Source organism: Pongo abelii, chromosome 22, assembly GCF_028885655.2.
Source record: "Pongo abelii isolate AG06213 chromosome 22, NHGRI_mPonAbe1-v2.0_pri, whole genome shotgun sequence".
Taxonomy (NCBI): domain Eukaryota; kingdom Metazoa; phylum Chordata; class Mammalia; order Primates; family Hominidae; genus Pongo; species Pongo abelii.
The window spans coordinates 40976739-41048827 of record NC_072007.2 but is presented as its reverse complement, the minus strand read 5'-3'; the positions used below and the strand labels follow the sequence as shown (position 1 = coordinate 41048827).

General features: G+C 35.2%; 3 protein-coding genes across 3 annotated transcripts; all 3 read left to right on the top strand.

The window, feature by feature from the left end:
• The first annotated feature begins 24945 nt into the window (after positions 1-24945).
• Positions 24946-25233, top strand: LOC112130464 (keratin-associated protein 21-1). The gene has a single exon (XM_024239249.2). It carries the CDS (start codon positions 24946-24948, stop codon positions 25231-25233), a length of 288 nt encoding a protein of 95 aa, XP_024095017.2.
• Positions 25234-33201: 7968 nt separating this feature from the next.
• On the top strand, positions 33202-33495 carry LOC103888878 (keratin-associated protein 21-2). The gene has a single exon (XM_009233873.3). The coding sequence runs from the start codon at positions 33202-33204 to the stop codon at positions 33493-33495; it is 294 nt and encodes a 97-aa protein (XP_009232148.3).
• An 18227-nt stretch (positions 33496-51722) lies between these two features.
• On the top strand, positions 51723-52220 carry LOC112130536 (keratin-associated protein 6-2-like). The gene has a single exon (XM_024239568.3). The coding sequence runs from the start codon at positions 51723-51725 to the stop codon at positions 52218-52220; it is 498 nt and encodes a 165-aa protein (XP_024095336.3).
• The last annotated feature ends 19869 nt before the right edge of the window (positions 52221-72089 follow it).

Genomic DNA, 72089 nt, shown 5'->3' with positions numbered 1-72089 from the left:
CATTTTCAGACACTGTTCTCAATGCTTTTCATATACTAATTTAATCCTTAGTACTTAACTTAGTATCCCTAATAGCAAATGAGGCAACTGAGGGTCAGAGAGGTAAAACTTGTCCAGATTCCACAAATGGTAAATGAGAAAGCTAGTATTTGAACCTGGTAAGGCAGGCTGGCCCTTGAGTCATTGATTATAGGTCACTGATACAATTTATTATCCAAATTGGAATACAGTTGGTAGTAAGGGGTGGCAGTATGTTTTACCTGGGACTGCACTGTGATTACACTCCCTCTCAGTAAAACCACACTTTTAAAATGTAGTATATTTATGATTTATGTTATTTCTTCATTTGGGTATGGCTGTATTTGGGTCAGTTGCCAAAAGATGGTTGATGCTTGGCCATGGAAAAGGAGAAATGGAATGAAGGGAAGGGATTTGGAGAATATATTGAAAAGTGTGAAACATATTTTACTAGATTGTGAATTTTGAATAATAGAAATATACTAAAAATCACATGAAGGATGGATAAATTATCAAAATATTATTAACAGCCAACAAGTTAGGCAGGCAAGATACCACAAAGGTAAAAATAATTTGCTTTAGTTTTCTTTTTAATTAAAAAAAATTTTTTTAAGAGACAGATTCTTGCTTTGTTACCCAGGCTAATTAATGTCCAGGGGCATGATCATAGCTTACTGTAACCTCACACTCCTAGGCTCAGGCGATCCTTTCACCTCAACTGCGTCTGTTTAAGTTTCAAATTTTTTGTAGAGATAGTGTCTCCCTATGTTGCCCATGCTGGTCTTGAACTCTGGGGCTGAAGCAATCCCTTCCTTGGCCTCCCAGAGTGCTGAGATTACATGTGTGAGCCACCACACCTAGTGTAGAACATAGCTTTTAATACACGGGTTAACTTTTCTCATCAATTAACTCTATGAATTTGGTAGCAGAGGTGGCCTAGTTACCAGCTATATCTTGTTTGGAATGCGGGTAGACACAGACATAGTTCTGCCTCTGTGGCTTTGGGTGTTAATGGGAATATAGCTTCCTGGCCGATGTGATGCGTTAAATTGCAGTGAGGAAGAAGTTGAGGTTATGGTCTTAGGTAAAATAACAGGATAATAAGAGAGGCAAAAGCGTTCATTATAGCAGCTCTCATGTGGACAGGTGCTCACCTGAGACCTTCATCTTCACAGTAGGTGTCATGCTGCTAGTTATGGATAATAAAATCTGACGAGTATGTTCATCAAACATGACTTATATTAGACTGAGAATTTATTTGGGGAAAGCCAAGTTAGCAGATCACTTAAACACTTTCTTAACTGCTTTGACCAAATATTTTCTAAGACGACACCACAAAATAATGAAAGGCTGCTCCACAAACCGATGGAGGCATGGAGGAGGCAGAGTCTGTATGACATATGGCCTGCCTGTTCCTGGCAGGTGAAGTGCAGGTCTTGGCATGGTGCTCTGAATAGACCATCAGTCTACCTTTAAATGCAACTGAAAACTTACATGCTGACACCATGTATTCCAATTATGACACAAACTCGTATGGGAACTGTGGATGTGGTCTTGGCTATGGCTATGATGTGGGTAGCAAAAGCTACCCAGGACTGGGCTGTAATTAAGGCTCCATAAGTGGTGGTGACTATAGCTCAAGCTATGGCTGTGATACAACTCTGGCTATGGTTACCCTCTCTACTGAACACCCTATTTCCAAAATGCTTATCATCTTGCTGCTGACTTTCGACTTCCAGTTTTTATGCCTTTACTAATATATCCTGTGATGAATTTCAAGAAGCCTCTGTTGATTTTCCTGTCCCTTCATCTCTTGTGGACAGTGGCAGGCAATATGACATCTGGTTTACTCTTTGCCTCTGGGGGAGTTTCCAGCATTTTTATGTAGTCATCATTTAAGCATTTGCTCTTGTATCATCAAACTATGGCTTTCCAACCTCTATCTGTATGCTGTAGTTTATATATTACAGCTCCTAAATACATGCACTTAAATTCACATTACAGGATTTTTTTCTATTTGTGTTCATTAAAAACTCCCTGATTCACTTTACCATTGATAAACCAGGCCACATTTAGGAGTTTTAATAGTCCAGACGAAATGGCCTACTTTGACAGTTGAACACAGGAACAAACAAGGCGTCACTATTGTATTTATTAATTGCTATCACATGACATTGCTGTTTACTGACAAATCTCTTAAGCTATGGGTATGTATTTTAGGGAGTTCCTTATAAAATCAGCTGTAGGAGTCTTCCTGATAATTTGGAAAGTATATTTTTACCTCTGTTGTGGCTCATGGGCAATGATCATTCTTGAAATACAGCTTCTATTTCTATGAGTTTAGATTAAAAAACACTTTGGGCACATAAGCCCAAATACTGGAAAACAGTAAAAACTAAAATGGGAGATTTTGCATGTGAAAGAAGAAAAATTACTCATTAAAATTAAAATGTAAGAAGTGGTTTTCTTAAGGCTCTCAAAAGCATCAAATGTCGATAGGCAATGAATTTCACAGCAGTTTACCTGGTAACCAGAAGTTGTGTAGGAGTAAAATTGTATTTTCTTGTATCAGTACGTTCTTTCTTTTTATTGCTACATAATATTCCATTGTATGGATATACTGCATTTATACCCATTCACCAGCTAACAGACATTTGGTTTGTTTTCATTTTTTCTGACTAGTATAATAATGCTACTACTTACATTCATATACAACTTATTGAGTGAACGTATGTTTTCATTCTCTTGGTTATATACCTATGAGCTGAATGGTAACTTTATGTTTAACATTTTGAAAAATTGTCAGGCTGTTTTTCAAAACACCTGCACCATTTTACATTCCAACCAGCAGTGTATGAGGGCTCAATTTCTCCACCAACACTTTATTATTATTAACACTAGTTATTATCTGACTTTATGATTGTAGTCATTCTAATGGGTGTGAAGTGATACTAGGATTTTAATTTACATCTCTCTAATGGCTAATGATGTTGAGCATATTTTCTTGTGTTTATTGGCTGTTTGTACATCCTTTCTGAGGGAATGTTCATTCAGATCCTGTGCTTATATTTGAATTGGGTTATTTGTCTTTTATCATTGAATTGCAAGAGTCCTTTATATATGCTAGATAAGCTCCTCCATAAGATGTAGAATTTGCAAACAGTTTTTTCTATTCCATGGGTTGTCTTGATCATGTCCATTGAAAACTACAGGTTTTTAATTTGATAATGTCCAATTTATCTATTTTGCTTTTGTCACTTGTCCTTTAATTATTACAACTAAGAAGTCTTTGCCTAAGTGAAAAATTACTGCTATATTTTCTTCTAAGAGTTTTATAGTGTTAGCTCTTATATTTAAGATGATCTATTTATAGTTAATATTTGTATATAGTGAGAAGGGATCCAACTTCATTCTTTTGCATGTGAATAACCAATTTTCCTAGCCCCACTTCTTAAATTGAATGTTCTTTTATAACTATGGAAAGGATATATTAGCATTGGGATTCACAAAGTGTTCAGCTTATACATATGTAAATATGTTTAAAATAATTCTGTAATATGTCTTATATTTTACAATTTTAATTCATTCAATTATTCTCTCTCTTATATTCACTTAATGAATATTAGGTTTTATACAGTAGACTAAAAATAAAATACACAATTCCTTAAAATTAAAATCTGGGAGAAGCAGCCCAAAGAATTATTTGTTATTTTAATATTTTAAAAATGCATTAAAATAAGAACCTAAAATTCCATAGTACTTAATTATATAGTGAAATAGCCATGGAATTGGAAGTTAGAAAGCTGTGTTGAACTCCAGCCATCTTTTATATGATATAGACTCACTGAGATGCAGTTTCCCCATTTGTAAGATGGGATAAGGTCAACCTTGCCCATTTCCTTAGCTTATTATAAGAATTGAATAGAATGTTTATTAGCAAAAGTTTTTTATGTTAAAAATCAAAGGCAACAGACTTTGCATCATTACAATAAAAATTATCCATACATAAACTTATTTCACTTAGTATATGATGATTCTCTGCAGTATCTTTGATAGCTGGTGAACTGGCTCATTTTTCTTTTTTTTCATGTACCATAGGTTATTACAGGCTCTCTGTGAGTATGACCATCTCTGACATCCAGGAGTTGATGTTTCCTACATCCAGGGTTAGGATTCTTTGCTTCTTCCTCAGTCCTTGGCACACCTGTCTTTCCTTTCGCCTGTGTTCACATGTTTCCTTGGTTTCTGGCAGTTTCCTTCAGAATCCCATGTTCCTCATGCTGCTCCTGGGATACATTCATAGGAGATAAGCAGAAATCAGAAACAAAGACTAAATAATACAGTCAATAATAACTACTGTAACAAAGTCTCCACTCCTTGTAATCCTGGGAAAGATGTATTATGTTGGTGCAAAAGTTATTACTTCTTTCAAGTTAATACTTCTTTCCCAAGATTGCAAGGAGTGGAGACTTTTTTACAAATAGTTATTATTGACTTTGTTATCATTTGTGTTCCAAAGGAGCTCATGGAAAGGACACTTGACCCAACATTAAAGTTGCTGGTTAAAACCCTATGTGTTTGTAAGACATTTCTTTTCTGTTTATTCATCGTCTGCATGCCTATTTGCTTTAGTAGTTCAGTCTCCATAGATCACCATTTATCTAGTGTGGACTGAATACCAAATGAAGTTTTCCTCCTGGAAAAAAAAAAAGATATATGAGATTTAATGCGTTAGATTCCCTCCTAAGCATTAAGCTGGAGTTCTTAAATTGCCAGTAAAATCAGGGAGTGCTTAATCAGATGTAATGGTCTGGTACTCGATTGATTGCATTAATCAATGGCCTGAAGGGTTAATCAGGAAAGGGGAGTGCTGTGGCTACTCCATCACATCACATGGTCTGATTGATGGTTTTTTCTTTTTTTGGACCATGATAAATATTTGAAAATTAAAAATGTTAGAACATGTAGAAACTTGTATGTAGGAACTAAACATTCAAGTCTTTGAAATAGCTGGATTACTGTCTAATATTTTTTTCAGGTTTCAGGTATGATGTATAATCATGGGAAGACGTAGTCTGAGTATTTTTCTGCTTAACTTGATGAAAAACCCAGACGTTTCTATGAATTGGGTTATATTAGGTGCCAAAGAGGGGTATAGTTTTGTACTTATTTCAATTTATTTCATATCTAAGAACCTATATTATGATATTTATTACCTGAAGGAATAGTCAAAACTTTAAAAACCTAGGCAGAGAGATGAAATCTTGTTAGTGTCATAGGGAAGAAAATAAAAATATTTCCTGCTTTTAAAAAGAATGTATCTGCCAAACTGTATCAATTTATTTATAGTAGAGACATTTAAGACAGAGAGAGATGCCAAGAAGAGATCTTAAGAGATGAGAGATCTGGAAACACTTCTTTCAATTGGAAACTCTTTGAGGTCAGAGACTGCACCTCATTTATTCTTCCCCACTGTATTTCCAGCCCAGGACACTGTCCAGCATAGATATATGGACTCAATGCATTTTTGTGAAATAAGTTTATGTATGGATAATTTTTATTGTAATGATGCAAATTGTGTTGCCTTTGATTTTTAACATAAAACACTTTTGGTAAACAACATTCTATTCAATTCTTATAATAAGCTAATAAGAAGGAATCAAAAGTATTGTTACCTGCTGAGTTCTCGATGACTGATTATACTAGCACAAAATTCAACAGGAGTGAAAAAGATTGCATTATTTATTATATTTCTAGAGGATTTCCTAATGCAATTATTTATTACATTTTCTGTGACATGGCGAATCATTTAATTGGCTTCCTAAATATTTTCATAAAGTCTTGAACAATTTGAGTCTGCTGTTTAGTTATTCTTTTTATTCATTGTTAAGGAGATCTGGCTATCTCAAAATGATTTTGTTTACATTTTTGACAATGTTTATACTAGTTTATTTACAAGATAAATTTAAAAAAATTAAGCAATAATCTAAATCGATCTCTATCTCCTCCTAGTTTCTCCTACTCAGACATTCTGTTTTTTAACTTTTAAATTTATTTCTAAAACTACTTCTGGTGGGTAGATATTTACTCACTAATCATATAAACCAAGGGCATCTTACAAATTAATTTGTTCTGCTTTCTGCATATAATTTTAGGTAAAAAAGCAATTAACTTGTTTCTCTTGAAGATGAAATCTGGGCAGAATCAAATTATATCTGACAAAATGTATGAAATTGTAGCTTTGCAATTTATTTGTGTATTTCCTGAATTTCGGGTCTTACAAAATGAAAAGTTGGGTTTGAATGAATTATTCAAACTCGTATAATGAATAGTTTACATAGCATTGTCATGAATCTTCTTGCTGCCTGTTTTAAAATCTGTTTATTATAGGTCTTATTATGGATTTTAATTCTCAGGTGCACATACAATGCTTTCTATGACCTGTAGGGGCATAGTTGTGTCTTCTTTGAGATGGTTTTCTTTTTCTTTCTAGATCAAATGCAGTATGTGGCTGTAGTTCTCTTCTCTTGAAAAGGCCGGGCGTGGTGGCTCACGCCTGTAATCCCAGCACTTTGGGAGGCCAAGACGGGCGGATCACGAGGTCAGCAGATCGAGACCATCCTGGCTAACACGGTGAAACCTCATCTCTACTAAAAATACAAAAAAAAAAAAAAAAAAAAAAAATTAGCCGGGCGTGGTGGCAGGCGCCTGTAATCCCAGCACTTTGGGAGGCCGAGGCGGGCAGATCACGCGGGCAGATCACGAGGTCAGCAGATCGAGACCATCCTGGCTAACACGGTGAAACCCCGTCTCTACTAAAAATACAAAAAATTAGCCGGGCGTGATGGCGGGCACCTATAGTCCCAGCTACTCGGGAGGCTGAGGCAGGAGAATGGCGTGAACCCGGGAGGCGGAGCTTGCAGTGAGCCGAGATCGCACCACTGCACTCCAGCCTGGGCGACAGAGCAAGACTCCGTCTCAAAAAAAAAAAAAAAAAAAGGCCAGCTAAATTGTGTAATTGGCACAAAATATATCCCCGACTAGCAAAACATCACACATGGTTTGTCATTACATCCTAATTTTGGAAAGTTGGTGGTTCCAAACACAGTCTCAGTACTCATGAAGCATTGCTTGCTTTTCTAAAATCAGCAGCAGCACGACTCAGGCCAAGAGGCATGGCCTGCCTTGGGCTTCCGCTCTGCACAAATTGGGATCACACCCCCATACCAGCTTCCTTGGAATTCTCCTAAAATTCAGAAAAAGTAATGACCAGTTATTGTTGACATTTACATCCTCCCAGACATTTAACCAATTACACTTTGTTGGTAATTTAAAGCTTCTGAGAGAGAAACTGTCTGATATGAAACTAGTAGAGTCACTCCTAATAGGAATGCTTAGCCAGGCAGGTCCACATTTATACGTTGTCATGATTACCTCACTTGCTGTTATACTAAGATGAGAAAATAAATTATGTAGTGACTATAAACTGTGTTTATAATAAGGGATTGTGGTGGTTGCAACATTAGCCTTAGGTGTAAAGTTGTTAACTAGATCATTGCTTTTATGGGCTTCTCTTGAATGAGTAATACCTAGCGGAGATGAATATCAGAGTTCTCATTACTCATTTTAATCACTGTTATTGCCAAGTAATGTAAACTGGGTCATTTTCTCACAATACTTTGTGGGAATCTTTGCTTGATCCCAAAGAACTTACATGTAGAGAGCAGAAGTCATCTTAACTATAAAGAAAAGTAGGGATAGTAAGTATTAAAATGGTGTCATCATTGCCAAATTGCCAAGGTCTGAAAATATAACATCATCTGCTCCTCCTTTTCCTTCACTACCAGACACATTGTCTTGCCAAATTCTGTTTGTGTTCCTTATAACTAACTTCTCCTTCTTTTCAGTGCCATTTCAATTGCTCTAGGTCAGAAATTCCTGACCTTTTATGTTGTAAAATAGCTTAATAAAGATTCTGTATGAGTTCAGTCTTTCTTTTGTTTGATGTATCATAGACATTACTGCAAGAATTAATTTCTTTTATCCAACCTGATTCAATTCAATTCAATTTAATTAAGCAAATAATTAATGACAGCCTATAAGTACAGTTGGTGCCTATGAATAGGCAATGGGAGCATAAGATGAACAAGAAAAGAAATTATACTCGAGGAATACATAGACTTTATAAGAAAACAAACAAAAAGCTACAAGATGAAGATTATAACAGTTATACCCAGGATACTATTTATTTGTTTTAAATTAAGGCTTGTCTATGAATCTTTGCTTTATATACAAGATTCTAAATGAACAATAAAACAACAGATAAAAGCAACTTCTTTTCTTAAGTCATGTGTTTACTTTACTCACCTGTAAAACCATTAACTGAAAATTTCTTCACTGTTGCCCTGTGAAGTCACATTATCATGGGGGTGCTATGCCATCTTTTCTACTACATTTGCTTGGTTAGAAGGCTGTTACACGTCCTGCCTATTATGCCCAAGGTGAGGGAATTACACGAAAGCATGGACACCAGTAGGTAGGAATCATGAGGGCCATCTTAGAACTCTGTTGACTATGGTGTGTGATTTTGTATATTGTATGTATTTAATAAGATTGGTTTTTTGTTAAAACAACCAACAAAGTTAATTAAAAATAGCAACATTGGGCTGGGTGTGGTGGCTCATGCCTGTAATCCCAGCACTTTGGGAGGCCAAGGCGGGCGGATCACCTGAGGTCAGGAGTTTGAGACCAGCCTGACCAACATGGAGAAACCCTGTCTCTACTAAAAATACAAAATTAGCCAGGCGTGGTGGTACGTGGCTGTAATCTCAGCCACTCGGGAGGCTGAGGCAGGAGAATTGCTTGAACCTGGTGGGGTGGAAGTTTCAGTGAGCAGAGATCGTGCCATTGCACTGCAGCCTGGGCAACAAGAGCAAAACTCTGTTTCAAAAACAACAACAACAACAACAACAAAAACCGCAACATTATATAACTACTTGAAAGAGAAGAAATGTGATAAACAAATGCAGAAAAATTATTGGCTTCTGGCAGAATGCTGGGAGGATGGCTTTTTTTGAGGATACAAATTATCAAAGTTTACCAGTCATGATTTACTAATAAGACATTTATACAAATGAATGAGAACTTAAGGCTTTGTATTGAGTATCGATATTGTTGAGCTTTGGTATTCCCTTTACTGTAAGAAAAACAAACTCTTGGAATGATCCCTCTTTTTCTGTATATATTCAACTGTGATTTAACTGTCATAAGGGAACAGCAGTGATAATGATATTCTGTACCTCGGAGAAGATATACAACAATTTTGTGAGCTAGTCACAGTGATCTGCTTAGAAGACAAACTGTAATTAGGTCCATAAAGATAAAAATAATAGAAAGGCAAGATATAGGAAATACAAGGAAAGAAGTCAGCATTAAATTATCAGATGCTGAACATTAGCATTTGAAAATAAAAGCATGGATACTTTCCCTTACTAGGAAAAAAAACTCTGTTTTATAGTGTTTATGATTTTAAAAGTTGGAGCAGGAAACATTGCCTGTGGTGGTGTATATTTGAAGATTATAAGGTAACTGTTTTCTATTTGCTTTGTACAATTCAAGAGACCATAATCAGAATTCATGAATAGAAGATTCAATGGGTCAGACTTCTTGACATAAGAAATTCGTCTAGCCGGTTGCAATGGCTCAGGCCTGTATTCCCAGCACTTTGGGAGGCCGAGGTGGGCGGATTACGAGGTCAGAAGATCGAGACCATCCTGGCTAACATGGTGAAAAACCATGTTTCTACTAAAAATACAAAAAATTGGCCAGGCATGGTGGCAGGCGCCTGTAGTCCCAGCTACTCAGGAGGCTGAGGCAGGAGAATCACTTGAACCTGGGAGGCGGAGGTGCAGTGAGCTGAGATTGTGCCACTGCACTCCAGCCTGGGTGACAGAGCAAGACTCCATCTCAAAATAAATAAAATAAAATAAAATAAAATAAATAAAAAGTAATTCCTTTAATAATTAGTTGCATCTGAAAAGTGGACTGATAATTTTATGGCCTACCCTGTCTCTAAAGATACTAACTCATGGTCTCAGTCACCAATTCATGGATACTTTGTGAATGCATTCCTGGCATCCGGGAGCTAGGCAGAACTAACTGCTCTCTGAAGTTTCTTTTTACTATAACCTCTGGGATTCTGTGAACAAAAAGTGGCTTTCAAATACAGAGGCTTGAGAAGAATGATGATGCTGAATATAAAACAGAAAAAATTACACGATTTGCCATAGAATTCTGTAATGGAGAGAGAGATCAAATATTATCAGTTAGTTTTAGAAACCTGACCACATTGTAGAGAGGTATCTTCCAGCATAGAATAAATTAGAATTTCAAAGTAGGGAGCAGATAAGATTGTGTGTGTGTGTGTGTGTGTGTGTGTGTGTGTATTGATGCTATGAGGAAAGACAAAACTTCACCTTTTATGGACCAACCTCTATTCTAGATTCTGAACTATCAATAGTCATTTATCAAACATTTATAACATTTTATATGATGACTTTATTAGATGCTGTAGATTTAATGGCACAAGATAAAGTTCTAGATGCCAAGAAGTTTGCACCTCTGAAGTATGGGAGAGATAACAAGATCACACATTCTAATTTATATTAAAAATAAAACCTCTTAAATAGCACTTACTATTGGCTAGGTGCTATTCTAAGTGATTTACGGATATTGGCTCAATTTATCTTCACAACCCTAAGATGTAGGTACTATCATTATATTCGTTTTAAGATGAGAAAACTGAGGCACAGACAAATGAAATGAATTGTCCAAGATTTTAGGGCTAATTAGTGGCAGAGGCAGAGTTGAAGCCAGAATTCATGTTCTTAAGTGCCACACTGAGATGCCTCTCTTGCAGCAGCATGCTAGAGCTAGCTGTGTTGGCTGGTGAAGGCTAATTGTGTATATCTCGTCTCAGCTCCACAATCAGCGACATCTTGTTGGTGGTTTGAAACTGGCTAAGATGGAAGTATTTATTTATTTACTTTTTCCCAGTAAGTGCATTTACCAGCACCTTATTGGCAGGTTATGATACAGATGTGATAATATTTCTAATAGTTATGCAGAGGATGCTTTGGAAAAAAATTAAAAAAGAGACATCAAGATCAGAGATGATGGGGAGTGGAAAGTTCCAGGAGACAAAAAGATCGTCCTCGAAGGATGAATGGGAGGTAGTCTGTTGAATGATTGCAGAAATGACCAGAGGGACCAAGAAAAAGGAGGAGGCATCAATAACATGCCATGTTATTGACAGAGGTCTGGTCTTTACTGGAAGAGTCAGATTAGCAGAGACAGCCTGAGGCTTCCCTTGCAAATAGTCACAGAATTTGGGTAACTTGAAAGGCTTGGTTAGAAGACGTCACATCAGCTCATCTGCAGCCATCAATCAATGTGCCATACCAGCTGGAAACTGGGAACAGGGGAGACCATTAGGAAAGGATGGTACATCAAGATTCATGAAAATTACTTTAAGAGGCACCCAATGCAGGCAATAGTTCCACAGAGATGCTAAGTGCTTTGGGAACTATTCATTGTTGAATGTTGAGAGACTCTGAAGCATGCAGGTATTTCTCTGATAGCTGGAATTTTTTTTTAATGGAATGATGTTTTAGGGGGAACTAGTTATCTTTTTCTTATGACAAGTCTTCAGTAACAGGCTGGGAAACCATCTTGCAAGACATGGGTCCAGAGAAGAGTGAGCTCTGGATCTGAAAGCTGTTATGGAGCGACTTCGGAGCTGGGAGACCTTAGGAAAAACTCATTCTTATTCAGTCTTATTTTCATCCTTTCTGTAAAACTGGAATTAAAATAACTGTGCTGCCTTTTACAATACTTTTACAAGGATCAAATATATATATTTGATATATATATTACTATTCTATATATAATATATATTGCTATTCTATATATAATATATATTATATATTACTATTCTATATATAATATAGAACATATTATTCTATATATAATATAGAATATATAATATAGAATATATTATTCTATATATAATATAGAATATATTATTCTATATATAATATAAAATATATATAATATAGAATATATTATTCTATATATAATATAGAATATAATATAGAATATATTATTCTATATATAATGTAGAATATATATAATATAGAATATATTATTCTATATATAATGTAGAATATATATAATATAGAATATATTATTCTATATATAATATAGAATATATATAATATAGAATATATTATCCTATATATAATATAGAATATATAATATAGAATATATTATTCTATATAGAATATAGAATATATTATTCTATATAGAATATAGAATATATTATTCTATATATAGTATAGAATATATATTCTATATAGAATATAGAATATTTATTCTATATATAGTATAGAATATATATTCTATATAGAATATAGAATATTTATTCTATATAGAATATAGAATATATATTCTATATAGAATATAGAATATATATTCTATATAGAATATAGAATATATTATTCTATATAGAATATAGAATATATAGAATATAGAATATATTATTCTATATAGAATATAGAATATATAGAATATAGAATATATTATTCTATATAGAATATAGAATATATAGAATATATTATTCTATATAGAATATAGAATATATAGAATATATTATTCTATATAGAATATAGAATATATAGAATATATTATTCTATATAGAATATAGAATATATAGAATATAGAATATATTATTCTATATAGAATATAGAATATATAGAATATAGAATATATTATTCTATATAGAATATAGAATATATAGAATATAGAATATATTATTCTATATAGAATATAGAATATATTATTCTATATAGAATATAGAATATATTATTCTATATAGAATATAGAATATATTATTCTATATAGAATATAGAATATATTATTCTATATAGAATATAGAATATATTATTCTATATAGAATATAGAATATATAGAATATAGAATAGATTATTCTATATAGAATATAGAATATATAGAATATAGAATAGATTATTCTATATAGAATATAGAATATATAGAATATAGAATAGATTATTCTATATAGAATATAGAATATATAGAATATAGAATAGATTATTCTATATAGAATATAGACTATATAGAATATAGAATAGATTATTCTATATAGAATATAGACTATATATAATATAGAATATATAATTCTATATATAATATAGAATATATATAATATAGAATATATTATTCTATATATAATATAGAATATATATAATATAGAATATATTATTCTATATATAATATAGAATATATATAATATAGAATATATTATTCTATATATAATATAGAATATATTATTCTATATATAATATAGAATATATATAATATAGAATATATTATTCTATATATAATATAGAATATATAATTCTATATATAATATAGAATATATATAATATAGAATATATTATTCTATATATAATATAGAATATATATAATATAGAATATATTATTCTATATATAATATAGAATATATACAATATAGAATATATTATTCTATATATAATATAGAATATATATAATATAGAATATAAACATAATGTAGAATATATTATTCTATATATAATACAGAATACATATAATATAGAATATATTATTCTATATATAATATAGAATATATTATTCTATATATAATATAGAATATATTATTCTATATATAATATAGAATATATATAATATGGAATATATTATTCTATATATAATATAGAATATATATATAATATAGAATATATTATTCTATATATAATATGGAATATATATAATATAGAATATATTATTCTATATATAATATGGAATATATATAATATAGAATATATTATTCTATATATATATAGAATATATTATTCTATATATAATATAGAATATATTATTCTATATATAATATAGAATATATATAATATAGAATATATTATTCCATATATAATATAGAATATATAATATAGAATATATTATTCTATATATAATATAGAATATATATAATATAGAATATATTATTCTATAGAAAATATAGAATATATATAATATAGAATATATATTACTATTCTATATATAATATAGAATATATATTACTATTCTATATATAATATAGAATATATATTACTATTCTATATATAATATAGAATATATATTACTATTCTATATATAATATAGAATATATATTACTATTCTATATATAATATAGAATATATATTACTATTCTATATATAATATAGAATATATATTACTATTCTATATATAATATAGAATATATATTACTATTCTATATATAATATAGAATATATATTACTATTCTATATATAATATAGAATATATATTACTATTCTATATATAATATAGAATATATATTACTATTCTATATATAATATAGAATATATATTACTATTCTATATATAATATATAGAATATATATTACTATTCTATATATAATATATAGAATATATATATTTGAGAGAGATATATATATATTCACTGCATTCACAAAGTGTCCATGAATTGGTGACTGAGACCATGCGTTGTATGTAACCATGTGATTGAGAGATATATATATAATAGTTTTGAAGACTTGCTTAATTAGTTAAGCATACATAGATTTTTCTGTTGGAGGGTATTTTTCCTGGTATGAGTGAATGACTCAATTGGTTATTGACTTAGATTCTTAACATTGCTGGCATTCATTGGTGAGTAGCCATAAAGAAAAAAATGTACTTAGTATCATGTCATACTTCCCTTTCTATATACTATGCATAATAATGTTTCTAGGTCAGAAGTATTCAACAGGTAACATCTGTTTCCACCACAGTTAATAAACTTTAAACTATGCCATGATGTCAAACCTAGTGACATACTATTGAGCATTTATGTTTGGTAATAAATTATTGTACAAAATGCTCCAGGCAATGTGGCATAACACTTAACAAGGATTTGTTTGTTATCTGAGTGTTTGGTCATTTTGTTTTATTTGTTATCAAAATATTAATTAAGACATATTTATAATAAAATAACCAAAATTTAATAGAGACCAATTTAATAATATGTTTGGGAATATATTTGAGAATATTTTGCAGCAAGACCAGTTGAGTGGTAACTGGAAAATATAGACTTTTGATTAGTTGTAATTTTGTAAGAAATTATGTATTTTCAAGGAAAAATGATGAGGTTAGGAGTTAAAATTCAATAAGGAGATGGGGGTTTGTGTTGTGAAATGCTTCAAAGGGGTTAAATAATGCTATGGTCTATTTAGTAACCAGGCAGGAAGGACATCCTTGGTGACTTATTGAGAGCAGCCTTAGTTATATGATGGGGATAGAACAGAAATTGCAATTAATTGAGAAATTAATGAGTAAAAGGATGGCAAAATTCTGGGCACAGCCTACTTGTTGAAGAAACTTGGTGGTGAAGGGAAGCAACAAGGTGGAGTGAGTGGTGGATGGGTGTGTGGGGTTAAGGACCAACTCCTGAAATATTAATGGAAACTTGAAGGTCTAAGAATGTGTGTTTTTCGCCACTTACATCCTCTCAACGAAGTCTGTAGGGCAATGGTACACGTTGGGCTTTATCTAGGGCCAGCTACATAATTTGCAGAGTCCAGTGCAAATGGAAAACATGCTCTCTTGATATGTCAAGATGCTTTTTGTTTGCTATTAATGTCATGTGCTCTTGGGCATGGGAATACCTGTTGGGTGAGTCTAGATCCTCATAGATGTTCCATCTTGACCTTTCCCATGCCTGTGTTCAGACTTCTGCCAGGGAAAGAAGGTGGCAGCAGTCACTGAGTGAGGGAGCTGAAAACCAAAGACCTGTTCTGAGGAGGTGGGCTGGAGATGAGAGGTGGGACTGCGTGTGAGTTGACACCCCACCCCAGCACAAGTTCCATTGGCTACAGACTTCATCAATGAACCACAAATTCAAAGATAAAAGTATTAAGAACTTAGAGCTGGGGGCTGTAGAGCATTAAACTCCAAGCACAGGAACCTTTTCTGAGCACTGGGTCTTATAAACTGCATGGATTGCAAACCAGTATGATTGGCTCTGATTGTTCCTTACATATGGTGTGCTCTCAATCCATGATGGATAAATTGAATTGATTGGTTTAGTGACTATGTAATGAAATATCCAATTAAATTTGTGCAAGTAAATATCACCATTGTATACTTGTCTAGGGAGAAGGGAGGGAAGAGTTTGCTACGTGGAAGGATTCATGGAATTTTAAAGAGCTGCATATGTATCGGATTTTTTTTTTTTTTTAGTGCAGAAAGAAAGGCACAGACAATAATGATGGAAGTCCAAATCTCAAGATGGCTTTTACTGCATGGCTTAATTATATATGATCATGGTTAAAGATGATATACTTTTACACAGGCTTATACCCATCATTTGAAAAACAAAAAAAAAACTATATTAATTCTCCCTTAGCCCTATCTTTACCTAACTCTTCTTTCAGGAAGAAGAATCGTAGACAATTCTGGTCCTGAGCAGAATGACTAGACGGGCAAGTGATAACGATGCCTTTTTCATTAAGGGAGACTTGGAACTCATAGAAGGCAGAGGTAAAAATGGTCAATTTGCATTTGGTTTATACAAACCTATGAAGGTCAAAATGAAATGTAAGCAAGGATCTGTTAGTATCAAAAAACCAGTCATAGATGTTCACAATTTATGGGATGGTAATATTGGCATTTGAATGTTTTTATGAAAGCTGATTTTTTGGACTCTGCTCTCTTTTTAAGTCAGACTCAAAGAGTATGGAATTTGGAGTCTGATGACTAAGTTATACTTCTGTCATTATACAGCTGTGTGGTTCTAACCAAGTCACTTGATTTTTTTAGAAAAAAAACTCTAGACAAAAAAAAACCCTCTTAACAGGAATTAAAATTCCTGTTAAGTAGGATTAATATTATTCTATATATTTACATATACACATGTACACACACATGGACCCAGACAAAATTTCATGGCCACTTCATTTAGTTAGAGGACAAACCACATATTTTGGCCTATGTAGCATCATGAGTCACATGTGAGATGTTTTTAATAGAATAGCGTTGATGAAAAAGAAGCCAGTATTGCTCCAGGCTCATTATCAACTAGAGACAAACCCCAGGTAAAAGTACATTAGAAAGAGCCTTTCTAACAAAACTGGAATGACTTCCTAACAAAACTGGAGTGCCTAGTTAAAATGAGCTACTTTTAAGCAAACTGCTATGAGACTGACCAGGTGGACTCAGTGTGTCCCACCCATCCCTGATTGCATGTCAAGGTCTGCGATTGCGGGGACCATTCGGACATGCAGAATTACCGCCTTACAATTCATTGACATTCACCTCCTAACACCGTGAATTGCTACTACTATGGAGATCCCTGTGGAGGCTGTGGATACAGCCCTGGCTCTGGCTGTGGTGATGGGTCAAGCTACGGCTGTGTCAATGGCTCTCATTCTGGCTGTGTTTGCAATGGCTAATTATCTATTTTGCTACAGAGCATGCTAGATCTCTTTCTGTTAGAAAATCACTATCAGAGCATTATTTGCTGCTGAAGTAACAATAGGATGACAGCTGTGACTCTATTTAAATCCCTTTGAAATATTTTTGCCATAGATAGGGTTTGATGTTAATGGAAGAAAGATTATATGCCAACTGTTTCCTGAAATTTAACCCTTAAGTTTCATGGTTTCTTCCAATGGTGTGACTATGGCCGTGAGCATTTGTGCTCTACATGGCAAATCAGTTTCCCAATAAAATACATTTTTGAATCTATCAAATCTGTGTCATCCATCTTATTTTAAATCATCCATTACTACAGATTTTGTGATCTTCCTGTTTTATTATTATTTTATGTGTGTGGTTGCCTGTGACTTTGCCATTTTTTCAGACATTTATCCAAGTATTTTCTTCAGTAATTTACTATTTGGTGATTACTCACATCTGAAATAACAGAAACACATGCTTATATATGCAATTGCACAGGATTCAGAATTGTATTTATGCAAACCTGTAATATCTTGTAGGATGGATTGGAGAGGAAGAGACATGAGCCTAGGAGAATTCGGGAACAACGTGATGTGGGCCTGAATTGAGTTTTGTCACCAATAAAGGGAAGAAAGTGATGGACTCATGAAACATGCTGGAGGTCAAGTATTTCAGCCTTGGACATGATGAAAGAGGAAGGTAGATGAGATGTCCAAGGAAGAGAAACTTAGTGGAAATTCACCCTTGTGATATTTTGTGAGGAAAGATATTAGACTTGTCAGGAAGAAGTGACATGGGTTGTCAAAACACATTAAAGGTTTATAATATGGAAAGAGGATTGGATTTGCTTCTTGTCTCCAGAGATCAGAATTGGGACTAATGGGCAATAGCCTCTAATTTTTTTTTACAAGTATATCCCTGAGAGCTAAATTGGCTATTCCATGGGAATATAGATGATAGAAGCTTCCCAATCATGGGTAAGACAGACAAGATCACCAGAGTGAGAACTCCAGGATAGGTGGTGACCTAGTGTTCATTCTGGTCCTGAATTTCTGTGAACCTCACATCAAGAATGACCCAGAACTGTTGAGCCTGATGAGCAGAGAAAATGATGCCGGTACTAACAGAGACAAGAAAGTAAAGGAGAGAGGAGAGTCAGTTTTCCCCAATGCAAAGTATCTTACATAAATTGAAAGACTATCATGGCTGGTGTGAAATCTCAATAATTATTTCTTCAAATAAAATTAGGTCTTCTGTGTAGTCAGTACTCAGCACTGTCGAAAGGAGTTGTTATTCAACCTAGAGGCTAAGACAAGAGAGAAATAGCTCATGTTATGGTAGATGTTTTGGAGAATTTCCTTCATCCCTCCCTTCCTTCCTTCCTTCCTTCCTTCCTTCCTTCCTTCCTTCCTTCCATCTACCTACTTGATTACCCATCAACTATCTATCCAAATGGGGTCAGTCCTCAGTGAATCAGTAACCTTATTTAAGTTATATGATAATATTACAAATATAAAGAAGTTATTGTTTTTATAGTGATAAGTATAAAAGTTTTAAAATACAGAGGGATTATTTGTGGGAAGATAGGAAAGATTTCCAAGAAGAGGTGCATTTGAATTGAGGCCTGAGGCATGAACAGCAATGGCCAGTGAAATAGCGCAGCAGAATAAAAAGCCATCTTCTTATGCATTTATGACACTACTGGCAGAACTGTAATAACCAAGCGATTTATAGAGGAAATTCCTAGCCTTTCTCTAGTCTAAGAAGGGTACCCAGAGAGCAGCACAGACCTCATCGATGATTTGGAGGGCCTGGTCAGGAGGGGTACTTGATGGATGACACTCATCAGCTGTGTGACTTTGGGCTAGTGACTTAATCACCTTGAACTTCAGCTTCTTTCCTTAAACACTAGTTCGAGTAGTATCTGCCCTATTTATTTCACCAGATTGTGAGAATGAATTGAAGTAATGTGTATAAAGACACTTTACAAACTACAATATAGATGGAAGGTTAGAGGGAATTTCTTCATTGTTTAATCAAAGTTTAGACACGAAAACTCTTGGAATTGAAAGCTAGAAGAAAACATACTATACAATAAGTGGGGAAATTTATGTACATCCCAAATTACGGAAATCTCTAAAACATATTTCCTATTAATATTTACCTTTTACTGTATGATACATCCTTGATCTTCACCAAAATTCTTACTGTAAGATGACACTTAATGAAGCTATCAAAACAGCCATAGGCCTAAAAATAAAATATTTTTGTATTATAGGCTGATCTTTTGACTCTAGTGGTATTCCAAAAACAAAAACAAACAACAACAACAACAACAATGAATCACATGAGCTTCCTTTATGTAACACATGATTGGTAGCTAAACATGTTTTCAAGTGATATGCTTTATAAATGCAACATAAAATCATCTGGTAATTGCTGAGCTTGAAAATACACATGACGCTATTCCTAATGACATACAGATGACACTGTACGTTTAGTAATAAATTACTATACAGAATGGCTCAGTCAGGGTGTATAAAAGCTACTGGGAGGGTAATTTATTTTCTGTGGGGTTTTCTTTCTTCATCATAGAAAAATTTTAAATTAGAGCATGTATGTATATACCGTAGAACAACCTCCTTTAAATTACAAAGTTATCACATTAAATTCTGATAAAATCAGCATTTCAGTAAAAATAAGTATGGATATTCGAAAACCTATTATTAGATGAAAATTCAAAACTATGGTATGAGAAAAATGCAATCAAAGGAATAACATTTATAGAATACAGTTTCTGGCCTAAAGCACTGCATAGGCATGTAACCTATAAAAAAGGATGTGAGAATGCTTAGATTCTATTTTAGAAAGAAGAAACTGATGTTCAGAGAACTTAAACATGTATCCAAATATCTTATGGCTTATAAATGCCACACAAACAATGAAACATATGTTTGACTTAATCATCTTTTTTATGGTAGAGAAATATTGAGTGCAAATTATGTGCCAAACATGTATTCAGAGCTGGATTTTCAGGGAATATAGATAGCTTCTGCCCTTATGAAAGAGTGTCCAGAGATCTGAGTGGAAAGGATTAGAAGTAATGCCATCTTGATAGAAGACCTTTTCAATAACTCAGGGGTATTGTGTCCTGGAAGTGAGTATTGGCAGTGGTGTTGAAAAGAAAAGTGTCTATTCCAGGGAATGATGTGAAGTAGAATTGATAGTTTTGAATTTGAGGGATGATAGAAAAAGAAAGAAACCAAGGGAAAAGAAAACAATTGGAACAGAGATTTATTTTCTTTATGCTTATTTTTAGGGATGAAACATAGGAGAGTGATCAGATAAGGCCAGTGACCGATAGCAGAAAAAACAGGAAGATTTCTTGACTGAAGGAAAAATGTCTCATAATAAAGATTATCAGAAAATGAAATTGGCAGCTTTGTGAAAATCCCCGTGGAAGGCATTTAATAAAGTACTGTATCACCACTCATTCCTTTGTTGTCAAATTCGAGTACCCAGGAGAAGAATTGATCTTCCTGAGTATATATTCTATTCCAACTTGGATTTTGTGGCTGTTATAGTAAAAATAACTTAAAAGTGTAGAGTCAACTTGATTCTGAAAATCGTGATTTAAATGAAACCTAGACAAGTAAGATAAGTTAAAAACAAACAAACAAACAAGAAACAAGAAAAAACCCACTTTTTTGGACTGTATGTTTGGTGATCAAAGGGTCAGATGCTGGGCGTGAAGTGAGAAGAAAGGGTTAGTTTCAATTAGACACCTGTAGTTTTAGAAGCCTACTTATAGATGTATAGCTATAAATCAGGGTTTCTAGACCTCAGTACTCTTTGCTGTTGGGGAGTACTCTACGCCTTGTCGGATTAGCTACTTCCCTGGTTTCTACTACTAGATGCCAGTAATGCCAGTAACTTCTCCCGCTCTCCCAAGTCGTGACAATTGAAATGTCTCCAGACATTATTAAGTGTCCCTGAGAGGGCAAAAACACCCATCACTGAGAACCACTGATATGGATGTGCACTAGCTCCATTGTGTCTGTTTTACTTGTAGTGTGGAAAGAAATGAGCCCTAAAGAAGGGGCAGTAAAAAGGTAAGTTGCTCCTAAGAGGAACAGAGATCATTTTGTGGGGGAGCCACTTTATTCGTGCAGATGCTTGACCCTGAGACAAAAACCACGTGTGATCTATCTTTGAAAACTTTCAGTTCCCAAGACAACATCTTTCCTATGGCATGAGTCCAGTTAGTGTTTGTGGAATTCGGCTGAGTTGTTCAATGGATGCCTAGAAAGCAAGCAACCAATAAAAATGTTTAAGTACATATTATAATTTAAAAACTAAAACTGGAGATGAGGAAACCCAATGTACAAAAAGCATAGATTCTTTGTGAATCAGTGAAATCTTTGTGAATCTTTGTGAATTCAGTGAAAACTGAATGCATTTTAGTTAGAAGAGAGGAAGCAGGTAAATGGATTTGTGGTCTTCTTCTTTGGATTAAACCTGGTGTTAGAACTTCAGGAGTAGACTTTAGGAATACAAGGATACAGGAAAGCTGGGAAGCACTGTTGATTAAGATACCAAGGCACTGGGAGCCCCGACATTGTTTTCATCTCTCTCCACATCTAGGTTTGCTTGAGAACTAGTCAGCTTCAGAGTTTGTAAATATTCTCTTAAATGAAGTTCATAGTGTCTCAGTGTAAGTTCTTCCAGTATGGTCATGTGAACGGGAGTGCAAAAGGAAGTGAAGAGCAGGAGCTTGCATATTTACTTAATTCCAACAGGACCATACTGCACATAGAATGTTATTTGCAGCTGTTTGCCCCATGGAAGAACCAAGGAGAGAGAGAAATCTCAGGTAAAGGCAAGCTTCTCAGTTTTGCATAGCATCTCATTTCTGCTAAGTTCTGTATCTTTCCTATAATACCAATAACTAGGAGCAGGTGTCTGTGTGATCACTTCCCACTAATCTAACTCACCTGGATTATTACAAGGAGCATCAGTCATTATAAATGTCTAAAGAACCCTGATAAATGACATGGAATTCTACTCTTAATCTGTATTATGGATGGATAAATGTTTCAATCCTTTAGTGATAGGAATGCAAAGTTGAAGTTTATTGAAAAATATTTTTTTCCCATGAATCCTTTGCTTATCTAAGTACTTTCAGTATACCAGATGGATATTATGTATCCTGCAAGTGGAGAGATAAGTTGCTTGCTCATGTAAATTTGCAGTTGAGGTAATGGATGGTAACATATATATAGTTTTATACATGAATACACACATATATGCATATATAACAGATACATAAGTAACAGGTCTAAGCACTAATTACAGGTATCCTCTTGCAGAATCACCATGGTCCTGCTAGGGCTATAAAGATAAAATTTTTTAAAATATTAGAGAAAATAAAGATGCTGTACACATTTGATAATTTTGGAATGTCATATAAATTTTATGGCTGAACACCAGTTCCTGAATTCTGACCATGTTTTCAGCCTCAGTAGAAAAAATTTTCTTTCTGGCATCAATATCATTTGCTACAGTCATACCTGGACTAGACCCAAGTTGAAGCTACAGTCATACCTAGACTAGAAGTTAGCCACTGTAGCTTCAATTTGGGTCTAGTCTTTGACTCCTATTGACTTTTAAGTTCCTCTTATGTAAAATGTGGATTGGGTTTCAGGTTTACCTGGAATTTCTACTGTGAAAGGTATAGTCTCTTTCCTCAAGAATATCATGCTTTTATTAGTAAACAAGATAAAGTTTCAACAAAGCATGACAAGTCTGTTATATTTGTCTGCATACAGGAGCAAACAAGACGATCTACTTGTGAAGTAGAATGTATAGTTTTGAATTTCAAGGATGAAAAAACAGAAAGAAACTGAAAGAAAAGAAAAAATTGAGACAGAGATCTATTTTCTTTATGCTTTTTTAAGGGACGAAACATAGCGGAGAGATCAGATGAGACGAGTGACAGATAGCAGAAAAAAAGGGAAAGATTTCCAACTGAAGGGAAAATGTAATCCACAGTAGCAATAAGGAAAGGCATCCTGAAGAAAGTGATTCCAGATCTGAGTTTTGATGTATAAACAGAAAGTTTTTTTGGTTGATAATTGAGGGTGATGAGAAAAATACTAATGGCGGAAAAAATGATACTCATTTTCCTCTTTCGTATCTTGAAAAGGTAAGTGTGATAGAGAGGATTATTGAGAAGGAAGAGGGCACCTTGGATTTCAAAATCACAATGAACATTCTTGTAGAAGATTGAGAACTTGTAATAAGTGAGTAATTGAGAATTTTGAATGAGTAGTGTGAAATGTGTGTATGGAAAGGGGACAAAATTTATTTTTGTGCTACTTTATATCATAGAAGGGTTAGTTGTTAATGGTGGGCTTTTGCTGTCAGTAACCTTAAATTGTCCACTATCCTTTAGCTTCTGAAGTAAATGTCCAAGGAATAGTAGTGAAAGGAGAAGAAAAATGGTTTATTAAATTCTAGGAATGTATCCATATTTCATCATGCAAAACTTTGATGAAATCTGTATTGGAGGAAAGAACTGAGTTTCTGGTCAAATGAATTTTTTTGCTTCCTTATCCAAATGAAGCTGTTTAGGTTTTAAAAGGCTCCTCAGTGACAATTAGTTATATGGCTGAAGAAATGGGAGACAAAAGGAGGGCTTCTCTGCCTCCCCAGGGTCTTAGTTTGCCTGGTGGATGGAAGGAAAATGTAAGAAGCACTTGCAGATAGCATACAGTCTGGTTTTGAATGATCAGATGTGAATATGTTTCTTGGGATTTGAGGGAAGTTGGACAAGGGGTAGGTGTGGAAGTGCAGAATGAGTTGGAGAAAGAAGTCTGGCAAGAAGTTGTAATGACTCAGGAAAGGAGATAGGAGTGACTCCTTCCCTATGGGTAGAGGTAGACATTTTAGGAAAAAAGAGAGAGAGGAAAAAGAGGATAAAATTTTGTTATGATCCTCCCAAAACTTGTTATGTAAGATATATATTTACTGATAGGAGATTTTGAAAATTAGTATCAGCTTTATATTTGGGCACATGATTTCATTGAGACAGTTCTCTGGCAGAGCAGATAAAAATGATGCTCCTGAAATGAAACTAGAGTCTCCAAAATAATTGGCTCATTTTAAGCAAAATATTATTGATGGTCAACAGTGACTGGCACACAGTAATTGTTTAAATATTTGTTGGCTAAGTCAGGGAATAAGTGATATGCTTTGGCAATTACTGACAGTATATAAAGGTCTCAGGGAAGTAGAAGACATCCACATCTCAGAAGCATCTTCTTGAAACCCATCTCAATTCTCTCCTCTTCACAACATGTGTTGCAACTACTACAGCAACCCCTGTGGCTATGGCTCCGGCTGTGGCTGTGGCTGTGGCTCTGGTTATGGCTGTGGCTACGGCTCCGGCTATGGCTGTGGCTATGGAACTGGCTACGGCTCTGGCTCTGGCTGTGTCTGTGGCTATGGAACTGGCTATGGCTCTGGGTTTGGCTCTCGCTGTGGCTGTGGTTATGGAACTGGCTATGGCTGTGGATACGGCTCTGGCTCTGGCTACTGTGGCTACCCGCCATTTTGCTTTAGAAGATGCTATTCTTCCTGCTAAAACATCACTGTCAGAGGACCATTTACTTCTAAAATGACACGTCTGAAGATAATGCTGATTCAAGGATTCATACTCCAAGATTTCTGTATCCAAGAATTACATGCTTGACAGTCTTGGACCTCTAGCCTCACATTTCTTTGAATGAAATCATGGCCATAGGATCCATGGTGTCATCTGACTGTTTTCCAAATGTTATCTTTTGCTCCCTTAATCTCTGGTTCTCTGTTATGACTGTGTTAATGATCATAACATCTACAGTTGGGGAAGTCAATCATTTGTAATAAAAATGGTTCTTTATTCCTAAAAATCTCTGTGTACTTGCTTGTGAGTTACTCTTTCTTGGGGTGTTTTGGAATCTCTTGAAAATTGGGCTAACAGTATTTTGGCTGAACCTTAGGTACTTCCTTGATATAACGCAATTATTTCCTCTTATGCTTGCATCATAAATAATGTCTTCTCTACCTGCTTCTCATATCCCACATGTTCAGGCTCTCACATACCCAAACACAAATCACAGAGTATTTCAGAACTGTGCTTTGGAAATGGCACTGAGTGTCTAGAATGGAGCGGGAGGGGGAAAGGGAGGAGAAGTGACACCTATTCAGGATGTTATGACAAAAGTCTCAGGGAGGAGATATAGCCTGAGTGCTTAAAGAAGTAATATAATCCCAGCACTTTGGGAGGCTGAGGTGGGTGGATTGCCTGAGGTCAGGAGTTCGAGACCAGCCTGGCCAACATTGTGAAACTCTGTCTCTACTAAAAATACAAAAATTAGCTGGGCTTGGTGGCGTGTGCCTGTAATTCCATCTACTCAGGAGGTGGAGACAGAAGAATTGCTTGAACCCTCAGAAGGTGGAGGTTGCAGTGAGCCGAGATTGCGCCACTGCACTCCAGCTTGGGTGACACACTGAGACTCCATCACACACACACACACACACACACACACACACACACACAAAGCAATGCAATAGGAGAGATCACTTCCAGGATTGTTGAAAATTTTGAGTCGGGGTCAAGTGTTAGGCATGAGGAAATAAAAACCTAAAAAAGGGTAAGTTAGAAGAAAAAATATACTATCAAATTTATCTACATCTGACAAAAGTACAAATATATATGTTTGCTTACATGGAGGTTGAGAAATGTTATTTAATTCACTTAAATATTTTTGAATAGACACCATCCTGAAGACACAGAAGAAAAATTATAAGCAAATGTTCTGCTCTCAGAATGTTTATAGTCTAACAGATGAAGATATAAAAAAGCAAAAATAGGCTAGATGCGGTGGCTCATGCCTGTTAATCCCTGCACTTTGGGAGGCTGAGGCAGGTGGATCACTTGAGGTCAGGAGCTCGAGACCAGCCTGGCCAACATGGCGAAACCCCGTCTCTACTAAGAATACAAAAATTAGCCAGGCATGGTGATGGGCGCCTGTAATCCCAGCTACTTGGGAGGCTGAGGCACGAGAATCGCTTGAACCTGGGAGACGGAGGTTGCAGTGAGCCAAGATTGCGTCATTGCACTCCAGCCTGGGCAACAAGAGCAAAACTCTGTCTAAAATAATAATAATAATAATAATAATAATAATAATAATAATAATAGTAAAGCAAAAACTAATTATAACAAATTCAGACAGATAATTGCTATAGAGGGAATAAAACAGCTTAATGGGGAAGAGATTAAGGTTTGAAGTACTGGAGAGACAGCTCAGGGAAGTATCTTGAGGTTATGACATTTGAGCTAATAATACAACATTTCCAGCAGCAAAGAAAGACTAAAAAGGACAGTAGCAAGTGCCAAGGGGGAGAGCAGTTCATTAAGTTTTGGGTATGATGAAGGTGATGACACATTTTTCAGTTAGAAAAGAGCAAGGTCTAGTATCTTAATGGAGTTCTTTTTAGATTGGGGTGGTCATAAAAATGAGATTAAAGGGTTTGTTCTAGTTTCCTGGCTGACTTTCTGATGTGGAGTGTTTACTGCTTCTTGGATTCTGATTTTAGTGTCCTTTCCTCCAGTTCTAGACCATCCAAACTCTATCACTGAAATCTTACAACAGAGAAAGTCTTCTGGATTCAGTAGAAACTTGTTATAATCAGCAGTAATAAATGTGTCCCTGTTTCATCCACACAACAGGGACCATTACACCAAGTCTGGCTCTCTGAGGTCCCTGGAGCTGGGTGACCCCACAAAATGCCTGGCTCTAAGAAAGATAGCCCTACAATCAATATCAGCCGAGGAGGAAGGCTATGTCCAGGATAGAACCTGTCTGACTGATGGACAATCGGGGTTTCTTCTAAGAGCAGGATAGCTTTCCCATCTGGAGTATTTGTGAGTCAGATCTGAGGACTAACTGTGCTCTCTGGAACTCTGAAGTTATTATAGTATTGCAAGCAGTGGATACCACTTAACATATCTTCAAAACCTGAAACATTGTGATTATCTCAGTTTAAGAAAATTTTGAGACATTCAACTTGTGTGAAATGAGAAAATGGTGATAATGTTAACAGAGACAGAGATGATAAAATTAGATAAGGGGTGTGTGTGTGTGTGTGTGTGTACATGCTCATGTAGATGTGGCCTGTTTGGTGGAGGTTGGGAAAAACAAATATTTGAATTCACGTATGTAATCACAGTATGGAGGAAAGGAAAAACTATTTATATTTCACAATACTTTCTGTGGTCGGACAATGATTTAAGTTTCAAAGCTCCTTTAAAAAGAAGCACAAAAGTCTTTTTTTGGGACACATTATTACATATTGTAGAGGCTCTAAGTTGTAAAATCTAAATTGTAAAATTTGTTCTTTAATAAACATTAAGATTAATGTTTCAGCTATGTGCTGTGATTGGTGTGGAGACAGAGAGCTAAAACACATAGTCCCGTCTAAGAATTCAAAATCTTCAGCTGGACACAAAATACTATATCATACATACCAGGTATGCTTGTAGGTATGATGGCATTACCAAGAAGATCTCAAGGGGGAAACTTAAATCAGAATGTGGAAAGAGAAGGCTCGACAAGGGTCAGAAATTGCTTCCAAAGAATGATAGGAACAGAGCCATAAAGGATGAGGTAGATTTGGTCAGTTACAAGAGACAGAAAATGGAATTCAAGGCCAAGAAATTCAAGGAAAGAAGAAAATAAGCTGTCAGTTTATTGAAAGAGTAGGAGGCTCCATTGGGAAATTTTAATCAGTGTCCACTTCCATAAAAGAATTATCAGGTCTCTTGAGTAAGCTGCACTGTCTGATATGGTGCTACTAGCCAGCTGTTGAGTGCTCAAAATGGGGATAGTTCAAAATGAAATGCACTGTAAGTGTAAAATACAGAGTAAATATCAAAGCCTTAATAGAAAAAAAGAATGAAAATATCAAATACATTTAAATTATTCGTTATATATTAAATGATAATATTTTGAGACATTAGGGTGAATACGATATGATATAAAATTAATTCACCTGTTTCTTTTTCTCTTTTTAAAATGTGGACATTGGAAAATTTAAATTTCTCAATGTGTTTCATGGTATATTTCTATTGTAGAGTGTTGTCCTAGAAGGCCAATAATAACAAACTGGCCAGGTAAGGACACTGGCTAGAAAGAGAAGTCATGTTAGGCCACTAGCAAAGATCAGGAAGTCTAAGCATGTTATCCAGGTATAAGGAGTAGATCAGCCTGAGGCAATAGGACCACATTTGCCAGTGCTGCAGACTTCAGGGGAGGAGCAAAGTCCCTGTGTAGACAAGTTTTCCATCTGGGATAGTTTATTCAGTAAATGTGTGCCTTAGTTTGTTTTGTGCTGCTACAACAGAATACCCCAGACTGGATAATTTATAATAAACAGAAATTTATTAGCTCATAGTTCTGGTGGCTGGAAAATCCAGTATCAAAGTGGTGAGAGTCTTCCTGCTGCATCAAAACATGGCAGAAGGCATCACATGGTGAAAGACCAGGAGAGGGCAAGAGAGAGAGCAAGACGGGGTGAACCCATTCCCACAATAACAGACTTGCTCCTGTGATAATGGTGTTAGTCCATTTATGAGGGTGGAGCCTTCAAGACCTAAACACCTCATAATGGTCCTACCTCCGAATACCTTCACAATGGCAATTAAGTTGCAACATGAGTTTTGAAGGGGGCAAACAGTTAAATCACAGCAATGGGATTGATCAATGTTCCATCTGTTTAGATACAAAGATGTAAATACCTACCTCACACTATACGCATAAGAAATTCCACATTGATTAAAGTTCTGCACATGAAGGTTAAATTATGAAAGTACTAGAAGACGGTATAGAGTTTTAGGAATTTTGGCTAGGATTGTAAAGATCACAAAGAAAGAAAATCCAGATGACAAAGGTGAAGACAAAAGTTGCAAAATATTGGCAATTTTAGTCAAATGAAGTGCATATTTTCCATTTGAAAGACTAAAGGAAAAAATAATTTATGGGTCCTTCCTGAGCTTTAATATTCTTGCAGGAGTTAAATCGATTTGATTCTACCACTAAACAGCTGAGAGTCCTTGGGCAAGTCACAACTACCTGTGGCTTCTGTTTTCACATCTGTGACGTGTGTAAAAACAAAAACCATTAGGTACATGAAAGTTGCTTTACATCAATAATCATCAGAGAAATGCAAATCAAAATCACAATGAGCTATCACCTCATACCTGGTGTGATGGGTATTATAAAAAAGATAAGAGATAACAAGTGTTGGCGAGGAAGTGCAATAAAAGAAACATTTGTGCACTGTTTTTAATGGGAATATAAATTCGTACAGCCATTATGGATAACAATATGGAGGCTCCTTAAAAAATGAAAATTAGAACTACCACACGATCTAGCCCTACTTCTGGGTTTATATGTGAAAGATGCAAAATCAGTAGCTCAAAGAGATATATGCATTCCCATGTTTGTTGCAGCACTATTTACAATAGCCAAAACATGGAAACAACCTAACTGTTCACTAATGAGTGAATGAAAAAATAAATTGTGGTGTATATTTGTAATGAAATATTATAAAAAGGAAAGAAATCCTGCCATTGACAACAGCATGGATAAACATGGAAGGCATTATGCTAAGTGACAAGTCAGCCAGAGAAAGACAAATGCTGAGTAATCTTACTTATATGTGGAATCTAAAATGTAGAACTCAAAAAACAGAGTGTGGAATGGTGGTTGCCAAGGGGTTGGGGAGGTGGAAGAAATGGGAAGATGTTAGTTTAAGGGTACAAATCTTCAGTTACAAGAAGAATAAGTTCTGGAGATACAATTTACCACATGGTAACTAACTATAGTTAACGATACTGTATTGTATACTTGAAATTTGCTAAGGGTAGATCTTAATTGTTCTCACCATAAAACAAAACCAAAATGCTAATTATGTGATTATTGTGTTAACTTACTTGATTGTGTCAATCATTTCTCAGTAAATATGTATATCAAATCATCATATTGTATAACTTAAGCTCATATGATTGTCTTTGACCCTGATACCGCAATAAAGCTGGAAAGTAATAAAAAACACAACTTACTTTACATTGTTTTTATAAGAATCAATGAAGTAATAAATGTAAGTGTGACTCAAAAATTAAAAGGGGATGTCTGCTTTGGAAAATGTCTATTCATGTTCTTTGTTCACTTTTTTTGGTGAAATTATTTGTGGTTTTTTTGTTGTTTAAGTGTTTGAGTTTCTTGTACATTCTGAATATTAGTCCCCCGTCAGATGCATAGTTTGCAAATATTTTCTCCCATTCTTCAGGTTGTCTGTTCACTCTGTTAATTATTTCTTTTGCTGTGAAGAAGCTTTTTAGTTTAATTAAGTCCCATTCATCTATTTTTGTTTTCGTTGCATACTTTTAAGTATTAGTCATGAATTCTTTGCCTTGACCAATGTTCAGAAGAGTTTTCCCTAGAGTTTCTTCCAGTATTTTTATTGTTTCAGGTCTTACATTGCAGTCTTTAATACATCTCGAGTTGATTTTTGTATATGGTGAGAGATGGGGTCCAGTTTCATTCGTCTGCATATAGCAATCCAATTTTCCCAGCATCATTTATTGAAGAGGATGTCCTTTCCCCAATGTATGTTCTTGTTGACCTAGTCAAAGAACAGCTGGCTATAAATAATATGGCTTTATTTCCAGGTTCTCTCTTCTTTTTCAATGATCTATGTATCTATATTTATACCACTACCACACTGTTTTGGTAGCCCTGTGATGTGTTCCTTGATTCTGTATTTTTACAAAACATTGTTGTATAAAATGCTTCAGGCAAGGTAAACTGAGGTCAATTACATTGAAGTTCATTTTCTGAGAACATTTGGTCACTTTTGAAAATTTATTATGAAAACATTACTTGACATATGTATATTTACACATATATATCACATACTTTAAAAATAGCAAAATTAAAATTCAAATCTCAAAATTTTAGTACAACAAATAGATCAATACAAGTATATACAGAAATTTGAAAAGCTGTTACTGTTTAGGAATGCTTATATTTGGGTAAAAGAAAAGGGGAAAGGAAAGAAAAAGTATTGTCTCCACCATGTATCAGGGTCATTGCTACACTACTTATATTTCCTGTGTATTTTCTGTAGGCCTCTTAATAAAATTTTAAATAAATGTGATTATTTTTATTCCCATTTGGCAGTTGCAGAAACTGAGGTTCATCTAAGTTGAGGACATTTTCCATGGTCATATAATTAGGAAAAGACTCAGCCAGGAAATTAACCAATCTGTTTTCCAGGGAAAGCTATTTCTACTACAGAGCCTCTGGAACATGGAGGACACTGTACTGATTATCAATTTATGGCCCCTCAGCATCTAATTCATCCTTCAGTATATTCTCTGTGCTGATAGATGGGATTCCTTTAAGTATTTCTCCTTCACTGTGAGCATGGCTTCAAGCTTTCTCAGGAGAGGATGCAGCAGGGACATTGCAGGAGGAAGCAGAGCTCCTGCATTTTTGGGTGTGGCACAGAAGGAGAGTAGAAGGTATCAGCAGTGTGGGTTGAGGATATCTAATGAAGCTCCACCTCAGTTTTGGGTCCAGAATATGCTGGAAATTGTTATTCAGTAGAAAGCACTGATGTACAGCATAAACATCAGAGTGGTCCAATTGTTATGGATATCCAATTGTTAATTAGGTTCTTAAACACAAACAAACCTGTGTTTAAGAACAGAATTTAACAACTGGACGTCAACAACAAAGTTGTGAACCAAGGAATTCCCCTCACTTTAAATGGAAAAATCAAAAGTTTTTTTCTATAAATTTTAAATGACACATATTACATAACTGACCTGTCAGAAGTTTAACAAAAATTTTTTTTTCAAGCAAGAGAAGGTCATAGACTGCCTAGAAAAGGGGGGAATGGTCAAACTTTTCGTCAGAGAGAAGGAGAGGGTTTCAAGAAGTGGAGGTAGCACGTGGAAATACCCAAATCTTTGTCCAAAAACCATGATTAGTAATTTTTAGTGACTATGATAAGAAAAGAACACCAAGATATTAGGAAAGAATAAGAAGAAATGATGATGATGATGATGGTATTAAGAACAGTGAGTAGAACTCCTTATTAATTAGATAATTCCCAAGACCTTACAAGAACAGAATGATAAACATACATTTATAGGCCAAACATATTTTGGTGATGTGTTATGTCATGGCTATGAAATGAAACTATGGCAAACAAAATTATGGTTGTATAAGCTTGTGTGTTTAGAACTTGTATATTTGTTTTCTTTTCAGGCATAAAAATATTCCTAGGGAAGTCATAAGCAAATTATGAATTCCAAAGAAAGTAGATGTACACAGAATGAGCTCATTTTAGGCAAATGATTATAAAATGAGTAAATAGAGCCCATGTGAGGATGACCCATGCACCCCTGGAAGTATATAAAGGTCTTAGAAGAGTAGAGGACATTCACACTTCAGAAAGAGCCTCCTACACCTCAACTGAAATCTAACCTCCTGAAATCATGTGTTGCAACTACTACAGAAACTCCTGTGGAGGCTGTGGATATGGCTCTGGCTGGAGTTCCGGCTGTGGATATGGTTGTGGCTATGGCTGTGGATATGGCTCTGGCTGTAGATATGGCTCTGGCTATGGAACTGGCTGTGGCTATGGCTGTGGATACGGCTCTGGCTGTGGATATGGCTGTGGATATGGCTCTGGATATGGATTTGGCTCTCACTATGGCTGCGGATACAGCTCTAGCTGCTGTGGCTACCGACCACTTTGCTACAGAAGATGCTATTCCTCTTGCTACTAATCATCACTACAGATCATCCTTGGCTTTGCAATGACCTCTCCAAGATCAAGTTCAATTGAAATCTCCCCTACCCATTATCTTCACATCTAAGTAAAGATTGACTATGGTCACCCGACTATCTGAATGCATATAAGAGAAGTTGTTGGCAGTGGATGGAGACTGAGTAGTTTCATCACATCGCTGAAGAGAGGAGATTTTATTCTGATCAATTTTCTAGTGTAATTTTCTAATGTAAACTCTTATATCTTTTTCTGAGTCTTTGTGCCATGACTATTTGCTGAAACACAAGAGGACTATATAACTGGAGCATACTAAAATGGAAAAAAAATAGAACTTTCTTAATAAAAGGCCTTACTCACTAAGAAGTCTGGTCTCCTTAACGTCTCCTTAATTTGAGGATTTGTGGCTTCCTCAAAAGCTGTGTGACCACAACTTTAAATAAGACAATGTTATTTTATTGGTTGAATCCAAATACTTGTGTTTTACATATTTCTTAATTCCTTTTATATTAACTCTTTACATTTTTATTTAAACATGAACACAAATATTAAGCTTAAAATTTTAAAACATGCATGAAAAAAGAATTAGAATAGAACCAAGAATGAGACAGGGAATCTACTCACGAGGTTAATGCACTAGTTCAGCAATGACTATCCTGGTTGAGCTTAAGTCAAGGTAATTAAGAGGCAATAATATTAATTTAATGTTAATAGCTTTTGAAATATGTAAAACAAGAAATCTTAGACTAAGCAGATAAGTCTCCTACAAGTGCTCAAGATGGTGACAAAGGATCAGGGCTCTTTTATGTTCCCACTCCCCACCCTTTCTGTGTGACTTTCATACTCATGGTTTTAAAGTGGTTGCTGTGTATGACCAACATTCTGCATAAGTAAGGACAAATGATGAAGAGCATCAGGTCTTTTAAAACTTTGTCCTCTTATTTGGGAAGGGACACTCTTCCTGGAAGAATTTTGACTGCCCTTGTTTGTACACATGTGTACTGTGACCACTCTTAGCTAAAGGTGCGTAAAGAACAAAAAGGTGGTCAGGGGTTCTGCTAGTCAGTCAACCATGTGTGCCCAAAGTTTGTAGGTCTTGGGGATCAAGGGGAAAGGACAAAAGACTGAGGAAGCAAAACCTCAGGTAAATGGCCGTATGTTCCTACAGCAATTTAGGTTTGGGAAGGGGTACAATTTATGACTTCACTCATTTTGTAGAGGTTTGAGCTTAATATATGCTCTTATTTATATCATATTACTGTTCGTCCACACATAGCTCTTTTCCCTTTTTCTATATTTTTTTGTCTAACAGAGTAATTTATTTATTCTCTTACATTTATCTTTTATTTCCATTCTCACACCCATCTCTCATTCATAAACACCTTGTAATTTATTATTTTATATGCAATACCCCTTTTCATCTTGTCGGTATCCCCCAAAAGTTGGCCATTCTACTATATATTTTAAACCTATTTAAATTGTATTATATATATATATTTTAAAACCCCTTTTCTTTCAGCGCAATTGCAGTGAATGATTCATTTATGCTACTATGTGTACATTTAGACTATTATTTCTCATTGCCATATGGTACTTCACGTGGCTAATACACAAGATTTTGCCTTTTGCTATCTCGGTGATGCACACATAATCACACCCAGCTCTTCTTCAGCACAACATTGCTGCAATGAACACGTGACCCTTATGGGCTTCTGTGAAAGTCAATCCCAAAATCTGTCCTCACATATATAACAATATTTGTTTACTTTAACATGCTAATGTTGCTTGTTTGCACAGTGACAATGATATCATCTTGCTGTTTTAATTTATGTATCTCTGATTATTAATGGGTGTGAACAATTTTATTTCTTTCCATATGTCTTACCCTTAATGTTTTCTCTTCCACATCCTTTGCTCATTTTCTAAGCAGAGGTGTCTGTCTCTTTCTTATTGATTTGTAGACATTTATTGTATATTCCTAATAAAATTCCCTTGTTATTTTTGACACTGGAAAAATCTCACAAACTGTCATTTATTTTTGTTAATAGTGTGCAAAATTGCACCACATTGCAAACTGTAATTTCTGACTTTTTAGTTATTTAAAAGATGATATATATTATCTTTATTTCATTGATTTTCTACATCTGTCAATTTAAAATTTTTACATTTCACTCTTTGATCATTAATCCACTTGGAGTCCACCTCTATATATGGTGGTCCAGTTTCATTTTTCATTATATTGAGCTAGATTCTCCAGCACCACCTACTAAACAGCTCACCATTTGTAATTGATTGGTGGTGACCATCGTTAGTCTATGATTTTATCACATATACAACAGTTGGTCTCTGGACTTTGTACTATGCTTGATTTATATTTATGTTTCTTAGCATTTTTTAAAGGTTTTGCATGGAAGGTATATGTGTGATACAGAATTAGGTTTATTCTGCTTTGTTTTTTCACTGAAGACAACTAGGTCCAGTGGGTAGAATTTAAAGACAGGAAGACTTAAAAAAAAAGGACACTTTTCAAATGGCTAACACAGTATGAAGATGGAATAAGTTGCCTTGTTAGCATCCCTATCCTGAAGTTATTGAATAATTTGTATCTCCACCCCCTAGAAAATTCTGAGTAATTCTGCACTCTGAACATGGACCTAATTAAATTATCCACATCACTCACTTCTACTTTGAAATTCTGTGACTGTACATGTAAAGGATCATCGAATGTTAGTTGTAGGCAAGCTGGATAAGAATGATATGGCCTATAACACCAAGAAATAATACTCAATTTTATTATAGAGTTAGGAAGAAGAATGTAAGGTTTCACATGAGTTTTGAGGCTAACCTACTAGACCAAGTTTTAAACGATTTCTGGGAGTCCATGCAGAAAACGGTTTCCAAAGCAGGAGAAAGAAAGACAACAGATTAGTAATACCTTTGCAGAAGAGCTCATTAGAGTGCTAAGATATTACTGCAATAATGTGTGGGATCTATTTCAGTTATTGAAGGGATCCCAGGAAGTACTCACTGTGGAATGCATATATCAGTAGAAAAACATTATCTAATTACAATGGAAGACAGCAGAGAGGAGGAAAGAAAAGAAAAGATCTACAAAACAACCACAAAACAAGAAAATGCTCATATATGTATTCATATATATGTAGTCATATATATATGTATTCATATATATGTATTCATATATATGTATTCATATATATGTATTCATATATATGTATTCATATATATATGTATTCATATATATATGTATTCATATATATGTATTCATATATATATGTATTCATATATATGTATTCATATATATGTATTCATATATATGTATTCATATATATATGTATTCATATATATGTATTCATATATATATGTATTCATATATATGTATTCATATATATGTATTCATATATATATGTATTCATATATATGTATTCATATATATGTATTCATATATATGTATTCATATATATGTATTCATATATATAGTATTCATATATATATGTATTCATATATATAGTATTCACATATATATGTATTCATATATATAGTATTCATATATATATGTATTCATATATATATATGTATCCATATATATATAAACAAAGACCCAACTAAATGTTGCCTATAAGAAACTCATGTTGCTTTTAAGGACACATATAGATTGAAAAAACAAGGATGGAAAAAGGTATTCCATGCAAATTGAAACAAAAAAAGACCATATACATATATCAAATAAATTAGACTTTGAATTAAAAAAAACCGCAAAACAAGGAAAAGAAAGTCAGTATATAATGGTAAATGGATTAACTCATCAAGAAGACATAACAATTATAAACACATATGTACCCATGTCAAACACCTAAAAATGTAAAGCAAATATTAATATACTTGAAGAGAGATTTACAATGTAATATTACTATTATTTTATTATTGTATTTTATTATACTATCATTATTATATTATTCTTTCGTCAATGAACAGATTATTCAGATAGAAAATGGGTAAGTAACCATTAGATCTGAACTATACTTTAGAGCAAATGGACCTAATAGGCATATATAGGACATTTCATCCAACAGCAGCAGAATACAGTTCTGCTCAAAACACAGAAAACATGCTTCAAAAGAAGTCTTAGCATATTTAAGTTTTCTTTTGTTGTTTTGAAATGTGTTTCAAAACAGGTCTTAATATATTTAGGAAGATTATTATTATATTAAGTATCTTTTCCAACCACAATGGTTTGAATCGACAAGTCAATAATGGAAGGAATTTTGGAAAATGTGCAAATATATGAAAACTAAACAACATCATCATAAACAACAAATGAGTCAAGAATAAAAAGAAAGGAAAACTAAAGATTTCTTGAAACAAACGAAAATAAAAGCACAACATACCAAAACGTTGGGATGCAGCAAAGCAGATCTAAGAGGAGACTTTATAGCAATAAATGCTCACAGTAACAAAGAAGACAAATCTTAAATAAACAAACTAACTTTACGCCTTGAGGGGAAAAAAAGGAATAAAGTAAGCCCAATGTTAATAGAAAGAAAAGAAGTAAGGATGCATAAGAATTAGAGCAGAAGTCAATGAAAAAGAGACTAGGAATCAATAGAAAAAAAATCGATAAAACTGAGTAGGTTTTTTGAGAAGATTACAAAATTAACCAATCTTTAAGTGGATTAACTAAGAAAAGAGGGAGAAGATTCAAGTAAATAAAATCAGAAATGAAAGAGAAAAAATTACAACTGATTCCACAGAAGTATACAAGATCATAATAGACAACTATTATGCTGACAATCATATGTCAGCAAATTGGATAACCTAGAATAAAAGGATAAATTCTTAGATATACACACCATTCAAAAGTAAATTACAAAGGCATAGAAAGTAGGAACACATCAATTATAAGTAAGGACATTGAATGGGTAATAAAATGTCTGCTGTCAAAGGAAAGCACAGAAACTGATGACTTCACTAGTGAATCCTGCCAAACATTTTTAAGAAGAATTAATGCTAATCCTTCTCAAACTCTTCCAAAAAAAATTAAAGAAAAGAGAATACATTCAAATTATTCCACAAGACCAGCACTAACCTGGTACCAAATCTAGAGGAGAACACTGTAATAAAAGAGAATTACAGGACAGTATTCCTGATGAACATAGGTTCTGCAATCCTCAACAAGATATTAGAAAACTGAAATCAACAGCGTATTAAAAGAATCATTCACCATATAATCAGTGTAATTTATTGTTGCATTGCAAGGATGGCTTAACATACTCAAATCAATAAATGTGATATACCACATTAACAGAGTCAAGGACAAAAATCATATGGTCATCTAAATGGATGTAGAAAAGGCACTCTCCAAAGTCAACATCCATTCTTAATAAAAACCCTCAACAAATTACATAGAGAAGGGAATTACTTCAACACAATAAAGGCCACACATGGTAAGCCATAGTTAACATAATACTCCACAGTGAAAAGTTGAACGCTTTTCCTGTAATATCAGGAACAGGACAAAGATACTCACTGGTTCTCTTCAACATAGTACTGTAAGTCCTAGCCAGAATAATTAGGGAAAAGAAATAAATAAAAGATAACCAAATATGAAAGGAAGAATCTAAATAGTTTCTGTAGATCACACAATCTTATACGTAGAAAACCATAAAGACTCCACCAGAAATCTCTTTAGGCTAATAAATGAATTAAGTAAACTTGCAGGATACAAAATGAACATACAAAAATCAGTATCATTTCCATATGCTAACAATCAACTACTGAAAAACAAATCAAGAAAATAATCCCAATCATAATGGCTACAAAAATAAAATAAAATAGTTAGGAATCAATTTAAACAATCAAAAACAATTACAATTAATTTAAACAACTTAAGCAAAATATCTTTACACTGAAAACTGTAAAATATTGGTATAAATAGCTGTAGAAGACACAAATAAACAGAATGATATTCCATGGTCATGGGTTGGAAGAAATAGTATTGTTAAAATATCCATACCACCCAAAGCAATTTACAGGTTTAATGCTATCCCTATCAAAATTCTGATGACAGTTTTCACAGAAATAGAGAAAACGATCCTAAAATTCATGAAGCCACAAAAGACTCCAAATAGTCCACACAATCTTGAGCAGAAAGAATAAATTCAGAGGCAACACAGTACCAGATTTCAAAATCTACTACTAACCTGTGGTAATAATAACTGCATAGTATTCACATTAAAACAGACATATAGACCACTGGAATGGAACAGACAGCCCAAAATCAAATTAAGCACATTCATGGCCAATTGATTTTTGATAAAGATGCCAAGAATCCCCAATGGAAAAAAGGACAGTTCTTCAAAAAATGGTGCTGAGAAAACACAAAATCTACATGCAGAAGAAAAAAATTACACCCTTATCTTACACCATACACAAAAAGAAACTATTTTATTTTATTATTATTATACTTTAAGTTTTAGGGTACATGTGCACAACGTGCAGGTTTGTTACATATGTATACATGTGCCATGTTGGTGTGCTGCACCCATTAACTCATTATTTAGCATTAGGTATATCTCCTAATGCTATCCCTCCCCCCTCCCCCCACCCCACAACAGTCCCCCGTGTGTGATGTTTCCCTTCCTGTGTCCATGTGTTCTCATTGTTCAATTCCCACCTATGAGTGAGAACATGCGGTGTTTGTTTTTCTGTCCTTGTGATAGTTTGCTGAAAATGATGGTTTCCAGTTTCATCCATGTCCCTACAAAGGACATGAACGCATCATTTTTTATGGCTGCATAGTATTCCATGGTGTATATGTGCCACATTTTCTTTTTTTCTTTTTATTATTATTATTATTATACTTTAGGCTCTATGGTACATGTGCGCAACGTGCAGGTAAGTTACATATGTATACATGTGCCATGCTGGTGCGCTGCACCCACCAACTCGTCATCTAGCATTAGGTATATCTCCTAATGCTATCCCTCTCCCCTCCCCCCACCCCACAACAGTCCCTGAAGTGTGATGTTCCCCTTCCTGTGACCATGTGTTCTCATTGTTCAATTCCCACCTATGAGTGAGAATATGCGGTGTTTGGTTTTTTGTTCTTGCGATAGTTTACTGAGAATGATGATTTCCAATTTCATCCATGTCCCTACAAAGGACATGAACTCATCATTTTTTATGGCTGCATAGTATTCCATGGTGTATATGTGCCGCATTTTCTTAATCCAGTCTATCATTGTTGGACATTTGGGTTGGTTCCAAGTCTTTGCTATTGTGAATAATGCTGCAATAAACATACGTGTGCATGTGTCTTTATAGCAGCATGATTTATAGTCCTTTGGGTATATACCCAGTAATGGGATGGCTGGGTCAAATGGAATTTCTAGTTCTAGATCCCTGAGGAATTGCCACACTGACTTCCACAAGGGTTGAACTAGTTTACAGTCCCACCAACAGTGTAAAAGTGTTCCTATTTCTCCACATCCTCTCCAGCACCTGTTGTTTCCTGACTTTTTAATGATTGCCATTCTAACTGGTGTGAGATGGTATCTCATTGTGGTTTTGATTTGCATTTCTCTGATGGCCAGTGATGGTGAGCATTTTTTCATGTGTTTTTTGGCTGCATAAATGTCTTCTTTTGAGAAGTGTCTGTTCATGTCCTTTGCCCACTTTTTGATGGGATTGTTTGTTTTTTTCTTGTAAATTTGTTGGAGTTCATTGTAGATTCTGGATATTAGCCCTTTGTCAGATGAGTAGGTTGCAAAAATTTTCTCCCATTTTGTAGGTTGCCTGTTCACTCTGATGGTAGTTTCCTTTGCTGTGCAGAAGCTCTTTAGTTTAATTAGATCCCATTTGTCAATTTTGGCTTTTGTTGCCATTGCCTTTGGTGTTTTAGACATGAAGTCCTTGCCCATGCCTATGTCCTGAATGGTAATGCCTAGGTTTTCTTCTAGGGTTTTTATGGTTTTAGGTCTAACATTTAAGTCTTTAATCCATCTTGAATTGATTTTTGTATAAGGTGTAAGGAAGGGATCCAGTTTCAGCTTTCTACATATGGCTAGCCAGTTTTCGCAGCACCATTTATTAAATAGGGAATCCTTTCCCCATTTCTTGTTTTTGTCAGGTTTGTCAAAGATCAGATAGTTGTAGATATGTGGCATTATTTCTGACGGCTCTGTTCTGTTCCATTGATCTATATCTCTGTTTTGGTACCAGTACCATGCTGTTTTGGTTACTGTAGCCTTGTAGTATAGTTTGAAGTCAGGTAGTGTGATGCCTCCAGCTTTGTTCTTTTGGCTTAGGATTGACTTGGCGATGCGGGCTCTTTTTTGGTTCCATATGAACTTTAAAGTAGTTTTTTCCAATTCTGTGAAGAAGGTCATTGGTAACTTGATGGGGATGGCATTGAATCTGTAAATTACCTTGGGAAGGATGGCCATTTTCATGATATTGATTCTTCCTACCCATGAGCATGGAATGTTCTTCCATTTGTTTGTATCCTCTTTTATTTCCTTGAGCAGTGGTTTGTAGTTCTCCTTGAAGAGGTCCTTCACATCCCTTGTAAGTTGGATTCCTAGGTATTTTATTCTCTTTGAAGCAATTGTGAATGGGAGTTCACTCATGATTTGGCTCTCTGTTTGTCTGTTATTGATGTATAAGAATGCTTGTGATTTTTGCACTTTGATTTTGTATCCTGAGACTTTGCTGAAGTTGCTTATCAGCTTAAGGAGATTGTGGGCTGAGACAGTGGGGTTTTCTAGATATACTATCATGTCATCTGCAAACAGGGACAATTTGACTTCCTCTTTTCCTAATTGAATACCCTTGATTTCCTTCTCCTGCCTAATTGCCCTGGCCAGAACTTCCAACACTATGTTGAATAGAAGTGGCGAGAGAGGGCATCCCTGTCTTGTGCCAGTTTTCAAAGGGAATGCTTTCAGTTTTTGCCCATTCAGTATGATATTGGCTGTGGGTTTGTCATAAATAGCTCTTACTATTTTGAGATACGTCCCATCAATACCTAATTTATTGAGAGTTTTTAGCATGAAGGGTTGTTGAATTTTGTCAAAGGCCTTTTCTGCATCTATTGAGATAATCATGTGGTTTTTGTCTTTGGTTCTGTTTATATGCTGGATTACATTTATTGATTTGCGTATATTGAACCAGCCTTGCATCCCAGGGATGAAGCCCACTTGATCATGGTGGATAAGCTTTTTGATGTGCTGCTGGATTCGGTTTGCCAGTATTTTATTGAGGATTTTTGCATCAATGTTCATCAAGGATATTGGTCTAAAATTCTCTTTTTTTGTTGTGTCTCTGCCAGGCTTTGGTATCAGGATGATGCTGGCCTCATAAAATGAGTTAGGGAGGATTCCCTCTTTTTCTATTGATTGGAATATTTTCAGAAGGAATGGTACCAGCTCCTCCTTGTACCTCTGGTAGAATTCGGCTGTGAACCCATCTGGTCCTGGACTTTTTTTGGTTGGTAAGCTATTGATTATTGCCACAATTTCAGCTCCTGTTATTGGCCTATTCAGAGATTCAACTTCTTCCTGGTTTAGTCTTGGGAGGGTGTATGTGTTGAGGAATTTATCCATTTCTTCTAGATTTTCTAGTTTATTTGCGTAGAGGTGTTTGTAGTATTCTCTGATTGTAGTTTGTATTTCTGTGGGATCGGTGGTGATATCCCCTTTATCATTTTTTATTGCATCTATTTGATTCTTCTCTCTTTTTTTCTTTATTAATCTTGCTAGCGGTCTATCAATTTTGTTGATCCTTTCAAAAAACCAGCTCCTGGATTCATTGATTTTTTGAAGGGTTTTTTGTGTCTCTATTTCCTTCAGTTCTGCTCTGATTTTAGTTATTTCTTGCCTTCTGCTAGCTTTTGAATGTGTTTGCTCTTGCTTTTCTAGTTCTTTCAATTGTGATGTTAGGGTGTCAATTTTGGATCTTTCCTGCTTTCTCTTGTGGGCATTTAGTGCTATAAATTTCCCTCTACACACTGCTTTGAATGCATCCCAGAGATTCTGGTATGTTGTGTCTTGGTTCTCATTGGTTTCAAAGAACATCTTTATTTCTGCCTTCATTTCGTTATGTACCCAGTAGTCATTCAGGAGCAGGTTGTTCAGTTTCCATGTAGATGAGCGGTTTTGAGTGAGATTCTTAATCCTGAGTTCTAGCTTGATTGCACTGTGATCTGAGAGATAGTTTGTTATAATTTCTGTTCTTTTACATTTATTGAGGAGAGCTTTACTTCCAAGTATATGGTCAATTTTGGAATAGGTGTGGTGTGGTGCTGAAAAAAATGTATATTCTGTTGATTTGGGGTGGAGAGTTCTGTAGATGTCTATTAGGTCTGCTTGGTGCAGAGCTGAGTTCAATTCCTGGGTATCCTTGTTGACTTTCTGTCTCGTTGATCTGTCTAATGTTGACAGTGGGGTGTTAAAGTCTCCCATTATTACTGTGTGGGAGTCTAAGTCTCTTTGTAGGTCACTCAGGACTTGCTTTATGAATCTGGGTGCTCCTGTATTGGGTGCATATATATTTAGGATAGTTAGCTCTTCTTGTTGAATTAATCCCTTTACCATTATGTAATGGCCTTCTTTGTCTCTTTTGATCTTTGTTGGTTTAAAGTCTGTTTTATCAGAGACTAGGATTGCAACCCCTGCCTTTTTTTGTTTTCCATTTGCTTGGTAGATCTTCCTCCATCCTTTTATTTTGAGCCTATGTGTGTCTCTGCACATGAGATGGGTTTCCTGAATACAGCACACTGATGGGTCTTGAGTCTTTATCCAATTTGCCAGTCTGTGTCTTTTAATTGGAGCATTTAGTCCATTTACATTTAAAGTTAATATTGTTATGTGTGAATTTGATCCTGTCATTATGATGTTAGCTGGTTATTTTGCTTGTTAGTTGATGCAGTCTCTTCCTAGTCTCGATGGTCTTTACATTTCGGTATGATTTTGCAGTGGCTGGTACCGGTTGTGCCTTTCCATGTTTAGCGCTTCCTTCAGGAGCTCTTTTAGGGCAGGCCTGGTGGTGACAAAATCTCTCAGCATTTGCTTGTCTGTAAAGTATTTTATTTCTCCTTCACTTATGAAGCTTAGTTTGGCAGGATATGAAATTCTGGGTTGAAAATTCTTTTCTTTAAGAATGTTGAATATTGGCCCCCACTCTCTTCTGGCTTGTAGGGTTTCTGCCGAGAGGTCCGCTGTTAGTCTGATGGGCTTCCCTTTGATGGTAACCCAACCTTTCTCTCTGGCTGCCCTTAACATTTTTTCCTTCATTTCAACTTTGGTGAATCTGACAATTATGTGTCTTGGAGTTGCTCTTCTCGAGGAGTATCTTTGTGGCGTTCTCTGTATTTCCTGAATCTGAATGTTGGCCTGCCTTGCTAGATTGGGGAAGTTCTCCTGCATAATATCCTGCAGAGTGTTTTCCAACTTGGTTCCATTCTCCCCGTCACTTTCAGGTACACCAATCAGACGTAGATTTGGTCTTTTCACATAGTCCCACATTTCTTGGAGGCTTTGCTCGTTTCTTTTTATTCTTTTTTCTCTAAACTTCCCTTCTCGCTTCATTTCATTCATTTCATCTTCCAGGGCTGATACCCTTTCTTCCATTTGATCGCATCGGCTCCTGAGGCTTCTGCATTCTTCACGTAGTTCTCGAGCCTTGGTTTTCAGCTCCATCAGCTCCTTTAAGCACTTCTCTGTATTGGTTATTCTAGTTATACATTCTTCTAAATTTTTTTCAAAGTTTTCAACTTCTTTGCCTTTGGTTTGAATATCCTCCCATAGCTCGGAGTAATTTGATCGTCTGAAGCCTTCTTCTCTCAGCTCGTCGAAGTCATTCTCCGTCCAGCTTTGTTCCATTGCTGGTGAGGAACTGCGTTCCTTTGGAGGAGGAGAGGTACTCTGCTTTTTAGAGTTTCCAGTTTTTCTGCTCTGTTTTTTCCCCATCTTTGTGGTTTTATCTACTTTTGGTCTTTGATGATGGTGATGTACAGATGGGTTTTTGGTTGTGTGTGTCCTTTCTGTTAGTTTTCCTTCTAACAGACAGGACCCTCAGCTGCAGGTCTGTTGGAGTACCTGGCCGGCCGTGTGAGGTGTCAGTCTGCCCCTGCGGGGGGGTGCCTCCCAGTTAGGCTGCTCGGGGGTCAGGGGTCAGGGACCCACTTGAGGAGGCAGTCAGCCCGTTCTCAGATCTCCAGCTGCGTGCTGGGAGAACCACTGCTCTCCTCAAAGCTGTCAGACACGGCCATTTAAGTCTGCAGAGGTTACTGCTGTCTTTTTGTTTGTCTGTGCCCTGCCCCCAGAGGTGGAGCCTACAGAAGCAGGCAGGCCTCCTTGAGCTGTGGTGGGCTCCACCCAGTTCAAGCTTCCAGGCTGCTTTGTTTACCTAAGCGAGCCTGGGCAATGGCGGGCGCCCCTCCCCCAGCCTCGCTGCTGACTTGCTGTTTGATCTCAGACTGCTGTGCTAGCAATCAGCGAGACTCCGTGGGCGTAGGACCCTCTGAGCCAGGTGTGGGCTATATTCTCCTGGGGCACCGTTTCCTAAGCCCGTCGGAAAAGCACAGTATTCGGGTGGGAGTGGCCCGATTTTCCAGGTGCCATTTGTCACCCCTGGAAAGGGAACTCCCTGACCCCTTGCGCTTCCCGAGTGAGGCAATGCCTCGCCCCTGCTTCGGCTGGCGCACGGTGCACTCACCCACTGACCTGCGCCCACTGTCTGGCACTCCCTAGTGAGATGAACACGGTACCTCAGATGGAAATGCAGAAATCACCCGTCTTCTGCGTCGCTCGCGCTGGGAGCTGTAGACCGGAGCTGTTCCTATTCGGCCATCTTGGCTCCTCCCTATGTGCCACATTTTCTTAATCCAGTCTATCGTTGTTGGACATTTAAGTTGGTTCCAAGTCTTTGCTATTGTGACTTAAAAGTAAGATCTGAAGTTATAAATCTACTAGAAGAAAACAGGGGAGAAGCTCTGTGATAGAGTCTATGCAATAATTTTTAGAATATGACCCCAGAAGTACAAGCAAGAAAAGTGAAATCACACAATGAAAATCACGACAAACTGCAAAGCTTTTGTACAGCAGGCAAAATAAGCAACAGAATGAAAATACGCCTTTAAAATGGAAGAATATTTTTGTAACCCATATATCTGATAAGGGTTTAATACCCCAAATATATAAGAAATTCAAATAACTCAATTCAGTAATACCCCTTTATAACTGAAAATATATAAGAAATTCAAATAACTCCATTCGGTAACACCTCTTTATAACTGAAAATATATAAGAAATTCAAATAACTCAATTCAGTAGTACCCCTTTATAATTGAGAGATATGTTCCAGACTTCGAGTGGATGCCTGAAACTCTGGTTAGTCCTAAGCTCTATATACAACAATTTTTTTTCCCTATACATACATACATACATACCTATAATAAGGTTTAATTTATATTTTTTTATGTACTGAAAGAGATAAACATCAATAACTAATAACTAAATGGAATAATAATAACAATATGACAGGATTATTATATACTTGGAGGCTGCTATTAAGTAAATAAAGGTTGCTTGAACACAAGCACTGCATTATCACTACAGTCCATCTGGTAACTGACATAGCTACTGAGTGACTGATGGGTGGGTAGCATCTACAGCATGGACATTCTGGATAAAGGGATGATGAATGTTTTGAGTGGGACAGAATGAGACAGCACTTGAAACCTACGAAGTTTTTGTTTCAGGAATTTATCTCATATTTTCAGACCACTGTTGACTGCGGGTACCTGAAATAATGGGAAGCAAAACGGAAGATAAAAGGGAATGAGAATCATAATCTGATGGAGCAGAATAGACATCTCTCAATTGAACTCACACAAATGAACAAAGTATATGGAAAAAAATGCCTAACATCACTAATAATCAGGGAAATGTACATTACAACCACAGTGAGCTATCGCCTCATACCTTTTAGAATGGCTATTATTGAAAACATGAATTAAGTGTTGGCTAGGATTCTAAGAAAAGTCCACCCTTCCACCATTGGTGGGAATGTAAACTAGTACAACCATAATCGAAAACAGTATGGTTCTATAGAAGATTAAATATAAAACATCCTTAGAATGTAGTAATCACACTGCTGAGTTTCTATCAAAAAGAATAGAAAAATCAGTTTGTTGAAGACATATCAGCACCCTCATGTTCCTTGCAGCATTATTCACAATGTGCAAGATACTGAACCAACTATCAACCTGAGTGTCCATCAGTGGATGAATGGGTAAAGAAAATATGAAATTTATGCACAATGGAATATTCTTTAGCCTAAAAATAGAGCACCATCATCTGCAACAACATCGATGAACTTGAAAGACACTATGTTAAGTGAAATAAGCCAGGTAAAAAGATACAATTATCACAAGATCTCACTTCTATGTGGAATCTAAGAAAATCAAACTCATAGAAACGGAGGGTACAATGGTGTTTGCCACAGGGTAGGGAGTGGGGAAAATGGTGAGATGTTGGTCAAATGGTATGAACCTTCAATTGTAAGATAAATAAGTTCTGGAGACATAACATAGAGCACGTTGACTGTAGTTAACAAGTATTGTATAATTAAAATTTGCTAAAATAACAGATTTTAAGTGTTCTCACCACAAAAAGCTGATAAATATGTGAGGTAATGCATATGTTATACAGCTTGATTTAGTCATCCCATGATGTATACATACATCAGAACCTCATGTTGTACACCACATATAATTTTTTGTCAATTAAAGTGTAAGTTTAAAAATGGAAAGAGGGCAAAAAGAGGCAATATCTATTGGCTGTCAGTGTGATTCTCATATAATTTTTAGAACATGACCTCATGATTCATGAGGGGCTCTTTCATAACGACTCATCTCTACTGAAATCTGCAACTGTAACATAGTCATACTTCCAAACAGAGACTGACTTTTCTTTTTTGTGGCAATCCTATGACTATCTGGGAATGCAGAAACTTACTTTCTTCCTATTTAATACATAGGCATATTCCTGAGGTAGGTATTGGTCAAGTTAATGAATTTTCATGGTTGCTGAGCTGCAAAATATTCTATGAAGCCAAGCTCTGTGATATACTGCTTCATTCTGTATTTGTACAAAAACATTATTGCATGAAATGCTTCGGGCAAGGTGGACTGAGGTCAATTACATGATAATTTTCTGAGGGCATTTGATCACTATTAAAATTTTATCATGGAAACATTAATTTACACACACACACACAGTCATACTGTCATCACTTGGTATTTATGAAGCATTGGTTCCAGAAGCCCTCTAGATACCTAAATGTACAAATGCTCAAATTTCTTATATAATATGGCATAGTATTTTCATATAAACTATGAACTTCCTCCCATATACTTTAATCATCTCTAGCTTACTTATCATACAGAATATAATGTAAATGGTATATGAATATTTGAATTGTTTTTTATTTGTATCATTTTTAATTGTTGATTTTTATTTTTGTTGTTTTTTTCCCAAATAATTTTATCTGTGCTTGAGTGAATTAATGGTTGCAGAATCCCCAGATACAGATGGCCAAATAAATATATGTATTTATATACTATATATATATATCATATGTACTTATAAACCATAGAAACATGAAAAGAAATCTCAAATTTTTATTATAAAAATAATCAACATAAGTACGTATAAAAATTTGAAAATCTGTTAGTATTTGGGAATGCTTGTATTTGGACAAAGAAATGGGAAAAATGAAGAAAACGTATTGTCTCCACTATATATTAGAATCTGTGCTATAACCTTTATACTTCTTGTATATTTTCTGTAGTCCTCTTGATAAATTTTTTAAATACATGTATTATTTTTATTCCCGTGTGATAGTTGCAGAAGCTGAGGTTTATACAGATTGAGGACATTTTCCATGGGCAAATAATGAGTAAATGGCTCAGCCATAAATTAATCATTCTGTTTGCAGGGAAATCTGTTTCTATTACAGAGACCCTGGAACGTGGAAGTGAAATTGTACCAGCTATCAATTTATAGCCCCTCAGCATCAAATTCATCCTTCAACATATGCTCTGTGCTAGTAGATGGGATTCTTTAAGCATTTCTTTTTTAGAAAAAGAGAACTCAAGAGCTTTTGCACAGCAAAAGAAACTATCATCAGAGTGAACAGGCAACCTACAGAATGGGAGAAAATTTTGTCCATCTGACAAAGGTCTGATATCCAGAATCTACAAGGCGCTCAAACAAATTTACAAGAAAAAAAAACCCATCAAAAAGTGGGCAAAGGATATGAACAGACACTTCTCAAAAGAAGACATTTATGTGGCCAACAAACACATGAAAAAAAGCTCATCATCACTGGTCATTAGAGAAACGCAAATCAAAACCACAGTGAGATACCACCTCATGTCAGTTAGAATGGTAATCGTTAAAAACTCAGGAAACAACAGATGCGGGAGAGGATGCGGAGAAATAGGAAAGCTTTTACACTGTTGGTGGGACTGTAAATTAGTTCAACCATTGTGGAAGAGAGTGTGGCAATTCCTGAGGGATCTAGAACTGGAAATACTATTTGATCCAGCAATCCCATTACGGGGTGTATACCCAAAGGATTATAAATCATTCTACTATAAAGACACAGGCACACACATGTTTATTGCAGCACTATTTACAATAGCGAAGACTTGGAACCAACGCAAATGCCCATCAATGATAGACTGGATAAAGAAAATGTGGCACATATATATACACCATGGAATACCATGCAGCCATAAAAAAGAATGAGTTCATGTCCTTTGCAGGGACATGGATGAAGCTGGAAACCATCATTCCCAGCAAACTAACACAGGACAGAAAACCAAACACCGCATGTTCTCACTCATAAGTGGGAATTGAACAATGAGAACACATGAACACAGGGAAGGGAACATTACACACTGGGGCCTTTCAGGGGGTCGGGCCAAGGGGAGGGATAGCGTTAGGAGAAATACCTAATGCATGCGGGCCTTAAAACCTAGATGATGCATTGATGGGTCTAGCAAACCACCATGGCACATGTATACCTATGTAACAAACCTGCATGTTCTGCACATGTATCCCAGAACTTAAAGTATAATAAAAAAGAAAAAGAGAACAAAAATAATATATAAAATCTGTTCTCCATACTTCTGAAATATGCACTGCATCATTGTCTATCACTAAAGCTGATTCCTCCTGTCTAGCTGAAATTTTATCCCTTTGATCAACATCTCTCCATCCTCAGTCCATTCCACTGTCTAGAGGTATGAATTATTGATTACATTTTAGTGGGAAGCACTGGTAACAGACAAACCTGAGAGTCATCTGATTAAATCCATAAATGACCTATATTTAAGAACTGGACATAACAATTGGTCTGCAACAACCAAGCAGTTTTGAACCAAGAAATTACCCCCAGTCCAAATTAAATTTCTTGGAAAAGTCTATTCTTTAAATAATAAATTATACTTCTGTTTACATAACTGACCTGTCAGAAGTTTAACATATTTTTCCCTCAAAGAAGGAAGAGAAGCTCACAATTTGTCTAAAAAAAGAGGGGGAAGAACAAGCTTTTCTTCAGAGAGAAGAAAAGGGTTTTAAGGAGTGGAGGTAGGAGGTGGAAATACCCCATTCCTTGTTCAGAATCTATGAAAAATAATTTTAAGTGATTATTATGAAAGAGCCCAAAGTATTAGGAAAAGACAAGATACAATGAAAATTGATGATGATGATATTAAGAGTAGTAAATAGAACTTCTTATTTAATAGATGAGTCTCAAAACCTTAAATAGCAAGAGTGATAAACATACATTTGTAGGTGAAACATATTTTAGTCATGTGTTATGTCATGGCCATGAAACGGAATTATGGAAAATTAAATTATGGTTGCATAAGCTTATGTGTTTAAAACTTGTATCTTTATTTTCTTTTCGGGCTTGAAAAAATTCCTAGGGATGTTGTAAGTAAATTGTGAATTTCTAAGAAAGCAGATGTATACAGAATGAGCTCGTTTTAGGCAAACGACTGTAAAATGAGTGAACAGAGCCCATGTGAGGATGATCCATGCATCTCCGGAGGTATATAAAGGTCCTGTAAGAGTAGAGGATACTCACACGTCAGTAATATCCTCCTACACCTCCACTGAAGTCTCACCTCCTGACACCATGTGTTGCAACTACTATGGAAACTCCTGTGGGGGCTGTGGATATGGCTCTGCCTGGGGTTCCGTCTGTGGATATGATTGTGGCTCTGGATATGGTTGTGGATATGGCTCTGGCTCTGGCTATGGTTGTGGATATGGCTCTGGCTGTGGCTGTGGCTGTGGATATGGCTCTGGCTGTGGCTATGGCTGTGGATATGGCTCTGGCTGTGGCTATGGTTGTGGATATGGCTCTGGCTGTGGATGTGGCTGTGGATATGGCTCTGGCTGTGGCTATGATTGTGGCTATGGCTCTGGCTGTGGATATGGCTCTGGCTGTCAATACGACTCTGGATATGGAACTGGGTATGGCTATGGCTGTGGATGTGGCTCTGCCTCTGGCTATGGCTGTGGATATGGCTCTGGATACGGATTTGGCTCTCCCTATGGCTGTAGATACAGCTCTGGCTGCTGTGGCTGCCAACCATTTTGCTACAGAAGATGCTATTCCTCTTGCTGCTAATCATCACCACAGATCACCCTTGCCTTAATGATGACCTCTCCAAGATCAAGTCCAGTTGAAATCTCCCCTACCCATTATCTTCACATCTAAGTAAAGATTGACTATGGTCCACTAACTATCTGAATGAACATGCAGTGGATGGAGACTGAGTAGTTCCATCACATCACTGAAGACAGAAGATTTTACTCTGATTAATTTTCCATTGTAAATTTTTACATCATCTTCTCTGTCTTTGTGTTGTGGCTTTCTGAAAAAGCACAGGAGGGCTACGTAATTGGTGCATACTACAAGGGAATAAAAATGGAAGTTTCTTAATAAAAAGCCTTATTCAGTAGGAAAACTGGTCTCCTATGTCAGAATCAGCATTAATTTCAGGGTTTGTGGCTTCCTCACAAGATGGATGATGGCAACTTAAAATAAGACAATATTTTATTGGTTGAATCCAAATACTGGCTCTTTTACATATTTTCTAAATTCCTTGTATGTTAATTATTTACATTCATATCTAAACACAAACACAAACATCACACTAAAATATTATAATATGCACGACCAAAGGACTAAAATAAAGAGATTAGTGAGAAAAGGAATCTACTTATGAGGTTAATGCACTAGTCCTGAAATGACTGGCTGTCCTGGGCTTAAGTCACGGGAATTAAGAGGCAACATTATTAATTTAATGTTAATAGCTTTCAAAATACATAAAACAAGAAATATTGCACCAAGCAGATAAGACTACTACAAATGCTCAAGGAAGTCAGAAAACATCAGGACCCTTTTATCTTCCCACTCCCCACTCCTGCTGTGTGACTTTCATACTCATGGTTTCAAAGTGGTTGCTGTGTATGACCAATATCCTGCACGATTAAGGATAAATGATGAACATCAGGTCTTTTAAAACATTTTTCCTTCGTTGGGGGGAAGGTGAACACTTCCTGGAAGACTTTTGACTGCCTTGTTTGGACACATGTGTTCTGCAGCCACTCTTATCTGAAGATCGGTGTAATGAAAAAAAAAAAAGGAGTTGTGGACTGGGGTTGTGCTAGTCAGCCAAGAATGTGTGCCCAAATTTTATAGGTCTTGGGGATCAAGAGGAAAGGACAAAAGGCTGAGCAAGCAAAATCTTAGGTAAATTAATATATGTCCTTACATCAACTTTAGTTAGGGCAGGTGCACAACTGATGTCTTCACTAATTTTTTTCTTGAAACGTAGAGATTTAATATACTCCCCTATTCGTATAATGTCATTGTTTGACCATGCATGGATCTTTATGTGTTTTAATATTTTGCTAACATAATAATTTATTTATTCTCTTCTGTTTCTTTTTGGTTTCCACCTTCATCTCTCATTTATAGCCATATTGCAACTTATCTCATATGCAACCATCCTTATTCATGTTTTCAAAGTCCCAAGAAAGTCAGTCATTTTATTAAATATTTTAAATCTATGTAAGTGGTGTTATTTTATATCCTCTGAAGACCTTTTCTCTCTCAGTGCTATTTGTGTTGAAAGTCCCATTTATGCTATTATGTGTAGATTTAAACTATAATTTCTAATTGTTGGTTGGTACTCCATGTGGTTAATACACAAGATTTTGTCCATTCAGTATCTCAGTGATGCACACTTAATCACACCCAGCCTCTTCAGGACAGCATTGGTGCAAGGAACATGTCCTCCATGAGCTTCTATGAGAATCAATCCAAAATGTAAATTGCTGAGACAAATGATGTGTTTATATTTTATTTTAGTAAGTATCATCAGGTTAGTCTCCAGGATGTCTGCATCAGTCCAAACTGCCAAATTGCAGCTTACATGTCCTCAAACATGTGCCAATATTGTTTCATATCACCTTTTAATGTTTTTTTGAGAAGTAAAAATTTATCTTGCTGTTTTAATTGCATATCTCTGATTACTAACAGGTTTGAACATTTTCATTTCTTCCAGTATGTGTTAACCTTTGTGGTTTCTTTTCCATATCCTGTGCCCATTTTTCCATTGAGATTTCTGTCTTTTTCTTATTGATTTGTAGGACTTCATTGTATATTCTTGATAAATTTCCTTGTCATTTTTAGACACTGCAAATATCGCCAAAACTGTCATTTATTTTTGCTCATATTGTGCATAATTGAACATTTTAAATCTATGATTTGTTATTTTTTGAGAAGATCTACCTCATTTTTATGCCAAAGATATGCTACATTTTCTTTTATTATTTTTAAAGTTTTACACTTCACACTCAGATCATTAGTCCAGCTGGAGCCTACCTTTATATGCGGTGCTCCAGTTTCCCTTTTCACTGAATTAAGCCAGCTTCTCTAACACCACCTACTAAACCCTTTGTCATTGGTTGGTGGTGCCATCTTTATTCTCTGTCATTGCATGTAAATGAGTTTATCTCTGTACTCTGTTTCTTCCTTGTTTTACGTTTAGGTTGTTTGGCATTTTTCGAAGACTTCTTGTGTGTGTGAGACAGAAAATTAGGTGTATTCTGCTTTGTGTTTCCACTGAAGACCAGAAGATTCAATGGGTAGAATTTAAAGACAAATAAATTTTACAAGATAAATTGTTTTTTTCTGCAAAATTGCATGTTTATGAAAAAAAATGCAAGGATTAGCCAGGCATGGTGGTGCACACCTGTAGTCCCAGCTATTCAGGAGGCTGAGGTGGGTGGATCACTTGAGCTTGGGAGGTTGAGGTTGCAGTGAGCCATGATTGCACCACTGCATGCCAGCCTGGGTGACAGAGTGAGATCCTGTCTCAGAAAAAAAAAAAAAGAAAGCAAAAAACAAAGAGACTTTTTTTAAAGGCTAGAATAGTGTGAAATTGGAATAGGCTGTCTTGTAAACATTTCTATCCTGAAGTTGTTGAAGAATTTACATCTTCAGTTACTAGAAAAGTCTGAGTAAATATGTGCATTCAAAACTTGGGCTTAATTAATTCATTCACACCATTCATTTCTACTTTGTAATTTAGTGATTCTGTAATAAAAATAATTGAAGGTTGGGTCCGGGCAACATGAATAAGAATAATGTGACACAAAGAGTCAGAAAAAATTATGCTTGATTCTATTGTAGAGTTAGGAAGGAGTGTATCACGTTCAAAGTGAGCTTTGAAGCATCTACCTACTGTTAGAGTCAGTATTTCTGGATTTCTGGGATCTGTATAGAAGATGCACTCAAAGCAGGGAAAAGAGGAACAAGATTAGTAAAGCCATTGCAGCGGAACTCACAAATGTGTTCAGGGATTAATGCTATAATGAATATGGTCTGTTTCAGTTCTTGAAGGGATATAGCAACCTACTCACAGTGGGATGCAGAGAGATTACGAGATATAATATGGTAATAGTTCAGTTGCCCTGGGAAACAGTCATCTCATTCTGGTAACTCTTCAAGGACAGTTGAGGTGATGATCATTTGCCAGGATTATTATGTCCTCAATGGCATATTTCTTTGCTACTTATTCCTTTTGTTACTTTGGTTAGTAACACAATTGCTCCCCAAAACTCAGTTTTCTTACATATAACATGGGATAAAATATCTTCTCAAAGTTTTTGGGAGGTTCACATTTCATAATATTTCCAAAGGCAATTTGCATAATGTGAATTTTTGTAAGAACTCTTCATTATAATGAATTTCTTTGCTCTATGGGAGGCTGCAAAGGGAAAGCAGTAATCAGAGTTTTAAGAGACTAATTAATACACTTATGCACAGGGCTCTCTAAGACATATTCCCTGTAATTAGTGATAGATGTTCTATAATTAACATTTATATTTTCTTAAATCTCCAGATGTAACATCTAAAATTCTGAATATAAGCAAAATAGTCATACTCTCCAACATGATCTCTTTTGCTATGATACTAATCTTTTCAGTGATATCAAAATTTACAAGAAAAAAACAAACAACCCCATCAAAAAGTGGGCGAAGGATATGAACAGACACTTCTCAAAAGGAGACATTTATGCAGCCAAAAGACACATGAAAAAATGCTCATCATCACTGGCCATTAGAGAAATGCAAATCAAAACCACAATGAGACACCATCTCACACCAGTTAGAATGGCAATCATTAAAAAGTCAGGAAACAACAGGTGCTGGAGAGGATGTGGAGAAATAGGAACACTTTTACACTGTTGGTGGGACTGTAAACTAGTTCAACCCTTGTGGAAGTCAGTGTGGCGATTCCTCAGGGATCTAGAACTAGAAATACCATTTGACCCAGCCATCCCATTACTGGGTAGATACCCAAAGGACTATAAATCATGCTGCTATAAAGACACATGCACACATATGTTTATTGTGGCACTATTCACAATAGCAAAGACTTGGAACCAACCCAAATGTCCAACAATGATAGACTGGATTAAGAAAATGTGGCACATATACACCATGGAATACTATGCAGCCATAAGAAATGATGAGTTCATGTCCTTTGTAGGGACATGGATGAAATTGGAAATCATCATTCTCAGTAAACTCTCGCAAGGACAAAAAACCAAACACCGCATGTTCTCACTCATAGATGGGAATTGAACAATGAGAACACATGGACACAGGAAGGGGAACATCACACTCTGGGGACTGTTGTGGGGTGGGGGGAGGGAGGAGGGATAGCATTAGGAGAGATACCTAATGCTAAATGGTGAGTTAATGGGTGCAGCACACCAGCATGGCACATGTATACATATGTAACTAACCCGCACATTGTGCACATGTACCCTAAAACTTAAAGTATAATAAAAAAAAATTTGAAATAAGGATCTCAATTGTTTTCCATTTAAAATCATAGAATGTTTTCCAACCAAATGTTTTCAAGTAGCAGATATACACTTTCCATAATTGTGGAATTGAATATATGCTATGATTACAAGTCCAGTGAATTGATGCAGTGGTCTCAGCAATAATTTATTGTATAAAATGCTTTCATCACATTGCAGTTAGTTTAACGTTAAGATAATTTTCTCAGGATTTGTATTTGTTTTCTTCATTAATGTTCAATTAATAGGAATTGAACAAATGATTGGGGTACATATTATCACACACATTTTTAGGTGATGCTCAATTAGTTGAAGAACGTTTCTTATGTTTGTTCAGTTTATAAATGGTGGAGCCAGGATTCTGACACAGGTCTCTCTAATTTCAAAAGATTTTCCACTTTATAAACATTTGCAGGCTGGGAGTGGTGGCTCACGCCTGTTATCCCAACACTTTGGGAGGCAAAGGCGGGTGGATCACCTGACATCAGGAGTTTGAGACCAGCCTGATCAACATGGTGAAACCCTGTCTCTACTGAAAATACAAAAATTAGCCAGGCATGGTGGCGGGTGCCTGTAATTCCAGCTGCTTGGGAGGCTGAGGTGGAAGATTGCTTGAACCTGGGAGGTGGAGGTTGCAGTGAGCCGAGATGGCGCCATTGCACTCCAGCCTGGGCAACAAAAGAGAAACTCCATTCCTACCCCCGCCAAAAAAAATTGTAAATTAGTCTGAGAGTGAGAAATGTAATGTAGTTTTTAAAGATGCAAAGCCTAGTGGCTATCAGAAACTTGATTACAGACAAGCTATAGAAAGTTGCCTGGGATCCATAGTGAGAAGCTGGGATAGCACTTCAGTCACTATATTTCATAGGGGAAGTAACGTAACCATACTTATTGGGACTAAAAAGAACCTCAAAATTTTTATAGTAATGAAAAATGCTATGAAAAATCATAACATATTTAAGTTTAGTTTTGAATTTAAATTTTCTAGAAAGACATTAAATCCTGAAAGTAGAACAACCAATTTAGGAAAACTAATTTTTGCAATCTTGGCATGAGGCAAGGGAAATGAATTTTCATTGGGAAATAATTGTCACTAAAATGAAAGAAGGGCTCCAAAATAGAAAATAAAACAAAACAAAACAGTATTCCTTAAATATTTGCAATATTCTAATTGTGGCAAATGCTGACAAGCAAGGATTTGAAAATAAGTCTGAAAATTACTACTTGGGATATTCTGAAGACAGGAGAATCAGTACCAGTAATCAGAACGTTAAATTTACTATAAGATCAAGAGATACAAAATGCGACTGGGATGTAAATTGATGTAATTAGACATTGAAACACTATGACAAATTTATCATGAAAATTTGTTATTGAGGACATGTTTTGAGATGAGTAGATTTCTACTGCAGAAATGCACACATTTTTCTAAGATTAATATTATGTGGCAAACAAAACTCAGACATCCTTGATTAGAGTGAAAATCTTCATAAGAGCAATAGCTGTTTTCTGAAAATTGATATGTGCCATACTTTTTCAAAATTCTGAAGATATTAAGTGACATGTAAGCTTCAAATATTGGCTCAGATTGCGTATTTAGGTGAGAAAAAGTCTTTGATAGAGTTAAATAATTCTTACCTTGAAATATTTGAAATAAAATACAATAGAAGAAAACTGTTTAAATATAATAAAGGATTTTAACCAAACAGCAAAAGCAGCATGTTTTTATCTACTTCTGCCAAATAATAAAGCAATTTTAGTTATTATTAAGAAGCAGACAGGGTTAGCAGCGGCCAACATCATTATCAAGTGCAAAGAGAGAAGAAAATAAAACAACAGGCAAAAACATTGGAAAAAAGAAATAATCTTTTTGATGATTATATCTTTGTGTGCAAAGAAAACTCGAGCTACTAAAGTAAAACAAAAGTAGCAAAATTAATCAGAAAATTTGTAAGATGTATGAACACCAGAAAAATAGGTTTAAAAAGATTTTCTGCTTACCTACATTTAGAAATGGAGATGATTTTGATAATGTGCTATAACTATACAATGCTCCGGAAAAGCTAAAAAGAAAGTTTCAAAGACTTATTCAATTTGCACAATGCTATAATAGAATATCTTATGAAAGAAAATAAAAAGAGCTGAAGAAATGGAAATGCAGATTTCATCTTGACCGGAAAGATCTATCATAAAATTTAAATCTTCTAAATTGATATGTAAATTAAGACATCTACTGGATTCTTTATTCAATAAAATTATTCAAAATGTGCATAAAATATATTATCAGGACACAAGGGAAAAATTTCTCTCATGAGAAATGAGAATATTGTTTTGGTTTAAGAATAAAAAAGTAAAAAGGAATATAAACAAGAATTTAGAAATACATCTGAGTACTTTTGAGAATATAATATAAGGTAAACTTCATAGTACAACATGGTGAAAAATAATTATTTGAGAAATAGTGCCAATACAACTGACCGTCCATCTAGAAAACAATAAAAGTGGATCTTCAGTTAAACTATCTGTAAAAAATATTGCAGAAATATTAAGTCTAAATATAAAAAGTGAAGTGAAAAAATAAACAAAGCAAAATGAAAAAGCCCTCTGCAAAAAAGAAAAACCAAGGGAGTACACATACACATCCACACACAACACACACAGACACAAACGCACACACATTATACACACACACGTCCATATACACACACACAGTGGAGACCTCTATCATGAACAGAAACCCAGAGATGAATGGGGATAATACAGGAATATTAATGTCTTAATATATAGAAAATTATATAACTCAATAGAAAAATAGGCAGATGATTATAAGTAGACATTCTATGTAAGAGAAGTACAATAGTCCAAACATATTAAGATATTCAGATCCACTCATGGTTAGGAAAATTCAAAATAAAAAAATCCGTACTATTTTAATTGTATTTATCATCAGACAGGTAACAGTTTTTACAGTTGTTGCTGGCAGGGAGGTGTGGAAACCAACCAGCATGCTTGTGCAGTGCTGGTCAAAGTGATGCCTCTGGCTCCTGTTGAGTCTGTGGGGTAGGAGTCTTCTTTTGCCATCCATTCTAGTTGCTCTGGCTACGGACTATCTAGTGACCTAAGGTGCCATTTATTTTTATCCCAGATTGTGAATTCCAACACATTCTGTATATTTGACTTCATCTTCTTATATATAGTTTCCTTCTTTGTCCTTGTATGTAAATACTCTTCCTCTCCATACAAGTTTGAGAGTCACTTTCAAACATTTTATTGTTAAGTACTAGTATATCAATGAAAAGATTTCAGTTTTTAGAATTTATACTTTATTTTTGGAAGACATAAAAACTCAGACATTCAGAAAAAAAAACACTTGTATTTGTTGATTCTGCATTGTTGTGATCATGATAATATTCTAAGAATAGGAGCTTAGAATGAGATTTCTAATAAAGTTTCCTTTGTGATAGGAAGTCCGCTTTTTGTATACCTTAGAACATTATTGGTTGTAATCCAATGAATGATTACCTTTTATAACATAATCATTTGTTGGTTGTAAGCCAATAATAGGTTACCTTTTATAAGCTAATCAACTACAGTATTGCTTATTTGGTTTTAGGTAAAATTAAGCATCTATTCACAAACATTTCAAAATTTCTGCTTAGTTCTTGACACTTAAAAGTGGACACTCATCTGCCCTCACAGCAGGTTTTACAGCAGGAGACACAGTGTGTTTTTCTATTTGTTGTGCTTTGGTTTTTATGTTGGCAGCTTTTGTGTTAAGAAATAATGGCTCATAGACATCTTTAGTACGGTGATGAAGAGAGACTGCAGTAGCAATAACATGATTTGAAATATTTGCCCTCAGAAGCCTAGCAAATTGCCTTAAGCAAATATTTCTAAATCTAAGGTCTTTTACAAGCTTCCTGGGTTTTAGCATTGATTTTTAAATTCTACCTAGTACAAATTGCATAATTAGTAACAATTTTACATAAGCCAATCAGCCTTTTCCACAAATACATAGATATCTGTATTTTTGCTAAGTAAGTCATTTATTTTTAAAATATCTTTTGGATAGTTGGAGCTATTTCAAAGCACTAAAGGAAAGGAAAAGGAAAAAATTAAGAATAAGGTGGTGGTGAAATTGCAGGTTTTAATCCAGATATGAAGATGGAATGGATTTGGGTATTTCCCAGACTGACAAAAAAGACTTGATGAAAGATAGTAACCTTGAATGAACTTTCCCAAAAAGAATAAAAAACACACCATAGCATGGGACTGTTGTAAATGTTTTGCAACAACAAAGAAGATTAATATATTACTAAAAACATACACGGAACAATATTTCTGAAAACAATTTACACTAGGAACCAGAAGAAAAATTTAGAATATACTGCTTAATACCAAAAAAAATTAAGAAGATCAACTCAATACCAAATTAAATAAGTCACTATATTGAGATAAGAAAAGGTATTGGTAGAATTAGAAAATAAAGTGAGCGAAGAAATAATATCAGTAAAGATTTTAAAGTGAAGAAAGAAAGAAAATAATATGAATAAAAATGTATCAGTGATAGAGGATAGACATGAAAAATATAATATTGAATCCAATAAATAGTCATGGTGAACAAAGTGACCAGAAGATGGTAGCATCCAATTAGATGTTGTCCAGAAGATGATGGCACTCCAAAATAAGCATAACTGGTATTTTCAATGAAAACAGTTGAAAAAAAAGAAAGAAAAACATTCAATGGTACAGTATATGAAAATTTTATTAAGTTGAAAAAGTTAAATCTATTGATATCAAGAGTTGTCAATGTTCATCAAGATAAATGAAAAGCAGAAACCACAAAGCATAATTTAACAGGATTATTGAACTTCATGAATAAACCGAAACCTACATGGGACTAGGGAGAGCCACCTAAAGAGAACAGTAACAATTCTGTCCTTTTCTTCCATAGCTAGGAAATCAGAAGGAAATAGAATATCAACTACAATATCTTGAGGAAAAGAGTTGCTACATCAAGAATTTTAACCTTACCCCAATATTGTTCATAGATTGAGATAACATTAAATTATTTTCAAATATGCAAACCTCCAGGAACGATTACTAATGTAACTTGGAAAATGGAAAAACAAAGCAAGGTAAAACAAGTAAAAAAAAAAAACCCAAAACTACTTGAAGATAGATGCTATTCAACTGAAGGTTGAATAAGAACAAATAGTTGATAAATAGGAGAGTTTTGGTTCCAAGGGGTAATGTTGAGTATTAAAACCATTTAAACATACAGTTTAGTATAGATAATTAACATATGTCTAAAACCTAAAGAAATAATTAAGTGCTAAGAGTAAAAATAATTAGAAAACTAGGAAAATGTTCAGTGAATATAACAATAAAAATAAAGGTAATTTGGGAATGTCGGAAATAGAAGAAACCCAGACTATAAAACAAAATAGAGAAAATAAAGGACACAAAAAAGAAGGATGTAAAACAAAATGTTATATTAAGAGACAGAAGTAAGATACAAATATACATGACAAATTTAGCTCTTCAAGTAAATACATAAATTGAGTAAATACAAAAGCAAACTACAAATACTATTACATAATTTCTATGAGACACACATGTAAAAATAAATCAGAAGTTAAAAATTAAATGTGAAGATTAGTCATCAAATGGAACAAATATAAAAATGCTTGCAATTTTAATATGAAACTTTAAATAGATGTAACATTTAAACAATTACAAAGGAGGCTTATATTTTACTGAAATGTAACTCAACAAGTGACATAGTATTGAAACCTATAAAGTCAAAACCAAAGTAAATGTTGTATCTAGAGATATTGGCAGAAAACCAGTACTAGTGTGAAACTAATTGCCTCCTTTAGTCCTTAAAAGATTGCATTGAACACAGATAAATGAATGGGAAATTAAAAAGTTTTCAAGACTATGTAATAAACTCTATGCACTACAGAAACTCACCTTCTTTTAAGCACTTGTAAGGTTTTTTTTTTTTTAATTGAACATCAATATATTCCAAAAGATAGAATTAGTGTAGGTTACGGACGCTGGGAACAATATTAGAAAGCTAGAAATAAATAACAGAAGAAAAATAATGTTAAAAAATGTGAGAATAAACAATTTTGTAGTCAAAGAAGAAAATAAATTAAAATTTAATAAGCAAGGAGACTGCATATAAAAACCTCTGGTATATTGCCAAAGCTGTATTTACAGGAAAGTTATAGAATTAAGCACCTTTATTACATTCTTATTATATAAGTGTGAAAATGGAACAAAAAGCTATTGAATTTGAAAATTTATATAAAGAAAAAATACACAAAAAAAGCAGGAGAATATAATAATTTGAGCTAAAATTAATGAATAGAAAACTGAGAAGCAGTATAAAGTATAATAAATCCAAAAGCTTTTTGTACCTTGGTGATAAATATCTAAGTGGTTTTTCAAAGAAGGAAAAAAAAAGGCAAGCACACAAACTAGGGATAAATAAGAAGACAAAGCCAGCTGACAGAGAAGTCAAAGCTATTGGGTAATACTTTCTATTGATTTATGTTAAAAATGTTAAAATCTAGAAAAATGTATTTTCTCCAGGAAGACCTAAATTGCTGAATGTTGCTAAAATAGATAGGACATATATGTAGTTTAGTATCTTTGAAATTCTTGAGGAAATTATTCAACACCTACCCCTAAAAGCTGTCCAGATAGCTTCAAAGACTTCAAGGAAGAGACAATTCTGAAGAGTTTGAGTAATCTATAGATCACAGGAAAAGGTAGGAAAGCTTCCAAACTTGTGAAACTGAGCACAAAAATAATACTTTCACTCTGATTATATAGGCAAAAATGTAAATTATTATAGAAAACAGTTGTATTTTACATATAGTTACAATTATATTTCAAAAGTCCCTTCACTAAGTAGTGCTCATTCTAAAACTGCTGGGAGAGTGCATATTGTGAATTCACATGATTAGTTTAAAGGAAATGAAAATTATTCATTCATGTTGCAAAGACTTTTTTAAATGATAAACTTTTAATCCATTTTGGATGTTAGTTAAAACTAATTTTTTTAAATACTTTAATTTCTGGGATACATGTGCAGAAAGTGAATGTTTGTTGCATAGGTATACATGTGCCATGGTTGTTAGCTGCACCCATCAACCCATCATGTACAATAGGTATTTCTCCTAGTGCTGTCCCTCCCCTAGCCCCCAAGCCCCCAAGCCCCGACAGGCCCTGGTGTGTGACGTTCCTCTCCCTGTGTCCATGTGTTCTCATTGTTCAGCTCCCACTTATGAGTCAGAACATTCGGTGTGTTTGTTTGCTGAGAATGATGGTTTCCAGCTTCATCCATGTTCCTGCAAAGGACATGAACTCATTCTTTTTTATGGCTGCATAATATTCCATGGTGTATATGTGGCACATTTTCTTTATCCAGTCTACCATTGATGGGCATTTGGGTTGGTTTCAAGTCTTTGCTATTGTGAATAGTGCTGCAATACACATACTTGCGCATGTGTCTTTATAGCAGTATGATTTATAATCCTTTGGGTATATACCCAGTAATGGGATTGCTGGATCAAATGGTATTTCTAGTTCTAGATCCTTGAGGAATTGCCACACTATCTTCCACAATGGTTGAACTAATTTACACCCCCACCAACAGTGTAAAAGCATTCCTATTTCCCCACATTCTCTCCAGCATCTGTTGTTTCCTGATTTTTTAATGATCGCCGTTCTAACTGGCATGAGGTGGTATCTCACTTTGGTTTTGATTTGCATTTCTCTAATGACCAGTGATGATGAGCTATTTTTCATGTTTGTTGGCAGCATAAATGTCTTCTTTTGAAAAGTGTCTTTTTATATCCTGCACCCACTTTTTGATTTTTTTTCTTGTAAATTTGTTTAAGCTCCTTGTATATTTTGGATATTAGCTTTTTGTCAGATGGATAGATTGAAAAAACTTTCTCCCATTCTGTAGGATGCCTGTTAACTCTGATGACAGTTTCTTTTGCTATGCAGAAGCTCTTTATTTTAATTAGATCCCATTTGTCAATTTTGGCTTTTGTTGCCATTGCTTTTGATATTTTAGTCATGAAGTCTTTGCCCATGCCTAGGTCCTGAATGGTATTGCCCAGGTTTTTTTCTAGGGTTTTTATGGTTTTAGGTCTGATGTTTAAGTCTTTAATCCATCTTGAGTTAATTTTTGTGTAAGGTGTAAGGAAGGGGTCCAGTTTCAGTTTTCTGCATATGGCTAGCCTGTTTTCCTAACACCATTCATTAAACAGGGAATCCTTTCCCCGGTGCTTGTTTTTTTCAGGTTTGTCAAAGATCAGATGGTTGTAAACATGTGGCATCATTTCTGAGGCCTCTGTTCTGTTCTGTTCCATTGGTCTATATATCTGTTTTGGTACCAGTACCATGCTGTGTTGTTTACTGTAGCCTTGTGGTGTAGTTTGAAGTCAGGTAGTGTTATTCCTCCAGCTTTGTTCTTTTTTGCTGAGGATTGTCCTGGCTATACAGGCTCTTTTTTGGTTCCATATGAAATTTAAAGTAGTTTTTTCTAATTCTGAGAAGAAAGTCAATGGTAGCTTGATGGGGGTATCATTGAATCCATAAATTACTTTGGGCAGTATGGCCATTTTCACGATATTGATTCTTCCTATCCGTGAGCTTGGAATGTTTTTCCGTTTGTTTGTGTCCTCTCTGATTTCCTTGAGCAGTGGTTTGTTGTTCTCTTTGAAGAGGTCCTTCACATTCCTTTTAAGTTGTATTCCTAGGTATTTTATTTTCTTTGTAGCAATTGTGAATGGGAGTTTACTATGATTTGGCTCTCTGTTTGTCTATTATTGGCATATAGAAATGTTTTTGATTTTTGCACATTGATTTTTGTATCCTGAGAATTTGCTGAAGTTCCTTATCAGCTAAAAGAGTTTTTGGGCTGAGACGATGGAGTTTTCCAAATGTACAATCATGTCATCTTCAGACAGACACAATTTGACTTCTCTTCCTATTTGAATACTTTTTATTTTTTTCTCTTGCCTGATTGCCGTGGGCAGAACTTCCGACACTATGTTGAATAGGAGTGGTGAGAGAGGGCATCCTTGTCTTTTGCCAGTTTTCAAAGGGAATGCTTCCAGCTTTTGCCCATTCAGTATGATATTGGGTGCTGGTTTGTCATAATGAGCTCTCATTATTTTGAGATGCATTCCATCAATACCTAGTTTATTGAGTATTTTTAGCATGAAGTGTGTTGAATTTTATCCAAGGCCTTTTCTGTACCTATTGAGATAATCATGTGGTTTTTGTCATTGGTTCTGTTTATGTGAAGGATTACGTTTATTGATTTGCGTATGTTGAACCAGCCTTGCATCTGAGGGATGAAGCCGACTTGATCGTGGAAGATAAGCTTTTTGACGTGTTGCTGGATTTGGTTTGCCAGTATTTTATTGAGGATTTTCGCATCAATCTTCATGAGGGATATTGGCCTGAAGTTTTCTTTTTTTGTTGTATCTCTGCCAGGTTTTGGTATCAGGATGATGCTGCTCTCATAAATGAGTTAGGGAGGAGTCCCTCTTTTTCTATAGTTTGGATTAATTTTAGGAGGAATGGTACCAGGTCCTCTTTGTACCTCTGGCAGAATTCAGCTGTTAATCCATCTGGTTCTGGGCTTCTTTTTCATTAGTAGGCTATTAATTACTGCCTCAATTTCAGAACTTGTTATTGGTCTGTTCAGGGATTCAACTTGTTCCTGGTTTAATCTTGGGAGGGTGTTTGTGTCCAGGAATTTATCCATTTCTTCTAGACTTTCTAGTTTTTTTGTGTAGAGATGTTTATAACATTCTCTGGTAGTGGTTTGTATTTCTGTGGGATCAGTGGTGATATCCCCTTTATCATTTTTTATTGTGTCTATTTGATTCTTCTCTCTTTTCTTCTTTATCAGTCTGGCTAGCATGCTATCTATTTTATTCATCTTTTCAAAAAACTACCTCCTGGATTCATTGATTTTTTGAAGGGTTTTTCGTGTCTCTATCTCCTTCAGTTCTGCTCTGATTTTAGTTATTTCTTGTCTTCTGCTAGCTTTTGAATTTGTTTGCTCTTGCTTCTCTAGTTCTTATAATTGTGATGTTAGGGTGTTGATTTTAGATCTTTCCCACTTTCTTCTGTGGGCATTTAGTGCTAATAATTTTCCTCTAAACACTGCTTTAGCTGTAGCCCAGAGATTCTGGTACATTGTGTCTTTGTTCTCATTGGTTTCAAAGAAGTTATTTATTTCTGCCTTAATTTCATTATTTACCCAGCAGTCATTCAGGAGCACATTGTTCAGTTTCCATGTAGTTGTGCGGTTTTGAGTGAGTTTCTTAATCCTGAGTTCTAATTTGATTACACTGTGGTCTGAGAGACTGTTTGTTATGATTTCTCTTCTTTTTAAATCAAATTCAATGTCCATTCACAGTAAAAAAAAAAAAAAGTGATTAGTAAAATTTGTGAGGAATATTTATCTTTTACAAGACAAATTTTAGCATCAAGTTTATGGTTGAAATCCTAAAAATTCCCACAAATGAGTAATAAGATAATGGTGTCCACCATCACCATTTAAAAAAATTAATAAGGTAATAAGATGAAATAATGCATGCAGCTAATGTAAGACTAGGTGAGTTGGCTATTGACTCAGAAAACCTAAAAGAACAGCTAAAAATATTAAAAATAAATAATAAATTTCTCAAGGGCATCAGTTATAAATAAATACACCAAAATAAATACCAATAAAATCTGGTAGTGAATAGACTGGGAACAGGGTGAAGTCAAGACAGCAGACTCTTCACTCATTTATTTTATAGCTATGGTTCTCCAGCTTCAGCATGCATAAGAATCACTGGAGACTGTGCTGAAACAGATTTCTGGGCCTCAGACATGCTGATTCCAGAGATGCTGATTCGGTTTTTCCGGGTGGGGCTTGAGAATTTGCCTTTCTAACAAGTTTGTAGTGATCCTAATGCTGCTGCTTCCTGGACTATTTTTGAATAGTCTACAACTCCGTGAAGTTGAAGTCTTATCCAGCCATGTTTCACAAAAAAGCAAGCCTTGCCAAATCTTCAATACCGTTTCATGTGTGCTATCCCAGTGAAGTACACCTTCACCTCCTGAAGCCCACTCCCTCATTGGGACTTCATAATTCAGCATTCATCCGTTTCCCACACTCATCTCTAAGTTTTGGAAGGATATTGCACTTTCAGATTCATTTGAAACTTTCCTTTATTTAGAGCAGTGACTCAAATCTGAATGCATGTCAGATTCCATTAAATGGCAATACCTGAGTCCCACCTTTGAGATTTTGGTTTTGTTGGTCTGAGGTGGGAGTACTGGCATTTTATTAAAGTTTTCCCACGAAATACAATGCACTTCCATGATTGAGAAGAGATCCCTATCACCTCAAAGTCGGCTAAGAAGAACTGTGCCCCAGACCAGAGAGTGAGAATTTTCCCCAAATCGCCAAACCATCTTTCTTTACTTCCACCTGGAAATGTGTACTTTCCATTTGACTGAGATTAAAGTTCAAAAGTATCTCTGTAGTTAAATTTGTGTGGAGAATGTAAATTACCTTATAACAACGACTGAGGATTCAGGCAGCTCACCATCTGACTTATGGTTGATGACTGATTTTATGCGTCAACTTGGCTAAGCTACAAAGACCAAAGTTTGGTTAAACACCAGTCTAAAGGTTGTTACGATGATATTTTTCAGATAAGGTTGGCATTTAATCAGCAGACTTGAGAAAAGTCATGTACCTTCCATAATGTGGGTAAGCTTCCTCCAGTCAATTGAGGGCCTTAAGAGAAAAGGGTGATGTCTACCAGAGGAGGAGGGAAATCTGCCTTCAACCTGAGTTCACATTCAAGTTGCAAGATCAGCTCTTCCCTGGGTCTCCAGACTGCTTAGCAGATTTTGATTTTGATAGCCCCTACAATCATGTGAGCCAACGCCTTAAAATCTGCCTCTTCTCTCGCTCTGTCTCTCTGTATCCCTCCCTCCCTTTCTCTCTCTCTCTTTGTTGTCCCCCAATTTCTCTCCCTCTCCTTGCTTCTCTCTCTTCTCTCTCTCCCCGCTTATCTCTCTTCTGGCCTCTCTCCTCTCTACTCCTCCTCCTTTTCTCCCTCCCCACTTTTCTCTCTCTTTTCTCTCCCCCTCTACTCTCCTCTTTCTCTCTCCCCCTCACTCTCCCTCTTTTTTCTCTCTCCTCCCTCTCTTTCCCTTTCTCTCCTCTCTCCCTCATTCCTCTTTGCCTCTCTCTCCCTCACTCTTCCGCCTCTTCCTTCTCTCTCTCTCTCTCTGTGTGTGCATGTGTGTGTATGTACGTATTTCCTTCATGTATCCTGTAGGTATGTGTATACACATACTTACATGTAGACACACACATCCTACTGTTATTTTTTCTTGGTAGGACCGTAACACACCATTGAACTAGGTGGAAGTGAGATTAACTGCTAAGGCCCTGGGGTTTATGGCTTCCCTTTGGGCAACTTTGTCGCCTGAGCAGAATACAGATCAACACTGAGTCCTCTGAATTTCTCTTAAACCTTCTGAGCATGAGATAGTCTCTCTAGGGTCCTCAGGTCCAGAGTCTGTGATCTCTGTTCCTGATCTCATCCCTATTCAGAGCTGGTAAGATGTGCATGAAGGATGGTGGATGAGAAACTTAAAATCTAACATTTGGGTTCTAAAACCTTTACAGATATTCAGACTTATGTAGCAGCTAGATGATTGAGCTTTCCACAATAACCTCTGCACTTTAGATTCCAGTTTCAGAACTGCACATTAAACCAATTTTGGCAGAGGGTACAAGGCAAATGTTAGATAAAACATGGAATATTAACCTTCACAGCAAAACCTTTTAGATTCATTTAGATAACTGATTGCTCAAATAGCCTGTTTCCATTATTGTTTAAGCTTTGTGAATCACAGAAAGTACACTGCTAATCACAACTTGTCTGGTTTTAAACAGGTCAGAATGTCCTCAAAAATAAAAGCTCAGTAAGCCATTAACCTTTTGTGTTGGCCACTGCTATTTTATCTAGAGACCTTGTTATGAGGACAAGATGATTGATCTAAGGCAGTGGTTCTGAAATGATAGCGTGTATCAAATTAACCAGAGTGCTTGAAAAACATAGAGTTTTTGGGTCCTACTCCTAGACCTTCTGATTTAGTAGGTTTTGGGTAGAACCTCAAAATCTGCAATTTTAACAAATTCCCAAGTGATGCTGATAACTGCTGATCCATACACTACACTTTTAGAAACTCTAACTCTTAAAAAATGCAGTGGAGCAAACGAATTAATGGAAAATATATTTTTTCACCTGGGTTCAGTAGGTGATCAACAGGGGTTCATCGAGCACTTAATATGTGCTTGGTCAGCACCGTGATAGTGTTGTGTGGACAGATGAGAATAGTTGCTGCGATCAAAGAACTAACCATCCATTTGGAAGATCAAGACTAACATACCTATTTGTAGTAAAGAACAAAACTTGAGATATAACAGCTTATGTGTCACAGATGAAAAGACTGGCAGGAGTTCATAGGAAAGGAAGATAATGAGGACTCCGGGAACTGCAGAAAGCTTCTGTTGAAGGGGAAATGAACTGGGCCTGGAAGAACTGGATTAATAGATTAGAAAATAAGAAATTCAAGGTGGGAGAGTCACACGGGGACAGAGGCAGAATGGGCATTAAATCGGCTGTTTAGGGGAAATGGTTGGTGTCTTGCACATGAATGTATTTAACAAATAATGTGATGATTACCATGACTTAGAGTGGTAAACAGATTTGGAATGGTTAGGGGAAGAGGTATATTATGAGAGATCTGTGAGCCCAGGCAGAGGATATAGAATTAGCACAGTAGGAAATTCAGAATATTAAGCAGAAGAAATGCATGATAAAAGTTAATATGTAGGAAATATAAATTTAGAAACAATTTGCAGAATAGGCTGGATGGTGTGGAAATGAAAGATGCATTGAGTTCCTGGAGCTAAAGACTTATTGGGGTTGGGGGGTCCAAGAGTGAGAAGATTAGGACCAGAATTAAGCTTGTTGCAATAAGAGTAAGAAAATAGATACCCAAATTTTCTATGGAAAATGATTTGTTTCAGTGACATAAACAAATGCATAAATGTGGTAGTTTTGAATGTGGGTATTCATCAAGAAAGGAAATGATGTTAACGGGGAGAAATATTTTTAAAATTTAGTTTTGCAGAGAGATGCATCTGGTTTTGGATATGTTGATTTGAGGTAATAATACATTCAAAAAAATTCTCTAGCTAAGATTTGTATATTTAAGGAGAGTACATGACATATCAATTTGAAAGTAACTGATATTAATTTTTTATTTAAAGCTGTAAATGTGAGAGAAAATATTTACTCACACACATTTATTCCTTAAGTTTTAATGGATCACATTCTATAAGTCAGACATTGTAGTGGGAGTACAAATGGGAAATTAATAAGATAATTTAGAGAGAGAAAGTCAAGGAATTGAATCTAGGAAGCGCTCCTTAGAGTTTGGATAAAGTCAGAGGAATAAATGAAAACACAAGAGAGGTACAGTTGTAAAAAAGAATGAGGATGGTGTTGAAAAGGGTTGGAAGTAGAGGAAATAATACCTTGTGGCAGCAGAGGTCAAGGATAACCATGGAGGAACGTGACTGGGATTGGCAAAAGAAAACATTAAAAATCTTTTAGGGAAGAGTAGGCAAAAGAAGGGAGTAGATTTGAAGAGACTGATGAAGAAAGAGCCATAGAGCAATAAAAGTAGAGACAAGTTAGGATACCACACTGGTGGAGAGCTAATAATTTGAAGGAAGAAAAAAATACCTCATCTTCTGAGACTGAAGGGAAAACACAACAGAAATATGACTTATATTCAATGCAATCATCTTTTTTTCAAAATTAAACATATTTTACATAAATCTATAACTATTAAATATTTTTTGCATATAATATAATCTACTCATAAACTATATATGCATTTAAATGTAAACATAAAATGGATGCTGACTTTGAACTAAAGGTATTTCTATTACTATTATGATAGTGTTCAATTTTTACATGAATAAT

What these genes read in the sequence shown, in the direction of transcription:
- LOC112130464 (XM_024239249.2), top strand. Translation starts at nt 24,946, where the DNA reads ATGTGTTGCAACTACTACAGCAACCCCTGTGGCTATGGCTCCGGCTGT.
- LOC112130536 (XM_024239568.3), top strand. Translation starts at nt 51,723, where the DNA reads ATGTGTTGCAACTACTATGGAAACTCCTGTGGGGGCTGTGGATATGGC.
- LOC103888878 (XM_009233873.3), top strand. Translation starts at nt 33,202, where the DNA reads ATGTGTTGCAACTACTACAGAAACTCCTGTGGAGGCTGTGGATATGGC.